The 58,397-nt window shown below is 41.9% G+C and overlaps 3 protein-coding genes and 1 pseudogene across 4 annotated transcripts in view; 1 reads left to right on the top strand and 3 right to left on the bottom strand.

Annotated features, from left to right (window-relative positions):
* AMDHD1 (amidohydrolase domain containing 1) overlaps positions 1-1,643 on the bottom strand; it is a gene marked incomplete at its 5' end in the record, with an annotated part of 14,529 nt that extends 12,886 nt beyond the window's left edge. Inside the window, one exon of the mRNA XM_081115329.1 lies at positions 1,507-1,643. Coding sequence (XP_080971455.1) covers positions 1,507-1,643 — 137 coding nt within the window. The remainder of the gene's footprint in view (positions 1-1,506) is intronic.
* A 7,698-nt stretch (positions 1,644-9,341) lies between these two features.
* CCDC38 (coiled-coil domain containing 38) lies at positions 9,342-43,842 on the top strand (the record flags this gene model as incomplete). Its single annotated transcript, XM_081084033.1, has 15 exons — positions 9,342-9,357; positions 10,821-10,921; positions 14,348-14,510; positions 16,219-16,283; positions 18,333-18,496; positions 18,602-18,682; positions 20,953-21,116; positions 23,052-23,163; positions 29,664-29,727; positions 31,291-31,442; positions 32,677-32,812; positions 37,799-37,999; positions 38,747-38,952; positions 41,518-41,611; positions 43,729-43,842. 15 exons carry the CDS (start codon positions 9,342-9,344, stop codon positions 43,840-43,842), a joined length of 1,833 nt encoding a protein of 610 aa, XP_080940159.1.
* Positions 35,980-37,363, bottom strand: LOC308512548 (PPP2R1A-PPP2R2A-interacting phosphatase regulator 1-like; annotated as a pseudogene). Its single transcript has 2 exons — positions 37,357-37,363; positions 35,980-36,937 (listed from the first exon to the last, which is right to left on the bottom strand). The product of its transcript is annotated as a PPP2R1A-PPP2R2A-interacting phosphatase regulator 1-like (transcript).
* Positions 43,843-44,723: 881 nt separating the features above from the next.
* SNRPF (small nuclear ribonucleoprotein polypeptide F) lies at positions 44,724-50,927 on the bottom strand. Its single transcript, XM_081084359.1, has 4 exons — positions 50,793-50,927; positions 48,796-48,921; positions 45,464-45,528; positions 44,724-44,857 (listed from the first exon to the last, which is right to left on the bottom strand). Exons 1-4 carry the CDS (start codon positions 50,793-50,795, stop codon positions 44,791-44,793), a joined length of 261 nt encoding a protein of 86 aa, XP_080940485.1. The 5' UTR covers positions 50,796-50,927; the 3' UTR covers positions 44,724-44,790.
* Positions 50,928-58,397: the final 7,470 nt, after the last annotated feature.

Below are 58,397 nucleotides of genomic sequence, written 5' to 3'. Positions count from 1 at the left end.
CTTTCGGAAAGTGGCTCTAGCCACCTGTAAGGCAAAAGGTCAACTCATGTGTAGCAGAGAATGCTAGTTGTTCTCTGAGACCAATGTTCCCTTTTCTCAAGGTGCTAGATTCCTAAAATTTAGCTGGACACATGATCACCCAGAATAAAGATACATTTCCCAGTCTCTTGGCAACCTGGTGTGGCCATGTGACTAAGTTTAGCCAATAGGATTGCTTTCTCTTCCTCTTTCCTAGTGGAAATATAGACACCATGAGAGATTGAGCAGCCCCCTGGGTTGATGGAGTGCCTGGAGCAAAAGGGTCTTGCACAACAGAGCAAGATAGTGGGGGCCTGAATCCTCAGGACTCCAGATTGTGGCCATCAGCTAGTCTTGGATTCTTACTTTCATGCAATTCCACTAACTGATTTTAACAGATTTTAACAGTAACGCTGGAAATGGTTGGATCCCTTTGTTAATTAGAAACACAGTCCCTAAAAGTTGAACTCTTACACAACCCTAAGCAGCTCAGCTACGAGGTGATACTGACTGACTGCTCTTGCACAAGCCCTGCCACGTAGCTCTCCAATTCAAACTGGCGTCCAACCCTTATTCCCACCCCAGGCCCACCCTCCCAAACTGGCTATTCTGTTATTCATTTCTAGCAGGAAGTGCAGAAGGTTTAAGGAAAATAATTGAAAATGCCCTTGTTTTCTGGTGGCTGAACGGTAATTTCCTATTACCCCAAACCATCACCATCTAAACCAGCAGTTCTCAACCTGTGGGTCGCGACCCCTTTGGGGGTCCAATGACCCTTTCACAAGGGTCACCTAAGACCATCCTTCATATCAGATATTTACATTACAATGCATAACAGTAGCAACATTACAGTTATGAAGTAGCAACGAAAGTGATTTTATGGTTGGGTCACAGCATGAGGAACCGTATTTAAAGGGCCAGAAGGTTAAGAACCACTGAAACGTTTGCCTAACATTTGCCGTATAGTTTCCAAGCTTTAGTGCAAAGAAGAAAGGAGTGGAAGAGGTATTTATAAAAATTCAGGTCTCAGAACTCCACTCACGGAGATGCTGGGAATGAAAAGAAAAAATGGATTTGGAGATGAAGGTAGGGGGGAGGTGGCCGGTCTGAAATCTGTCTTCTTATTTATTTATTTATTTACTTACTTACTTACTTATTTAATCTCAGGCCATCTGACGCAGGTGGCCCCTTGGCCACACTTCAAGAAGCCCTGGAAAGAGCCCCAACCCCTTCTGATTGCTGGACAATGATATTTTATCAGCAGAGGCGTCCCAGTGCCATGTGCAGCTTGAGTGCCGTTTTTTTCCACCGAATGACAACCCGAGACCGTCAAACCTGTTAGCAACAGGCTCCTAAAAGGCAGTCCAGCCAATGTCTCGCCGGGTTCGGGAAAGCTTTTACCCGGTTTCCCTCCACAGCGCACACCTTCTAGAAAAAGCGGCCAGCTAGGACCCGTCGGACGGGTCCCTCCAACCCGCAGCCACTTACGTGCCCACCACCAGGCTGGCGCCCTCCAGCACCGCCAGGCTGCGCAGCGCGTCCCGCGCCAGGAAGCGCTCCCCGCGGGCGCACACCAGCACCACCTGCCGCGCGTTCTCCAGCAGGAGGCGGTGGTCGCCCGCCATGTCGCCGCGCGCCGCGGCTCGCGAGACGGTCAGCAGGCAGTGGCCGCGGGAGGGACAGCGGAGGAGGGTGCAGGCCCGCAGGCGGCGCCGCCCGCCGGGCGGGAGGGTGGAGCAGGGGCGGGCGCTCGCAGCCCTTCCAAACCCAGGACGAACGCGCGCTTCCCCCACTCGCCCAAACCTTGGCGATGGCAATAATAGTACCAATGATCAGAATGTTGATTAATAGTCAATGGTATACCTTCAGAGACACATATTAAAATGTTTACAGATTAGATAAAAGGGGGGGCATCTGTAATACTTGCAACAATCAAAATAAATTTAAAAAATAATAAAATATTTACAGATTAAATGATAAAAAAAAAAAATAGTCAATGGTATAGCCCTGGCCGGTTTGGTTCAGTGGATAGAGGCTTGGCCTGCGGACTGAAGGATACATGTCCAGGGCACATGTCCAGGTTGCGGGCTGGATCCCCAGTAGGGGGCGTGCAGGAGGCAGCCCATGAATGATTCTCTCTCATTATTGATGTTTCTCTCTCCCTCTCCCTTCCTCTTTAAAATCAATAAAAATATATTTTTAAAAAATAATCAACGTTATAATGAACCTCCTCTTTTTTTGGTCGCCTTGCCACGTTCGGGTAAATGTGGTACAGATTATTTCCCCTACTTAACCGACAAAGAAACCGAAGTTCGGTCGCCGGGAGAGAGAGAGGTGGGCTGCGACGACAATCGCGTGGCCAGGTGGAAGGGAGTCGCCGTGGGCGAGGGCACCGGAGTGGGTAAAGTGGGGAGAAACCTGGTGGAGGCAGGCGCGGGAACCTGGGACGGGGCCCCGGGAGGGGACGGGATGCGGGGAACCGCTGCCCAGGGGGCTGGGGGCTGTCCGGGACGCGGAGGGCCGCCGCAGAGGAACCTGGGGCCGGAGAGGAGGAGGTGCAGTGGGGGGTCGCTCCTGGGTCCGCGCGGCCGCGAAGCGTGAAGCGGGGTGGCGGGTGCCAGGCACTTTTCGGTTGGCCAGCTCCAGTCCGGGACCCCTCCAGACGGTCCCCAGATGAAGGGGGACCAGGATGAGGGAGGACAGAGCGGAGACTAGAGAATCGATTGGCACCTCCGCCCACCTTCCTCCCCGCCCGCGCCCCCCGAAATCTTTTCTAGACGGATTGGTTGAACAGGCTCCTGGATCCAAACTCCTTGAGGTGAGACGGGTTTCAGCTCTGTGCCCCCCGCACTCCTAACTGTATCTGGTCGGGCTAACCCCTCGATTTGCATCCAAGGTTGGAGACAGAATCAAGCTTGTTTAAGGAAGGTGGTCTGTAATTCTCTACGTCTCAGACTTCCTGCCTGTCAGTTGCTGTGAAAACTGGAGTTTCTTAATTACTTTACTGACGCATATTCTTTTAGTAGAAGCTTGTCTTAGGCCTGCAAGGGCACTTTCCCTGCCCAGCACAAACCACAACCAAAAGGAAGACACTTTAGGGATACACTAACATACCCTGAAAGCAGGCAGAGCTGTAAAACAAACTATAAAAGTCACTTTAGTGTCACTTTAAGGTACAAAGTACATACAGTAAAAATTCCTTTAGATGAATGCTATAAATAAGATTATACTTTAGCTTCATATTGTTTTTTATAAAAGAGAGAGACCAGTCCGGTAGAAAAGAGAATAAAGCAAGGGGGAAAAAAAAAAAGGCAGGGAGGGAATAACTCAGTAGACAATGTGGGTAAAAGAGACCCAAAAGGGAAAAAAATCCACAGATCATTCATAATAGCTCAGACACAAACAGATATGTGTGTCTATACACATTTTAAAAAGAAAGGTAGAATATAGAGAGAGAGGCATAGAGAAAAGTAGAAATAGTGGGAAATAGAAACACAGAGACACTAATTCATAGAAAAATATTAAAATTTTATATTATAAAATTTCTGCTAAAGACTCAAATGTAACGTTTTGCAATTATAAGTAATATTTGCAGATTTATGCAGTTATAAAGGATGGAATGAAATCATAGGAGAATAGAAGACTTTGGGGTTCAATAAACTTGTCTTAATCCCATTTCTGTTTCTTATGTGCTATTTGACTTTGGAAAATTAATTTCCCTGAGCTTCAGTTTTCTCATCTATATCATGGGGATCATTGTTTCTACTTCATGGACTTGTTTGAGCTTTAAATACGATGGAATGTAAGTCACTTAGCCCAGTGCCTCTCTCTAAATAAGTCAGAGCTATTATTATTATTACTATTAGTTTATTTCAATCCTGCCCTTTGTCTTCTGGTAAATTAAGTTAAAGATTAGATTTCAATAGTAATAGGTTCTCTCCTGACTTCACAGAATGCACCAGGTACTTACAGCTTACAAATTCTTGGCAAGTCTAAAATAAACTGTACTTTTTTTTTTAAGGGGATTTATATCTTTGGGTGAACTGCGGGCACTCAATTACAGTCAAGATAAACAGTATGGCCTGAAAAGCTCTTGCAAATAAGAGGTTTGCAGAAGCAAAAAGGAAGAGAGTGCACTGTCGTTCTCCCTGGTCGCTGTTAATTATAGAGGTAAGGCTCAGGTTCCTCCCTAGTGATACAGCAACATCCCTATAGCACCTGTTGGTTTACAGAGTCCTTTTCACGTCATCTGACTCACATGGGCTGATTTCTTTTCCCCCATCTTCCTTCCACTTGACCTCCAGTCATTTTTTTTCAGTTTGCAAAAGGGGCAGTCAGAAATGTCAATAGAAAAGTCCACGCTAAATAGCTAGCGTGACGCCAGCGGGGCCTTAAAGGTCAAGCTGAAGGTAATTGCCTCATCACTGTGACCTGCTTCTGACCTGATCACACAGGACGGTCATCCGGCAGGCCAAGGACCTGTGGCTCCGAGCTCTCGGGTAAACAAAAAAGTGCTAGGTCTGGTCTAGAGAGAGGACACAGTTCACAGCCCTTTCTGTTAGTATTTGTCCAAGTGGGTGGGAAGGAGGTGGAATAAAATTGAAAGATCTGAGAGAATCTGTCTAAATTTTCACTTGCATCTGGGAAATAAAATTCTTTATCTCATATTGAGGGAATCTGAAAATCCATTTTTTTTTTTGAGTTTGTAAGAGTTGTTTAGAAATTCAAACCCAAACTTCATCGAATAATATCTGGCCGATATTGTTATTCCATTTATGTAGCGTTGGTCTAGGACTTAGGGTCAGGCATTATAAAACTCCACTCCTCTTTCTCTGCTTCCCAGAAGCTTGGAATGATAAGGATCTGCACTAAGTTGTGACAGATTCCCCAAATTGCATTGACATTGCAATGACCCTGGTTTCAAGAACTTTAATTCAGAGTTTCTCACAAAAGCTAGTTGTCAGTAATCCCTCCTGTTCTTTTCAAATGCTGGTAGTTATTCACAGGACAAGAAAGAGGACACACCCAGATACCTACCTTGAAGACCATGTGAGCAATTATATTTCCCTATCAGCCTGCTATGACTAAACACTTTGCATACATTATCTGTGTTTGAAAATTGCAACAAGCCTGTAGGAAAGGTGGTAGAATCCATACTTGACAGGAGAACCTAAGGTGCACTGAGTTCACTGGAGAGGCTTAAAGAAACAAAGAGCTGATAAGAATCAAAGGCAGGATTCAAAGCTGACTGCAAAGGCCAGGTTCTTTCCACAGATGCTGCTCCTGTTATGATACCTATCAAAGGACCTGACTCAGCGACCACATAATAATTGCATAATGTTAGAGGAATACAAAAATTTTAAAAAATCAACCTGCATGGTACTTGCAGGAAAGAACAGTGTACTTTACATTTAGGTTCCTGAGATGTCTAATAAATATCTCAGATTTAGCAAGTTCCAAACTGAAGCTTTGATCCTGCCAACTGTTCCTTTCCCCACAGCCTTCTCTGTCTCTATTGGTGGCAACTCCATCCTTTCTCACCTGGGCTCTTTATCTCATACCTCACATCCAAACCATCAGCCAATTCTGTAGGTCTAATTTCCAGATTTATCTAGAATCTGACCACCTCTCACCACTTCCACTACTATCCTGAGACCCCATTATCTCTTGTCTTCCCTACTGGACTCCCATCTCCTTCTATAGTCTTTTCTCAGCTCAGCAGTCAGAGTGATTCATTTTACGATTCTCATTTCCCTGAATAAATGACCCTCAGGGACCTTGTTCTCTCCCTCACCTCATCTCTCACTCCCCTTCATTCACTGTGCTTCTGTGGCACTAGTGTCCTTGCTATTTCTCAAACACACCGGGTACCGCCCCTCCTTAGCATGCTTTCTCTTTGGCACCTGATGCTGTCCACGGGGCGGGGCATATGTTAACTCACCTAACAGTCCCAACAGGAACTGAAGTGTGAGGATTAAGGAGCAGAATGAGTGTCCATGCTTTTAGCCTCTAGCCTATGCCATGCCTAAAAGTGATGGTTTGCAACCACACAGCAACAGTTTAAATCCCTGATTGTTCTAAGCTCTTTATCTTCTTCAGCTGACAGAAGGTGGACTTGAATATGTGTTTTAGATGTGAATTTTCAGTCATGTGCTATGAAGTTCAACATTTTCCCTCCCCTTTGATAGTCACCATGCTATTTTTATTTTGCACAACAAAGACACTCACCAGCTTTGACTTTTTTTTTTTTTTTTTTTTTTTTACTGGTTGGTACATCATATTGGTTTAGTTCAGAGCACTGTATAATCCCTTCCTAGGAATAGCTGATTCTCTCCTTCCCTCATATATTCTTCGCCAATCAGTTCATTAATCAGTGGGGGGGTTAACATATATAGAAGTACAGAAATATAACAACTTTTAGAGACTATTCATCCTATTTACATGTTCTATGAATTACTGGAGAGGTGGCATTAGAACAGATACCTGCTATTAACAGTTGGCGAAGAGGAACGGGAACATCCACTTTTTCTATGAGTGAAAAAGTGTCAGAACCCATGATAAGGTGCTTATTGCAGATAGACTTAATGAATAAATGGAACAGGAGTGAGGATGGGGAGGAGAGTGAATTCAGATGGACAGAAGGATTGAAGGAGCAAAAGTAGGACAAGAAAGAGGTGAGCAGAATCTTAGGAGTGGAGATAGGTGCAAAGTGGAAATTTAAGAAAATCTCCTACAGAACTCAACCCAACAGATTGTCAATCAATTTTTCTCACCAGCCCTTTTTACTCACATCGATACTTCCCTCTCTCTTCCACTCTCTCTAAAATCAATGAAAAAATATCCTTGGGTGAGGATTAAAAAGAATAAATAAATAGCATTGCAATAAACATTATTGTACATACTTTTTGCCCACTGATCTGATTATTTTCTTGCGATAAGTTCCTAGAAGTAGAATTGCTGGGTCAAAGACTTTGTGTATGCACTGCTTTTAAAAGCAATAAAGCCTATGCCCTGGCCAATGTGCTAAGTGGTTAGAGCATTGGCCCCCACACTGAAGGGTCTCAAGTTTGATTTCTGGTCAAGGGCACATACCTGGGTTGTAGGTTCGGTGTTTGTGTAGGAGGCAACCAATCCATGTGTCTCTCTCACATTGATGTTTCTATCCCTCTCCCCCGCCCTCTCTTCCACTCTCTGAAAATCAATGGAAAAAATATCCTCGGGGGAGGATTAAGCAGAAAATAAATAAATAAATAAATAAATAAATAAATAAATAAATAAGATAAAGCCTATTTGGGAGTTACTGGCAATTGAATTTAGTGGCTTTATGCAAAGTTTATAGGATTTTTAAATGTATTTTCTTTTCTTGGACAGGGCCAGGAGACAAAATGTCATCATACCTTTGGCCGATATCGCTGATTTCTGAAGGTGAGGAAAAAATCAGTCCATGGGTTCTTGCTTTGTGCCTACTATGGTTAATCTCCATAGCGGGCTGGGAGAGAAAGAAAAGGAGGGTGCTACCCAGTAATCGTCAGACATGGTCTCTACGCAAAGAGCTTATAAACTACCTGCTAAGAAAGTTCTCTTCTACTTCTCAGTTCTCAAGCCACATTGAACTGCTGCATTTAGCAAGATCGCCAGTCTTTCATGACATAAAACCATTAATTTAATTATTTGTTACTAGAGGCCCGGTGCACGAATTCAGGGTGGCCTGCGGGGATCAGGCCCCAGCTCGTGTCCCTAGCCTCGCAGCCCCGCAGCCCCATATCCCTGCCTGGCACCCCACCTTGGCCTGGCACAGCCCATTCACTTGCTCCACCATCCCACCCTCGTCCGGGTCCATTGGCTGGCAGTGCCTCCACTGCCACTCGCAGCCAGTGCCACGTCACCAATGCCAGCCATGTTACGCACCACCCCCTGTTGGTCAGCGCATGTCATAGCGAGTGGTCGAACTCCCGGTCAAACAACCACCTGAGGGGACAATTTGCATATTAGGCTTTTATTATATAGGATGATAAATGAAATGCATAGCTATGCTTTATGAAAATCTGTCCTCTTCTTTCCTTCCCCAACCTTTCCCTTCTTACCCTTCCACTTCTTTACAAGTATTCAAGGAATTAGTATTTATCAGTATATAATAATAACTTTTTTTCACTTGTAAATTTGTCAAAGATTTTAAAATTGGGTAACAACAAGTTTGTTATGGTAACAGGCCCCCTATAGGAATTCTCTTTGGAGGAAATTTGGCCCGATCTGTATTTAGAATGCAAAGATTTGGCTGCAAATGACAGAAAATATGTGAAACAACAGGGTTTAAACATGATGGAAGTTTATTTCTCTCTTAGGTAGCAAAGCCTGGACCTAAGCATTCCAGGGTCCATATTGCTCTCATCAGGGCTGGGCATCTTCAAGCTGTCACTGGCCTGTATCCTTGATCCTGGGTGGCTGCTTCTGTGCCAGCGATCACACCCACCCATATTCCCGCCAGCCAGGAGGAGAAAAGGGGAGGGGAGGAGCATGTCTCTCCCTTTTAGGACACTTCCTAGAAGTTGCACTCACCACTTCTCCTGACATCCCCTTGCCCAGAACTTGGTCTGATATGGCTATATCCAGCCCCAAGGGAGATTGAAATATATAGTCTCTACTCTTGGTGCCCATGTGCCAAGTTAGAATTACGGGCTCTATTCCTATAGAATAGACCACCAAATTATTATTTTTAAAATATATTTTTTATTGATTTCAGAGAAGAAGGGAGAGAAAGAGAGAGATAGAAACATCAATGATGAGAGAGAATCATTGATTGGCTGCCTCCTGTATGTCTCCTACTGGGGATGGAGCCCACAACCTGGGCATGTGCCCTGACTGGGAATTGAACCATAACCTTCTGGTTCATAGGTCAATGCTCAACCACTGAGCCACACTGGTCAGGCCCACCAAATTATTTGAAAAGAATTTCAATAGAGTGTTGGAAAATTTCCTAAGGTATATTGGAACCGATCTCCCAAGGAGGACAGGCTAAGATTAAAAATAGAGGCTGACACCCTAACTGGTTTGGCTCAGCATTGGCCTGCGGAGTCAAGGGTCCCGGGTTCGATTCCAGTCAAGGGCAGGTACCTTGGTTGCGGGCACATCCCCAGTAGGGGGCGTGCAGGAGGCAGCTGATAGATGTTTCTCTCATCGATGTTTTTAACTATCCCTCTCCCTTCCACTCTGTAAAAAAAATCAATAAAAAATATTTTTTAAAAATAGGGGTTGACAACTCCAGAATTAAACAGTTTATTAAGGGAACTTATGGACAGAAAAGAGTCTTGGGCATCAGCAAAAAGATGGATCTCTGCACCCGTAAGGGGATGGGGGCTTGATGTATGCAGCCTCCAGGAACCCAGGTGGTTTGTAGCTAAATGACTTGTGCTTGTTATAAGATATATTTTCCAAAGCATTAAACAACTTAAGGGACCTACTTAGTGGACCTTCCAGATGATGAAGGCGAACCCCCTCCAGGGTGAACTGTTGTTTTCTGAGAGCAACTTGCTTCTTAAGATGGCATTGGGCATGGCAAGTACCAGAAACCACTTTGCCTAACATAGGGCCATGTCGGCAATTTAGTCTGCAGATGTGTTTGCATAAGTACTTAAAGGTGTGTACAAGAATAGTCATCTCAGCATTGTTTATAATAGCAAAAGGCCAGGATCAACCATATTGGTATGGGGTTAGTTATATAAAGTATGATGCATCCAAGAAGTGGGGTACTAGATAGCTATTCCTTTTTTAAAAAATATATTTTTTTATCAATTTCAGAAAGAAAGAGAGAGGGAGAGAGAGATAGAAACATCAATGATGAGAGAGAATTATTGATCGGCTGCCTCCTGCAAACCCCACACTGGGGATCAGGCCTGCAACTTGGACATGTAATCAAACCTGGGACCATTCAGTCTGCAGGCCAATGCTCTATCACAGTGAGCCAAACTGACCAGGGCACTATTCCTTTTTAATGAGAAAAATATATAAATGCTGATGTAAAAAGAACTCCTAAATATATTCCTAACTAAAACAAACACAAGTTTCAGAACAGTAGAATACATGTATTGAACAATCTCTGTTTTCCTAAAGAATTTATATTTCTTTGCCAAGAACTGTGAATGATTTAGCAAAGTTAACTGTTGTAAACCTTCATGTACACATTTTTGGGTGGACAAATGTTTTTTCTCTTGGGTATATACTAGTAGCTAGGAGGGGAATGGTTAGAGCATATGGCAGCTCTGTGTTCAACTTTTTGGGAAACTGCCAGACTCTTTTCCGAAGTGGCTGCACGATTTTGCACTCCCACCAGCAGTGTATGAGGGTCCAAGTCCTCCACATCCTCGCCAGCACTCGTTATCTTCGACTTTTTTTAGGACTCTGGTCTAGCCTGAGGATCTCTATAAGGGTTTTGGATATGTCTATTGTGGCAGAAATAGTGGTGCAAGGGTAATGGTGGGTGTATTTGTAGGGATGGGAAGAATCAACATGATAATATCTCAAAATATCCCACCATCCTGTTACAGGCCCCCTATCTACTTACACCACAAATATAGTCTCATGCCTCATGAATCGCTAAGCACTGTGCTCACTGCCATGGGAAACAGACAGATGGCCTATGGCTCCTGCTCCCCAGATCCAGGCCCCACATCCAGTTGAGCGGCGACTGGCTGATTGGACCTTCCTCCCATGGATCCCACTCTCTCCCCTGGTTGGTGGGAGCCAGATGGTTAGCAGAGGAGAGATGACAGAAGTTTTTCCTTCTTTCTTCTTTTTTTTCTTAATAGATAGAGGAACCGATCAGTCAACCAAAAAGGGAAGACCATATAAGATCTTTTTCAAAGATCTCTTTCTTTTCAAAGAAAATGAAATAGAAGCAAGGAGGAAGGTAAGGTTTTATTAAAATCTCAACTAGGATTTTAAAAGGTAATTTTAGAAACATATCCCCTTATCCATCCCTTTTATGAACTTTGCTGGGTCAGATGTTTACACGTGCACCACACAGTGCTGTGGGTACACACACACACACACACACACACACACACACGACAGAACAGCATCCAGCCCATGGTGGGGACCTAATGATCACCCCCTATGGTGGAAGACAGACACACCACTACAATCCACTGTGACAGGTATGGCTATACCCTACTTCCTTGATTTTTAAATTTATTTTTTTATAGAAAATCATTGATCTGCCAATAATAACAATTTGGTGTAATCCTTTTCCTTTCCTTTCCTTTTCTTTTTTTTTTTTTTTAAATCCTCACCTGAAGAAACTTTTTCATTGATTTTTTAGAGAGAGTGAAAGAGAGAGGGAAAGGCAGAGAGAAATATCGATGTGAGAGAAACACATTGATTAATTGCCACCAGGTGATGTTAGGTGTTTTCACTGTAGTAATGGTCTGAACACCAGATTTATGCCAAAGGCATAGTCCACAATTAAGCATGCTTTTGACTTTTTTTTAAATCTTCACCAAGGATATTTTTAGAGAGAGTGGAAGAGAGAGGGAAAGACAGACAGAAATATCAATGTGAGAGAAAGACATTGATTGGTTACCTCCTGCACATGCCCTGACCAGGCCCTGGGCCAGGGAGGAGCCTCCAACAGAGTTATGTGCCCTTGACCAGAATCAAACTCAGGGCCCTTGGTCTGTAGGCCAATGTTCTATTCACTGAGCCAACCCGGCTAGGGCATTTCCTTGATTTTAATGGCCACATTTTTTCACATTTTCTCATTCCTGAAATTGGGCTCCAGCTTACATAGATGGGATGTCATGCATAATTGGCAGTGCATAAAAAAATAGTGCATCTTACAATAAGTGGCATCTTAGAGTTGATAAAATACAGTAATAAAGGCATACAAAGGAAATCTAAAGAAAATGGTTGTTTGAAAGAAGAGGGAGAGGTGGTGATGGTGGTGTATGGTGGTGATGGTGGTGGTGGTGATCATAGTGTGTGCTGGTGATGGTGGTGGTGATGGTGGTGATGATGGTGATGATGGTGTGTGATGATGATGGTGTGTGGTGGTGATCGTGGTGGTGGTGTGTGGTGGAGGTGGTGGTGGTGATGATGGTGTGTGGTGGTGGTGATGGTGGTGGTGGTGGTGGTGGTGATGGTGTGTGGTGGTGGTGGTGGTGGTGGTGGTGATCATGGTGGTGGTGATGATGGTGTGTGGTGATCGTGGTGGTGGTGGTGGTGATGATGGTGGTGGTGGTGGTGATGGTGGTATGTGGTGGTGGTGATGGTGGTGGTGGTGATGGTGGTGGTGATGGTGTGTGGTGATCGTGGTGGTGGTGGTGGTGATGATGGTGGTGGTGGTGGTGGTGGTGGTGATGGTGGTGGTGGTGATGGTGTGTGGTGGTGGTGATGGTGTGTGGTGGTGGTGGTGGTGGTGGTGATCGTGGTGGTGCTACTGATGGTGGTGGTGCTACTGATGGTGGTGGTGGTGATTGTGGTGGTAGTGGTGATGGTGGTGGTGGTGGTGATGATGGTGTGTGGTGGTGATCGTGGTGGTGGTGGTGGTGATGGTGGTATGTGGTGGTGATGATGGTGGTATGTGGTGGTGGTGATGGTGGTGGTGGTGATGGTGGTGGTGATGGTGTGTGGTGATCGTGGTGGTGGTGGTGGTGATGATGGTGGTGGTGGTGGTGGTGGTGGTGGTGGTGGTGATGGTGTATGGTGGTGATGGTGATGGTGGTGGTGGTGATGGTGTGTGGTGGTGGTGATGGTGTGTGGTGGTGGTGGTGGTGGTGGTGATCGTGGTGGTGCTACTGATGGTGGTGGTGCTACTGATGGTGGTGGTGGTGATTGTGGTGGTAGTGGTGATGGTGGTGGTGGTGGTGATGATGGTGTGTGGTGGTGATCGTGGTGGTGGTGGTGGTGATGGTGTGTGGTGGTGATGATGGTGGTGGTGATGGTGGTATATGGTGGTGATGATGGTGTGTGGTGGTATGTGGTGGTGGTGGTGGTGGTGGTGGTGGTGGTGATGGTGTGTGGTGGTGGTGGTGGTGGTGGTGATCCTGGTGGTGCTACTGATGGTGGTGGTGCTACTGATGGTGGTGGTGGTGATTGTGGTGGTAGTGGTGATGGTGGTGGTGGTGGTGATGATGGTGTGTGGTGGTGATCGTGGTGGTGGTGGTGGTGATGGTGGTATGTGGTGGTGATGATGGTGGTGGTGATGGTGGTATATGGTGGTGATGATGGTGTGTGGTGGTATGTGGTGGTGGTGGTGGTGGTGGTGGTGGTGGTGGTGGTGTGTGTGCGTGCAAAGATGCCACTGAGGAGATAAACAGAAGCAGCATTGTTAAAAATAAGTCAAAATCTGCCAGGCAGATACAGATAAGAGCCTGTATATGTGTGCATTGGGGAGCAGGGAAGAAAGACAAAATAAGAGTGGAGAAGAGGGTGTCACTTTGGAATGATTTGGTGTGAAGCTACATCAGCAATGAGGCTCACTTTGCAGTGTGCCTTGCCGTTCCTATCACTACTTACATCGTATGGTTCAGATTTCACAAGGTTTGCTTTGCTTATTCTTAGAAATAAAGGATGAGAAAAATATCCAGGAATACTCAATAATCGATCATCTGTAGGGTGATGGTTTTGTGTAGGTGTTCTATAGTTTGATTAAAACTATCCAAAATTTAAAATAAAAAAACATTCATGAAATCAGGAGTCTATTTTTTTTAAAGATATTTAAAAAATATATTTTATTGATTTTCTACAGAGAAGAAGGGAGAGGGATAGTTAGAAACATCGATGAGAGAGAAACATTGATCAACTGCCTCCTACACACTCCCCACGGGTATGTGCCCACAACCAAGGTACATGCCCTTGACCAGAATCTAACCTGGGACTCTTGAATCCACAGGCCGATGCTCTATCCACTGTGCCAAACCGGCCAAGGCAGGAGGCTATTTTTTTTTTTAATGTCTACCGACATTAAAAAAAATAGCATGTTCAATCCCACAGAATCATTTCTTTCAAATCAGGGGAATTTTTAAGTCCCTACATTTGGGGCAACATGAGATTGTCACAAAAAGCCAGAGCAACGTTTTCCAGGTTCATATTTGTCATGCACACGTTTATATTATAGTCAAGGTTGAAAGTTTTTACACTTGTGCTCTGCTTCATGCAAGAAGGAACTGAAAACTAAACACTGTTCTTCAGAGGTAAGAACTTGAGATTGCTTGTTCAATGTACCAGTAGTGAGAAAGGGACTTGTTGCAAATGGTCTTTTTATATATGATCACTAATTTAAGACAATGTTATTTTCGTATGTTAGAAACCTTTTTAAATTTTCCCACTTGGGCAGGAAAAAGACCTGAACCGCAGGAGGAAATTGCACCAAAAGTCAACGTTTTCATCTCGAATGAAGAGTCGTTCACACCTGAGTGAACTAGCATTCGCTGATGCAGCTGCTTCCTCGTTTGAAAAGTTTGGGCTGGACCCCACTCTTGTTGTAAGAATAACAGAAGGTAAGTCTAAATGATTGTTGGTTTAAAAACATTGTTCTGAATATTTCCCACTTGTATCAGGTTTGGTGGCTTTTCTGGAGGTGAGAAACACAAAGGGTGCTGTCTCCTAATGCGGTGATGGGGGTTGTACATGAGGGTTGAGTCCGGAGAAAAAAAATCTATTTTAAATGAGAAAGCATACTTTCCCAAGACATAGACCGTAATCATTTTCATGGCTCTAAGGAAGGAAGTCACTGCCAAAATCACATAGTGTTAAATAGCTCTGACTATTTAAATTTAGGTCTACATCTACATCTAGAACAGAATTTAAGAGAAGTCTTTCTAAAGAGAAGTTTTGATGGTCTGGGCCATACAACTCACATATCCAGAATCAGTAAGCTAATAGAATTAAATAGCTTGCCTCTTGTTGCAAAGACATAACCTGTTTTAATGACCTATGGAGGCAACATGCTGAAATACTACAAGCTATTAATTATTGTCTGTGAAAGAGAGAAGTCTGGGGATCAAAACATCATGGCCATTTCCTACCTATGAGATAAGAAGTGCCCACAAATGAGACAAAGCAGTTTGAAGCTTTACAAGCCTACAGTGACTAATACCAGGTGATGGACTGATAAAATCTTCCTCCAAAATAAATCTTACTCAATATTTTAAATTTAAAAAGGCAGAAAGGAAGAGAAGGAGGGAGGAAGGAAGGAAGGAAGGAAGGAAGGAAGGAAGGAAGGAAGGAAGAAAGAAAGGAAGGAAGGAAAGAAAGAAGGAAGGGAAATCAGTATTCAGGATTTGTTCTAATAACTTAAACCTTTCTCTAGCTCACAAAGTCCAGGCACTTTCTCAAATTGTGAAGAAAAAATTTTTTTCAGAGAACAAGAAGACCATTTAAGAAGGAACTTCGGATTCAATAATTAGTGTAAGAAAGGGAAGCATGTTAACTTATTTAGAGGCTCTCGGAGGTGCCTGTTCTGCACTATTGTATGAAAAAGCAGCAAACAGTAGGTGAGAGGGTGAGGTTAGTGACTGGACCGCTGATAGGGCAGGTGTAGGTTCAGTCTGTGTCTCATGTCTTCAGTTCCCCGCAGTCTCATGGTGAACCCTGAGTCATCAAGAGCATTTTAAATGACACATGACATGTTTTAGAAAGAGTTCTGCACAAAATGGCTCACTTCAAAAATCCCCGCCACGCTCACAGCTCTGAGACAGCAGCTAGGAGGTGTGATGTTGCAGATGACTCACAGAGCGACTGGTCACTTAAGGTCAATGGGGTAGGGTAGGCTTTAGAAAGGAAATAGTAAACTTGTTCGGTATTATCCAAGGCAATCTGGGCTCTGTCGGCAATGGAAATCAGGTTGTCAGTTTCTGCTGATTTTACAGATAAGGTATTTGGGCATTTTCATTTAAAAGATAGTCCTCCTCAACTGTGTAATCTTGGACAAGCATCTTTCCATCTCTGAGCTTCAGGACCTCCCATACAGGATGCGGATAGGACCTTATTGGGGTTATTGTTAGGATTAAATAAAACGATGACTTGAAGTGTCTAAGAAAACTCCTGGAATAATATGGACCCAAAATAAATGGTAGTTACCCTTATTAAATTCATTTTTAAGTCCAGATACATAATGCACGCAACAATTTAATTGCATAGCTTTTATTTGATACATCTTCGAGGGAAAATGAACTAAACCTAAGTCAATTTCAATTTTCTTTAAAGGTACAGACGCAAGAAGGTCTCTCCATGAATTTATTAATGACCAGAGAGACAGGTTTCTGCTCCAGGTAGTACAAGTAATTTTTCTCCCCATAGTCAAATAGAAGACTTGTTGCTTAACATTGCCAAATGTTCACCTTGACCTTTTATTTTTCCATCACATGCCCAGAACTATTGTCCTTCCTAACCTCTCCTAAGCCCACTTCAGCTAGGCTTTGGCCATCATCATTCCACCAAAAACACTTTTGTCATCGTTGCCAATGACCGTTCTACGGCCCAATTTGAATTGTGGCCCGTTGGATCACTAAACATTTTCTTCAGCTGGGGTCTCTTGGTTCTTCCAGGTCATTGGCTGCTCACTCCTTCACAGTATTCTTTCCTTGTTCCTCTCTCCATCTTGATCTCTAAATGTTGGGAGGGTCCAGTGCTCACTTCTCACCCTATGCGCCATCTACCCTCCTCCAGGCCCAAGTTTAAATTCCACTTCCATATTAGCAACTTCCAATGTATTTCTCCAGCCTGACCCTCTTCCCTGAATTTCAGACTCACAAATGCAACTTGTGAGTAGTTCTTAATATCTCCACTTACCAGTAGATGCTCACCAGGCAGTTCAGACGCCACGTTTCTAAACTGTGGCCCCTGCTATACCCTTCGCTGTCCTTGAAAATCTGCATCTCATGTGGTGCTCCCTGTCTCGGAAACAGCAATTCCACCGCTGCAGCTGCTTGGGCCCAATATAGTGGCATTATCCTCAACTCCACCTCCTTACAGCCCATACCCAAATATACTTTTACATATTTGCTTCTGAATATATCCACGATCACACACCACTGCTGCCACTGCCGTCCATAGCACCAATATCTCTTGCATGAATTCTTATAATTTCAAAACACTGGTCTCCTGCTTCTACTTTTCGCCCCCTATGGTCAGTCTGTTCTCCACACAGCATTAGAAGTCCTTCCTCCAGTGTATGCATGATTTGTTCTACTTCCTTCCAGTCTCTGTTTAATTTTCACCATATCAGGGAGGCTTTCTTTGGCTATACTAGTACATAATGGCAACCCCTGCCCTTACCCACTGGACTCCTCATCCCCTTTAATAGACTCCCCCCATCTACTGGAATGTATGCCCCACAAAAGCAATTTTATCTATTTTGTTCATTGCTCTAGTAACACCACTGAAAACAGTCCTGGCATGCAGTAGTCACTCAATACTTGGTGAAAAAAGTAATAAATGAAATATGTTTTTTTTATAAAGATGGAGTATCTAATTATTGGTTATGTTTCTTTAAAAATATTTCATTTACGTAGTTTTAGTTAATTTATATTATAATGTATGTGGCTTTGTTTATTTATAGTTTTTTTCCATGCATGGCATTAAAAGCCCAACTGGATCCTTCTATTCTGTACTTAAAAAAATAGAAGCGTCGCCCTAACCAGCTTGGCTCAGTGGATAGAGCGTCGGCCTGCGGACTGAAGAGTCCCAGGTTCGATTCCGGTCAAGGGCATGTACCTTGGTTGCAAGCACATCCCCAGCAGGGGGTGTGCAGGAGGCAACTGATCCATGTTTCTCTCTCATTGATGTTTCTAACTCTTTATCCCTCTCCCTTCCTCTCTGTAAAAAATTAATAAAATATATTTTTTTAAAAATATAAGCGTGATGTCAAAGTTAGATCCAGGGATTTGAATGGGGCTCTTTGAGGTTGAGCTCCGCGACTCTTGCTTAGAGGAACCTGATTCTCCCTTGGTACTTCCTGTGGGAGAAGCCTTGAGGCTGCTGACAGCCCGGTTTCCAATGCTCAGAGAGAATAGGAAGGACACTGTGGGTAACACCAGGTGGGCCTGCTCTTTGGGGCAACATGTAGGTATTTTTTGATTCGTGGGGCCCAGCCATTTTGGAGCAATATTGAGCCTCTTCATAAAAGTGAGAAAGGAATTAGTCTCCCTTCTATGATCTCCCAAATAAAGGCCAGCGCCCCACCATGTGGGCATCCCATTCTTTCTAACCCAAATGCCCACTTAGAATGCAGGTGATTTCCCCCTCTCTTATGAGACTGTTGGCGTGTGCCAGAAATGTGACTACTGTTCCCGACGCACTTCTGTTTCCGCTATTCCCAGTATGCTGTGTCAAACAAAAGGAATACAATCACCAGGTATGATAAGCACATATTGACGAAGGAACGGCAAATCAACAGGGCAGAAATAAAGCTCCAAGAAGACGCCATTGCCTTTGAAGAGTTCCTTCGAGAAAACGACCAGAGATCCGTAGACGCCCTTAAAATGTTCGTGTTTTCACTCTAGCCACATCGCGTTCTGCCTCCCTCTTTCTTCTTTCCCATTTCTCAGAACACAACACAAAACAAACTAACAAATGTGTTCCTTTTCAGTGCAGCACATGAAACTATAAACAAACTCCAAATGACAGCGGAGCTCAAGAAAGCGACCATGGAGGTGCAGGCGGTGAAAAGGTGAGACCGCACACCAGCTTTTTCCTCTCGAGTGTGCGCAGCCCATTCAGTCCTGTTTGTGCCCAGCAAGACCTGAGTGGAAATACCTCTTCTCGGTGATGATGTCATACACTTGACCACATTTTTAAAATGAGTAATCTGTTGATTGCAGATCGTCTCTGACTGTGTGTCAGGAGAGTACAGTGATCTCTGGCGGAAACCTTTCTCTAACTTGTCAATACAGAAGCCAAGAAATTTTTTGAAAAGAAGAAAACCAATGTTAGGAGAAAACAAATTATTTTCTAAGTGTCTTTTCTCTTTCACTCTAAGATGCATTTCTTCACACATTTTAACATTTCCGCCATGGGGATTCATTTTACAATATGTTACAATGACAATTGGCAGTATTTTGTATATTTATCCTCACACTTAGATGAACCTAGCATTGATATTAAAAACCAAGATCATAATGACCAAAAAAAAAAAGGAATTGAGATAAAATTATGACACCACCTGCCACACAGTATTTAGTTTTTTCAAACCTGGATGCTTTCTTCCATGGTCACATAGATCTCATTTTAAATATCTTAAAGAAGCTTCCTTCTGTCATCATCCTTGGGCAGTAATTTCAATGATTCAGGAGACTCTGTAATCTTGGAATCAAAGCACGCTAGAACTTTTTTCTTTTTGAGAATGGTTAGCACTGCTCTACAACCAGGTCCTAGACTTAAACTTATGTTCCAGCTTTTTGGGGAGAAGGACAACAGCTTGTCTAAAATGCAGCAAATGGCCTGGAGGGCAGCTTCTTTGAAACCAGTTGTTTCTAACAAAATGTATGTTTCAAACACATTCTGGCCACAGTAGCCTCATCTATGTTAGGAGCTAGTTGATGGCGCTCCCAAGGGGGAGAATTCCCTTCTCTCCTTCGCTCTGTCTATTTATAGAACTAGAGTAGCAGCCTGTGGTTTAATAAAGTACTGTATTTATGCACAGTGGCCCTTCTGCAGCGAACTGGCTGATTGTTTTCGAGTCTCATCATCTCAGCAAGGTGCAGAAGGTAACGCAAAACTAGCTGGTAACAGAGCCAGGGATGCAAGTGCCTGCTATCTACTTCCTTCTCTATGGCACGCAGAGGCCCTCCTCTGCAGGGAGAGCTGGAAATCTGCTTACAAAGGGAAGGGGGGCTGGCTCTGAAGCTTTTGCTTGGAAGCTGGGAGATTCTAGCCAAAATTAGCTCTGTTTAAAATATATATGTATATATATATATATATAATGTATTTTTATCGATTTCAGAGAGGAAGGGAGAAGGGAGAGAGAGGGAGAGAGAATTAGAAACATGGCTGCCTCCTGCACACCTCCTACTGGGACTGAGCCTGCAACCCAAGTTATGTGCCTTGACTGGGAATTGAATCAGCAACTTTTCGGTGCACGGGTAGATGCCCAACCAACTGAGCTACAGCAGCCAGGGTGAAAACATCCAGGTTTGACTCTTGAATATCACTCACACACTGGGGCTTTAGGATGCTTCTGTCCCAAAGAAGTACTGAAGCTGAAGATACTGATATAGGAGTAATATCAATAAGGGCATTGAAGAGTGTGTGTGTGTGTGTGAATAAGGAAGGCTTAGAAGGATAAGGGTGGAGGCCTGGTGCACAAAATTCATGCACTCTTGCAGTCCAGGACCCCTCACTCCTTACTGCCCGCCTAAAGCAGAGGTGGGAGAGGCTCCCGTCACCGCCACTGTGCTTGCCAGCCATGAGCTCCTGTGTTGAGCATCTCTGCCCCCTGAAGGTCAGTGCATGTCACAGCAACCAGTTGTTCCACTGTTCGGTTAATTTGCATATTAGGGTTTTATTATATAGGATTCCTTTTGAGGATGAAATTGTATCTGTAGCATGTCCTGAGTAGTGCCCAGTACATAGTAGGTGCTCACTGAGTGTTAGTGTCCTTTGTTCTCCTCACACAAGTACCATCTTTTGCTACCTTCTAATTTCTCCCTATGTCTAACATGTAATACAACATTTCCCTTGGAAAAAAATAAGTAGAGTAAAGCTATCATCAGCCTACCCTACCTGTGCATATCCTGGGGCATGTGTTATTCAAATAAATTTCCTACTGGTTATTTCTTCTTATCTCATATTTTATTGATGCTCCTATTTTTATGGCCATACTTAGAATTTTTGTTAAGTCAATATATAATCAAGACAATGAACTTTGTAAAATCTTTTTACAAACAGTGAATATGCTTTCACATAGATCTATCTAATTATATTTTTGTTTCCTTTGAGTAGTGAAATATCAAAAACAGAATTCCTCCTTAGAGAGTACATTAAATATGGACTTTTTCTGCTGAAATTGTCTCCAAAACATTGGCAAATCAAGCAAGCGCTGAGAAGGGCAAAGCTGTCAAAAAGCAGAGAACATATAGAGGAAAATCTTTCCAAAATATTAACAAGTGAGTCACAGTCTTCATTTCCATTTAAGTACGTGTCCGTAATTCTAAAATGTTCAGTTTCAATGTTTATTTGCTGATTATTAATAGTCAGAATTTCTATTTCAAGCACAACCTGAACAAGGAGTCTCACTCTCTCTGTTATTATATATTGTTAGTTTGGAAACTCAGGTTACTTTCAGATATAAAGCCGTAAAAATATATACATGGAGCCATAGAAAATATATTATTTACAGATGATAAGATAGCATACCTAGAACCTCCCATCCATAAAAACCTAAAAAAACCATTTGAGAAAATGGACACAAAGTTAATTCCATTTATTAACCTAACATATCAACCTAAATAAGCTAACTTCATTAATTAAAAAACATGCAAGGAAATGAAATCCAAGAAAGCAAATAACCTTAATTGTGTGACCTGGAGATTTGACAAATAGAGAAATATGTCATGTTTCTAGAAAGAAAGATTTACATTGTAAAGCTGCCAAATTTCTGCAACGAATGTATACGTTTTATGGAATTATAATAAAACTGTGACCAAAAATTTGTCAGGGACTTGAGTGTTGGGTTGGGGAGAACTTTATACAGTGATTCTGAGGTTCATCTCGAGAAATAAATACTTTTGAAGGACAGAGGTAATTATATATCTTATTAATCCTTTAAGATATATAATATATTATGACAGTGTCTTAGGAATTAACACAGTATGGTACTAATGTTTGGGAGTCAGCTTAATGGACCAGAAATAGGTGCTATTATATAAAAGAATTTTTTAAAGAAAATATATGTTTTTATTGATTTTAGAAAGAGAGGAAGGCAAAGGGAGAGAGAGAGACATCGATTGGCTGCTTCCTGCATACCCCTGACTGGGGATTGAGCCTGAAACCTGAGCATGTGCCCTGACTGGAAATTGAACCGGCAACTTTTTGGTGCAGGGGATGATGCTCAACCAAACTGAGCCACACCAGCCAGGGCTATAGATAATAATTTAATAAGTGATCAAAGTGGGGTCACAAGGAAAGACTTCTATTTCTAGTAACTTTGGGGTAACAAGAACCAGACACCCTCCTGCCTTAAAAGCCTGAAAAATGTACGAAGGGACAGTTTTCAGTCATTGGACATCAGGAAAGATGCAAAGGAACCCCTCAGAGAGAGGCAACAAATGAGATGGGCCCCGTGATGGCCTCCGGGTGCTGCTGGGGACAGAATGCAGCTCTGGAAGGGGGAGCCCAGGCGGGCCCAGCAGTCCCCATGAGATGAAAGGACAGAGCTGGGGCCCAGGGAGGGCGCAGAGCAGAGCCCTGGAGAGGAGGGGGCTACTCAGAGAGCCGATTCTGAGACTCTGGGTTGAGAACATCGACATCACAGAAATTGGTCAACAACAAATCAGGGAGGATTTTTCCCCAGAGAGCTGGTTGTTAAGCATTTACCGGTACATCACGGATGGCCTTCCTGCTCAGCTCCCCTGTGTCTTTCACTACTGAGTTTACATTAGACACATGTGTATGAAATATTGAGTGAGCACAGTGATGACACTTGGTTAAACTCTATACATGATGTTTGACAGGAGGAAAAACAAGTGGAAAGAAAAAGTGAGAAGCATTTGCATCTCACAGCTTAAGATTCAGTGCTCCCAGACTTGCCATCTAACTAGAGAATGCTCAGACAGCAATGAGTCCAGAGCAGTGAATGGCTCACATTGCGACTTTAGAGGTTATGACCGACTGATGCAGGAGATAGAGACCGCCTCGTGCCCTGGAGGAGGTCTGCCTGCTCCAGAGACCGGCCCTTGCTGTCTACATCATACGTTTATTGGTTACGATGTCCCCATCTTATATTTCTGTCCCTGGAAGCTTTTACACTAATGCTACTTTCACTCGAAAACAAAGTTCTCATTTTCAGAAGTGGGTCCTCCCTCTTTCTTTTCCATTTCTAGGATTCAGGAAAATAAACCACAGTGAGAAATGGACTACATCAGATTTAGAAGAACATTCCCGGGGGAAAAGGAGCTCAGGTAACACAAGAGATCTGAGACTTCACTCACAAAAGTAAAACCAGAGAAGGTGCCCGTCTCTAAGTGGAGATCAAGGACCTATTAACCTGGAAAAGAGGGCGGGAGAGTGAGGATTGCTGTGTTTTCAAGTCAGATTAGGAGAAAGAGTGACTGAAAGTCCTAAGAGTGCTGGTGTAAGGAAAGATGATCTGGGGGGACCTGGGAGACACTGGATGAAAAGACCTGAGACCACTTTTGCCACTGCTCAGTTCCAAATCAGGATCAGGTGTGGACATAATATGTGGGGAACAAGTGCATGTAGACATGGGGGGGAACACATGCATGTAGACATGGGAGGAACACGTGCATTTAGACATGGGGAGACCAAGTGCATGTAGATGTGGGGGAAACAAGTGTATGTAGACATGGGGGGAACAAGTGCATGTAGATGTGGTAGGAGCAAGTGCATGCAGATGTGGGGGAAACAAATGCATGTAGATGTGGGGGAACACGTGCATGTAGACATGGGGAAACACGTGCATGTACACATGGGGAAACACGTGCATGAAGATGTGGGGAAAACAAGTGCATGTAGATGTGGGGGGAACAATTGCATGTAGACGTGGAGGGAACAAGTGCATGTAGACATGGGGAAACACGTGCATGTAGACATGGGGAAACAAGTGCATGCAGATGTGGGGGGAACACATGCATGTAGACATGGGGGGATCAAGTGCATGAAGACGTGGGGGGAACAAATGCATGTAGATGTGGGGGGAACAAGTGCATGTAGACATGGGGAAACATGTGCATGTAGACATGGGGGAACACGTGCATGTAGACATGGGGGGAACAAGTGCATGAAGACGTGGGGGGAACAAATGCATGTAGATGTGGGGGGAACAAGTGCATGTAGACATGGGGAAACACGTGCATGTAGACATGGGGAAACAAGTGCATGCAGATGTGGGGGGAACACATGCATGTAGACATGGGGGGATCAAGTGCATGAAGACGTGGGGGGAACAAATGCATGTAGATGTGGGGGGAAAATGCATGTAGACATGGGGGGAACACATGCATGTAGACATGGGGGAACACATGCATGTAGACATGGGGGAACAAGTGCATGAAGATGTGGGGGGAACACGTGCATGTAGATGTGGGGGGGAACACGTGCATATAGACATGGGGGAACAAGTGCATGAAGATGTGGGGGGAACACGTGCATGTAGATGTGGGGGGGAACACGTGCATGTAGACATGGGGGAACAAGTGCATGAAGATGTGGGGGGAACACGTGCATGTAGATGTGGGGGGGAACACGTGCATGTAAACATGGGGGAACAAGTGCATGAAGACGTGGGGGGAACAAGTGCATGTAAATGTGGGGAACAAGTGCACGGGTGACTTGTATGTGTCAATGATAGGTTTCTTCACCAATGTAACAATTGAAGTGCCCAACATTTTTCCCCTTCAATTAAAAAAAACCAGTGATTAGAAACATATATAATTAGGTCAAAATAGAACCATGACTCTTAATTCACAATTTATGTCCCTGATTTGTGACATGTATTGTTTTGGGCAAATGCCCCCACCCCCCACCAGTTTGCCTTTGATTTTATTCTTATGCTTGAAATCCAATTTCAGTAGAATAAAAGAGCTTCTATTTCTGTTATTATAATTCTAATTTTTTTAAGTAATGGGCATATCAATGCAGAACAATGAGTATCTTGAACCAAATAATAAGAATTAATTTTTAATTATATGTTATTTCTTTTCACCTCCACCATCACCAATGACATGGACTTCACCTGGACATTTTGAGCAGGAAAACAGCGCAAGAAGCCCCCTTCCAATGTAGAGAATGGCGAATCACCCTTATCAGAGTACAGTACTTACTTGATGAACTCTCTTGGAAACTGTTTTTCACCAAATATCTCCCTTATCCTTTCTTTAACATATACTACCACGTAGTCACACCCATCATAACAGATATTGGAGGTCGTGGTTGCCATTTCTGTGTGCTCCTGAGGTGACTGAGTTCTTACAGGCCTCCCTGCGTTCTCTGAGAAGTGCCTGCAGCTGCTGTTTGCAGAAAATGCCTGTCACCTGCATCTTGGGTCTTTGTCTCTCAGAGTCTACTGCCCAACTGTTTATATGTTACTCTGCTGGCCTATGTGTTTGCAATTCACCACATCATTCAAAACTGAGGTAGTAGAACCATACAGCATTGTTGTTTGTTTCAACCCTGGCTACCACAAGGGAGCTTTAAGAAAATATATTGATGGCCAAGTTGGGTAACCCTAGCCCCAAGGAAAGGATCTGAGCCAGTACCACAGAATCCACGACAGTCATACATGACAAAAGTCAACACAGGCACTGTGCTCTGAATTCCAGGGGCACTACGGCATTTAGCAGTCACTTTTGTTTTTAATTACATGTTTATTTTGAGGTAATTGTAGATTTACATGTGGCTATAAGAAATAATCTAGAAACACGCTATGTCCCCTTTACCCAGATTCCCTAAATGGTGACATCTTGCAATTGTAGTACAATATCACAACCAGGATATTGCCATTAATAAAGTCAAGAGACAATCAAATACAGAACATACCCAAAAGGATTCTTCATGTTGCCTCTTTAGTCACATTCACTTCCCTCTCTCCACCTCCCCTAACACCTGGCAACAACTAAAGTGTTCTCTATTTCTATGATTTTTATAATTTTAAGAATGTTATATAAATGGAATCACACAGTATATAACCTTTTGGGATTGGATGTTTTACTAAGTATAATTCTCTGAGGATTGATCCAAGCTGTTGGGTATATCAATAATTGGTTCCTTTTTTTTTTTTTTTTTTTTGCTGAGTAGTATGGACACACTACAATTTAATTATTCACTCACTGAGAGAGCAGAGTTGTGCAGCGGAAGCATACTGGGCCCATAATTATTCACTCACTGGAGAACATCTAGATTGGTTCCAATTTGGGGCTATAATGAATAAAATTCCTGTAAATATATTTATACAACTTTTTGTGTAACATAGTTCATTTCTCTAGGATAAATGCCTAGAATATAATTGCTGAGATGATAGTAAATGCAAGTTTAGTTTTTAAAGAAACTGCCAAATTATTCCCCACAGTGGCTGTACCATTTTACATTCCCACCAGCAATGTATGAGGGATCCAGTTTCTTTACCTCTTCACCAGTACTTGGTATTTTCACTGTTTTCATACTTTAACTATTTTGATAGATGTGTATAACTTACTGTGCTTTTGATTTGCATTTCCCTAGTAGCTAATGGTGTTGAACATCTTTTCATGAGCTTGTTTGCATCTTTATATCCTCTTAGGTAAAATGTTCGTTCATGTCTTTTGCTCATTTTCCAACTGGATTAACTGTTGGGTTTTGAGAATTATTATTTTTTTAATAGAAATCATTTTATTTATTTATTTATTTTTATGAAATCTTTATTGTTCAGATTATTACAGTTGTTTCTCTTTTTTTCCCCCCATCGCTCTCCTCCACCCAGTTCCCACCCCACCCACTGCCCTTACCCCTCCCACTGTCCTCATCCATAGGTGTACGATTTTTGTCCAGTCTCTTCCTGCACCCCCACACCCCTTTCCCCCCAAGAATTGTCAGTCCACTCCCGTTCCATGCCCCTGGTTCTAGTATATTAACCAATTTACTTTGTTCATCAGATTTTTTATTCACTTGATTTTTATATTCACTTGTTGATAGATACGTATTTGCTGTTCACAATTTTTATCTTTACCTTTTTCTTCTTCCTCTTCTTAAAGAATACCTTTCAGCATTTCATATAATGCTGGTTTGATGGTGATGAACTCCTTTAGCTTTTTCTTATCTGTGAAGCTCTTTATCTGACCTTCAATTATGAATGAAAGCTTTGCTGGATAAAGTAATCTTGGTTGTAGGTTCTTGCTATTCATCACTTTGAATATTTCTTGCCACTCTCTTCTGGCCTGCATTGTTTCTCTTGAGAAATCTGCTGACAGTCGTATGGGTACTCCCTTGTAGGTAACTGGCTTTCTTTCTCTTGCTGCTTTTAAGATTCTCTCTTTGTGTTTTGCTCTTGGCATTTTAATTATGATATGTCATGGTGTGGTCCTCTTTGGATTCCTTTTGTTTGGGGTTCACTGCGCTTCCTGGACTTGTAAGTCTATTTTTTTCACCAGGTAGGGGAAGTTTTCTGTCATTATTTCTTCAAATGGGTTTTCAATATCTTGCCCTCTCTCTTCTTCTGGAACCCCTATAATTTGGATGTTGGTACGCTTGAAGATGTCCCAGAAGCTCCTTACACTATCTTCATATTTTTGGATTCTTTTTTCTTTTTCGGTTGGGTATTTTTTGTTTCTTCGTATTTCAAATCTTTGACTTGATTCTTGGGATCCTCTTGTCTGTTGTTGGATCTCTGTATATTATTCTTTATTTCAGTCCGTGTATGCTTAATTTCTAGTTGGTCTTTTTTCATATCCTCCAGGGTCTCATTAAATTTATTGACGTTTTCCAGAAAATTCTTGAAAACCCTTATAACCGTGGTTTTGAACTCTATATCCAGTCGTTTGCTTTCCTCCATTTCTGTCATTTGTGACCTGTTTCTTGTCTCCACATTTTTTATGCTTCCCTGTGTTGGTAGAGTAGCTTTGTGTGCTAGGTGTCCTATAGGGCCCAGTGGCTCAGCCTCCCCAATTACCTGAGGTGGATACTCTTGGTGCACCCCTTTGTGGGCTTTGTGCACAGTCTTGTTGTAGTTAAGCCTTGATTGTTGTAGGTATCACTGGGAGGAATTGACCTCCAGGCCAATTGGCTGTGAGAATCAGCTGTGTCTGCAGTGGGAGAACTTCTGTGCTGAAGACACCCTTTTGGGGCCAAACTTGCTTCAGTGGGGCTTTGGTGCTCACTGAGTCTGCCCCCTGAGTGTGTCCCTTATGGATCTGAGGAGTTGTGATCTGGATGGTTCCACTCTGACCACTGGGTACACTGGCTCTTGGATTTAAGGAGGTGCTAATTTAGCCTCTGCCTGAGGCTACTCAGCAGGAGCTACAAAGAGAACTGCAGATTCCCCTTCCTTTTTTGGAGTTTGGAGGTGCCCAGATAAGGCCCAGCTGTGAAGCAATGCAAGCTGCTGTGGGGCCTTGGGCCTTCTCTTGGAAGTTCTGGGTCTGTCTGGCCCAGCTGCAATTTGTTAGGTAATTTTCAGATTGCAAAGGGCCAGGGCATTCATATGCAAAAGCCTCTGCTGCAGCCTGGGTGGGGCGGGGTCTCAGGAAATCAACAGGGTGGAGCAAACAACTATGGCAGATCCTCAGCCCTGCCCTAAGGGGCCCCGTGTCTCAGTGTCCCGGTAATTGCTGCAAGCACCTCTGAGGGAAGGTCGCCCTCGAGTTCTGAGTTCTGCCTGCTGCCAGACAGTCCAGTTTCTCCCCGTATGAGTCCTGGGTCCCCAGAGACTTCCTGGAACTGGAGTTCAGAGCAGTCGGGGGCTTGTGACTCCCTCCCGATTCAAAAAGACAGCCACGTCCTCAGGTGCCAGCCCCTTTCCGCACGCTCTCGAGCCTCTGTACCTCTGCACTTTACTTCCGCACCTCCTCTGAGTCTCAGTGTGCTTTTCTCTTTCCTTCTAGTTGTAGAATTTCCACTCAGCCAGCCTTCCTGTAGTTCTGGATGATATCCGTTTTGTCTTTTCGTTGTATTTTTGAAGTTGTTGTGGGAGGCAGAAATTTCCGGTGTTTACCTATGCCGCCATCTTGGTTTTTCGAGAATTCTTTACATATTTAGATACTAGTACTTTGTGACTTTGTGGTTTGCAAATATTTCCTCTCAGTCTGTAGACTGTCCTTTCATCCTTTCTAATCTTGGTTTCCATGATTTCATTCTTTCATGTATCTAACTGTCCTCCCTCCTCCAACCCATTTACTCACTTTCCCCATCATCACTGACCTCTACTTGAAAGTTCCTACTTCTTTAATATTGCAATCATTTTCAATATATCCTTCTTAAAGAGTTTTGCCAGAGCCACATAATTATTCTTTAATGATGTCAATTATCACTCTACAGCCCACATTTTCTCATTGGAAGATATTTTTAAAAATAAAACCTGCTCTTTAAAAAGCAAATATGGTATCACTCAGGGGTACAAGCTTGGTTTTGAGCACTAAGGCACATTCAGTTTTTCAAGAAGACTGAGTTAAAGTGAACAAAATGGATGTGTAATGTAGGTTGTCATGTGTTTCTCTAAGAAAATTACCTGACTCTACAGATGCACCTCAAATAATTGGTACTGTCTGGGATAGCTCTTCCTGGTGGTCTCATTGTTTGCATATGTCACCCTTGTCTGGATGAATCTAGTTTTCTTTGACATACTCATGGAATCCATTGCTTCCTGAAATAAGCAGTCCCCTAAAAGGCTAAGCAGGCTATTGAACAAAAATTAGGTTGAGGTTCCAAAGAAAATTTAGAAGTGAAAGCAAACCTGTTGACAGAAAATGACTCAGAAATCAGGCATCTTTTTCTTTTTTCTTTTACAGCCAATCTGAAAGTTCAGAAGACAGTTTGGAATGCTTGATAGATGATGAAATAGACTTTGAAATGGTAACCAGATTATATTTCTTGATTTAAATATTGTGTTGGGTAAAATATTCATTTCTGCTTTTGAAATTAAAATTTTCTATTTCAAATATTCCATAACTTTCCAGAAGAAAAATATGATTTTTATACTGCTCCTCAGTTGTATATATAGTTCATCTTTGTCATGAGACATTTTATGAAAAAAAAAAAAATGCTAAAGTAGGCAATAATTTGGGAGACATATTACCTACAGTTTTCCTGTAAAAAATAGCCACTTCCTGGCTGCTTATCATTTCATTAGGGCTTGAGATATATTGAGGAGCTGAACTGTAAGATAAATGGACCTTCAACAAAATAGCCCTTCATGGCTATAAGATTGACTCTGAGCTAACTCCCACCCTAAATATGACTACAGAAACTCAAAAGGAACACAAAACACTTTATTTTTTTATATATATTTTTATTGATTTCAGAGAGGAAGGGAGAGGGAGAGAGAAACATTGATGATGAGAGAGAATCACTGATCAGCTGCCTCTTGTGCACCCCCCTACTGGCGATCAAGCCCGCATCCCGGCCATTTGTCCTTGACTGGAATCAAACCCGGGACCCTTCAGTTCACAGGCCGACACTCTATCCACTGAGCCAAACCAGCCAGGGCCAAAAACACTTTAAAACACCATCTATTATTATATAAAACACACCTTACCCAAGGCATTTTTTTTTCTCGTGGCGGTAAAAAAAAAACAAAACACAAAATTTACCATCGTAACTATTTTTAAGTGTATGGTAGTGTTAACTATATGCACACGCTTTTGCAATAGATCCCTATAATTTTTCATATTGCAAAACTGAAACTCCATACTCATTGAACAACTCGTCTAACCCTCTCCCTCTAGCTCCTGGCTACCACTGTTGTAAGAGTTTTATTACTTTAGATAGCTCATAAAAGTGGAGTCATGCAGTATTTGTCCTTTTGTGACTGGTTTCACTTAGCGTATCTTCCATGTTCATCCATGTTGTAGCATGCGACAGGCTTGCCTTCTTTTTATGATTAACATTCCATTGTATGGATATAGCACATTTTCTTTATCCATTCATTCATTGATAGCCATTTAGGTTGTTTTCACCCCCTGGCTATAGGAAAATATGATTAATACGGGTGTATAAAAATTAAATTTACTTAAAATAATGCATACTTACACATAAAATTTTGGAAAATGTAAAATAATTAAAATTAGGGGAGAAAATGGCCTTCATGTAGCCTCCTATCTTTATATTCCTTCTGTTTCTTCTCCCTTGCCTTTCCCTAGACCCCTTTCCCTTTTTCCTGCCCTCCCTCTTCTGCTTCGTCCTTGCTTCTTTTTCCTCACCCTCTGCTTCCACTTTCCCAACGCCTTTCATCTCCCCTTCCACCTCCAAAGCCCCTTCCTGAGGCCAGCTCTCCTGTGGAAAGGCTCCTCTGCCATCTCCACCCACACCTCCCTCACAGTCAGCCTGGTATTCCAGAATGCGTTTTTCTAGGTAACTCACGTGTACCTAGGCAGCATGGTGTTAAGTGAATTTTATTCTTCATTATTGACTCACTAGGAGCCAGAGCTGTATTTCAAAGAACCAGAAGAGCTACTTCAGGTCCTCACGGAGCTGGAGGAGCAGAACCTGACCTTGGTACAGTATTCCCAAGATGTAGATGAAAACCTTGAAGAAGTGAATAAAAGAGAAAAATTTTTACAAGATAAAATGTAAGTCATTGAAAACAAGTAGATTTATCCTATTACGCGAATTCTAACCAACTTATTCACGAGTGGTCCTTCCTGGTCGTCTCTCTGGATTTAAGGTGAAATGTTTATGAACGATATTTACATTGTCTTGTATGAAGAGCTATATGTACACAGAATAGACTGGCTTTAGTTTCAGTTTAGTCCCTACTTCCTTTCGCATGTCAAAATATTTTCCTAACTAGCAATAATAAAAGATTCAAAAGAACGGAAGGGTCACTTGCTGCCTTAGCCTTTGTTCACACCCATTTTTGCCCTATCATCTGGCTAATCAAACCATGCTTTGGAATTAGTGCTAACAAATGCATTTTCCTTGGCTGTGACTCTCCTCAGCAAAACAGCTTTTCTTGGTGACTTAAATATTGTATCATTTTGTAATGTGATATCAACATATCAGGGCTGTGATAAAAGGGACTTCTGTCAGGGGAAGGAGGCTTATTTGATGACTCACAACACTCCTTCCTATTGTAAAATTTCATATTATTACTATCTCGGTAAACAGCTCCGAGTCGCAGAGAACAGATCTTTGTATCTACCTATTCTAAAACTGTGTAGAAGCTTTTTCAGAAGTCGTCTGGGCCAGAAGGTGGCAATCTTCTTAAACATTCAACTTCATTGAACTTTGGGACAGATTAACTTGTTCAGAAGTTATGAACCTAAAAATCATACTCTCACAGCCACCTGTTACCACTCATGTATCCTTTTAATCCATGTCTCCTCTCTCCCAGTCCTTACAGCTCTGGTGCCCCTATGATTTTGAGGGACGGTGGGTGTGGTTGGGCAGGAAAAGGGGACCCATGTCCTAACCCATCTCCAGATCTCTATCAGAATGTCTAGGTGAGGGAGTCAGGGGTCTCTATTTTGAACCCTAGTTTGGGAACACAGACAACAAGATCTCACCACAACTTGAATTCCCGACACCTCAGCTTTGCTGCTCTCTGCTGGGGGAGTCAGGGAAGTAGGAGAGGGGAAGAAAATGCTTCCGGACTGACGGTGCTTCAAAACAGCCCCTGGGCATGCTTCTCATTTCAACCTGAGAAGTTGCGTGTGTGTTGGCAATGTCTTCACATATAATCTCGGGTTTGGCTTGCTGGACGTAAGCTGCTAACACATGACCTGGAAGAGTGTTGATGCTCCTGAGTGATGGTTTATTGCATCAAACCACACATTACAGACAAGCCTCTTTCTTTTGTCATAGAAATTCAAACATCGAGTTCCTTTTGGAGCAGAAGGAAGTGCTTAGAGATAACTGCGTGAGAGAAGAGGAAAAAGCAGCAGAGCTGGAGTTAAGGTCCAGGCTATTTAGTTTTGGAGAATTTAATTCAGATGCCCAGGTAAGCATTCTTTGCCTATAGCAATCTTATTTTTGGCTCATGACAAGAATTTGCATTTACCTCAGTCCTAAGCACTGGAATGGGAGAATGAACAGTAAACTGCAAGCCTCAGGTTGATGACACAGGCAGAAAACCAGCTTGGAATAATCTTGCCAGTACGTAACAGTCCACTTACGTAGTAAGACACAAAGCATTCAAATTGGCAGTGGGGTTCTCTTAAAATGTTGCTCTAATTATGACCAAGTATGATGTTGAGATTTTTCCCCCATAAAAACATTTCTTTTAGGCAGAGTGTATACTAGTACACTCATATTGTACATATGAAGTAGCTTACTGCCTGTGATCATTTTGGTAGAAATTTAAGGAGTAAATAATTGACAGAGGAAGGACTGAATCAACACAGTGGAATATCTGACCAACACTGAGCTTATGATAAATTTTGGCCCTCCGGGGCTTGTGTAGTTAGTCATTATGGGAAGACCTGTAACACACACTAATGTACTCACTTATTTACATGCTAGTCTCTCCCAGCTGGATGCAAACCCCTCGAGGGCAGGGATTTCTTACCCTTCTTGGCTAAGTTTAGTGTCCCTACAGGAGGTGCTCAATAAATGTTTGTTGAATGAATGATTAGGTTAGTTTCTAGACCCACAACTCCAACTAGCATTGGTTTTCTTGTAAAAATCACAAGATAAAAATTCATGCTGATATGTGAGGTTAACATCACATTTATGGTTATGAACTTGATTTTCAAGCAGAAGTAGATTTGGGGGAACTGTATCAGTCGATGATTGTCCTTCCCTACCTGTTGGTAGGCAGGGTTACCAAAAGCACCCCTTCCCCCACACACACACACTTCCTAGGGTGGTACAGCACCCTGAGTGAGGAGGGGATATGGTCGGGTCGCACACTGATAGAACAAGAAGTGTGGTGCTAGCTACCTTTTAGTTCTTCAATGCTGGTTTTTAAACCATTTTTTAAAATTGTGATAAAATATACATAACATAAAATTTACCATTTATCCATTTTAAGTATTACAATTCAATGGCATTAAATATATTCACAATATTGTGTAACCTTCACCACTATTTATAGAATTTTCCATCATCCCAAATAGAAACTCTGTATCCACTAAACAATGATAGTATTTCCCCATTCCTCTATCTTCCCAGTCTACTTTCTTCCTCTATAAATCCGCCTACTTTAGGTACCACATATAAACAAAATCACACAATAGCTGTCCTTTTATGCCTGGCTTATTTCACTTAGCATGTTTTCAAGGTTCATCCATGTTGTAGTGTGTATCAGAATTCCTTTGATGACTGAAAAATATTCTATTGTATTTATTTACCACATTATTTATCCATTCATCTGCTGATGGATACTTGGGTTGTTTTCACCCTTCAATTTTGCTTAAATAATGCTGAAGCTGATTGACATGAAAAATGTCAGATAATGTGATAGTGCCCCTCCTTCCCACCAAGCCCCTTCCATCCAAGTTTAGGGCAGCTATAAAAAATGTAGCATTTTCAGTACTCTTAAACTTTGAGGCGACCTTGTACAGTTTATCTGAAAATTACTTTTAAAGGACTGAGATTGCGGTCACAGGTGTAATTTTGGCATTCATGTATTACCCTCTCTGGGAAAAAGCACTCTCTCTTAGGGATGTAAAATGCTGGGGTGGGAAGGGGGAAGAGAGCAAACAAATTGTCAGGGGAAAGTATTATTTTCTTAGAATTTTCTTGCTTTCCCATTCCCATTCTTTCAGATCTCAACACTTGCAAAACATAATTTTTTATGAGTAAATAAACAGTTGCACCTAATTTTGAAATTCACAAAATTATCAGTTACTTTGGCACTATAGTCAATTATGATCTATGAAATCAATTTTATTCTTTCAAAACTTCCACACTCCTAACTGTACTTAATCCCCTAAAAAACTCTTTTCATTAATTCAATATATTACTTTGAGAGTAAAATTTTAAATTCAGGCATAGATTTCATGTAATATTCAAATGAGCACAAATCATAAGTGTACCTCTCAAAGAATTTTCTCAAAGTAAGCACAGCCCCGTACCGCTCCCTAGATCAGGGAAGACACCATGATCAGCACTCCCAGAAGCCTCTTGCCATCCCTTGAAGGTGACCACTATCCTCACTTCTCCCTCACTTCCATGCTTTTGAAGGTGACCACTGAGCTTGAGATAGATGGAACCGTGTAACATGCCTGGCTTGCCTGGCTTCTTTCTCTCAACATTATGTTTGAGATTCATCCATTTTGTGTAGCAGCTATTTGCTCACTTTCATTGGACATGAAATGGAATGTAAGCTATTCCATCATTTAATTTGCAGAATGTAGTCACCTCTGGTTTAATTTTCCTTTCAATAGGGCACTGATCCAGTTCAGTTGGGAGTTGTTTACATTAAGCACGCAGTAGAATGTGACATGGATAAGGCTTACAGAATCCTTGAGTTGGAAAGGAACTTTAAATGACATCTAGACATCTCCCCATTCCTATCCAATTTTGATAACAATGATTCCTTCTATCTATTGCTCTGGTCGGATCACTTCCCATTCTGTTGGAAGGCATCCAATGCTCTTATCCTGGTAGTCTTCCACCATCCTGCCCCACTGAACCTCAGGAAGCAGGCACACCTCCCCCGGCAGCCCCTCCTCCTCCGAGCTCTGGGCTGGGCCTGCCACCTTGTGGCAGCTCCAGGGATTGGATTGACATTTGGTTTCTCTGTCAAGAGTAGGCCTGCATCTTTTTTTTATTATTATTATTCAACATTTATATTTGCATCAGAACTTAATCATCCCATAAATAAATAGAGCTCTCAATTATTTTTTTTTTTAAATCAAGGGATAACGTATGTATTTAGACATATTAGCAGCGTAAAGATGTATGCTTCAACACACTTATTGGGGAAACGTCTGAAAATATTACTACACTGAAGTAATCCGCAGGAACCTGACATAAAAGTTCTCTAGAATACCAACAGTTCAGTTCAGGAAATTCCAAAAAAGGAAAAGGGGTCAAATAGGAAATAGCCTCAAATTAATTGACAAAGTTCAGTGCTTAATCCAACTTGATTTTTCTCTCCATTGCAAAAAAAAACAACAACAACAAAACAAAACAACCGAGTCTCAGGGATGGGTGGGTGAGTCACTTAGGTGAAAGTTCATCTACTGGAATAAATGGAGAGGCCGCCTGGGCAGGTGACTCCGGGGAGTCGGTGGTAGCGCTGACTTTGGAGTTACAGGAAGAGCCAGTCCTGCTGCTGTTTCCATCCAGGGCATCAGAAGACAGACACACACACCAGGATCTGACAGCTGCGCGGCGTCAGAAGACAGCATGTTGGTGATGCCCTGGAAAAATCTCTTTGGCTGATAATCAGTCTCCATTTCACATTTTCTTTTCAATGGCCCAAGAACACTTGGTCTAATGCCATTAATGGGACTCTGGCTTCTTCGAGTAGCAAATCGGGTCGTTGGCTGGGAATCGGACTTGGAGGCAATCCGTGGCTACTCACAAAACTTTGCAAGGATGGCGAAAAGCACTGCTTCGCGATTCCCCGGGTGGGGGCAGATGGTGCTTGGTGACACCGGAATGAAACGGATGCGCTTCGGGGAGGCGGATTTCTCCACATCGTTGTCACTCAGGCTGAAACTTTCCTGCCAGGAGTGGCTTATCTGCACGGCGTTCTGCACCTCGGTCTCTCGGTTGATCAAGTCCATGCCCTCCTCCTGTTGCATCTGCTGCAATGGGCGGCTGTGCCTGCGGACCGGGGAGGCTGGGAGCAGCAGGCCAGGGCGGTTCGGGAACATGGTGCTGTTGCACCTCGCGCTCGGCGCCCCGGCCTGGAACACCGGCAAGTGTCCCTGAGGCCGAGGATCAGAGGGGCGCTATTAGACCTGGGCGGGGGGGGGGGGAGGGGGGGGGCGCCGCCGCCGCCACTGCCGCCGCCCTCCGCCGGGCTCCCGCCCGTGCCCCGAGGCAGCTCCAGGTCTAGCTCCATCTTTTCCCGTTCCTGTCGGGGGCCAGGGAGGCGGGGCGGTGCTCCGAGAGCTGGGGCTCCGGTTCCCCGCAGTCCAGGACCGCCGCAGGCGCCGGCCGCCAGAACCTGTCAGCGGTCTCGGTGCAGGCCTGCATCTGGAGCTCCCCTTTCCTTTGCCCTCGTGCTCGTGCTCGTTCGAGCCAGGCCCTCAATCTCTTTTTCATGAGTATTTTCTTTAACCTCGCCCCCTGCTGCTATTTCTCATGCCGTTCTTACCTTAAGAAAACATCTTTCCTTGTCTTTTCCTCTCGTTTGACAGGAGGAACTTAAAAAAACAACAAAAAAAGGCCACTGCCCATCCATCTCTAAAAGGCTTAAGTGTTCAAGAAGTCTCCTTCAGAAATTTCCATCAGTTAACCATTCTCATGTTAAAGTTGCTTTTTCTGAGAACTAGTGTTCAATGTATTTTTGAAATGACTCACATTGCAGCAATATTGTTTTTTCGCATCCAATGTATACTTCCGTCCTTTGATGGGTTACTTTACCTTTCATTTTTCTGTGTTTCTGAAGTTTTCTAACGAAATGTGCTGTTAATATAAATGGGAAATACAGTAGGTGTTATTTAGAAAGGGAGAGGAAAAAAAAGAAGCTGAATGGCAAATAGGACTTTTGCTTTGTTCTTTTACTTGTTCCTTTTATATTATTTCAGACGTCCCTAAGTTTTCTTTAAAAAGCATATTTTAATATAAATAGGAAATAGAAAAAAATTTGAAAAACGGGGGGCTTTATGGTAAATAGAACCATTGGAAAGGTGGTTAAAGTAGGAGGTGGGAGAAACAAGCTGTTGGAAGTCGCCTCCTGGTAATAGATCTTGACCTGTAACTGTTGGTGGCTCTGTACGGAGTCCCACGACTCCAGGAGCCACATCTGTCTTGAGTGTTATTTTTTCCTCCTTGGCTTCATGGTGATTCTCATCTTCTTGAGCAGAAGCAGGCATTCGGGCAGAATGCTCTCTGGAGACACCTTAACCTTGCCCAGCAGTTTATTGAGACCCTCTTAACTGCGAATGCTGAGCCCCCAGAAGAGAATGAGGATGAGAGTTATCTTTCGGTCCCGAAACACATCCCGAAACAAGTTACCTACAAGCTCGAGCATATCAACTACGTGTTAAAACGAAGGAGTAGCCAGGTACAGGGATCAGCAAGGTTTGGCCTAAGCCTCTGTTTAGACTAGAATACTGCCATGACTTCCCAATGGAGAGAGTGAAATTTAAACTTCCCCAAAGGCTTTGGTAGGCCAGCCAGGGCATCTGTTTTCTTGTAACTGTTCTTTTCCTCTGAGAGAATGCATTCATTTATTCAGCAAACATTTAGTAAGTGCATAGTTATGTGCAAGGTGCTGTTTTAGGTATAAGTGTTAACCTAAGAAATAGCTCCTGCCCTCCAGGTGCTTACAGTCTAGACAGGGAGATAAGGCATGCATGCAAATAACTATTAGACAGGATGATTACAGTTTTAGCAATTAGACTAAGAAGTGCAAAAAAAGGGAGGCTTACCTGCAGTGCTGCAAGGAAAGGCATTGCAGTGGCAAAACAGGATTTAAATGTGTATGTCACCTCTACATGAATGCCCAGGGAATCAGATACACAAAAACATTTTTTTAAAAATCACAATTACTTTTATACCTAGAATAAAATATTTTTAAAGAAAATAATCCAAGGTGTTACTGTAGCAATGATCTGTCTATAAATTGTTATAAATATCATTGCTGCATTTTCTCACTCTTCTAAGTCACACTGAAGTTTTTCTTTTAAAGAAAACAGTATTATATAAAAGCCTTTTCATTATACTATAGTAAAACAGAACTTTACATTTACTGAACAAGCAAATAGTGATGTGATGTTGTTTTCTGCTTTCCTTTTCTTCTCACTCTCAGGAAAAACTAATAGACTCTCTTAGCAAAAAAATTAATCAAGTCTACAAATTCTGCATCGGAGATAGTGAGGTTGGCAGCCTCAACCCACTCCAAAAGCTGGTAAAAGTAGAGTCTCGCCTGGTGGAACTGAGTGATCTCATTGATGCCATTCCCAAAGAAAATGTGGAGGCAATTGAGAGGATAAAACAAAAAGAACGACGGCAAAAGTACGTCTTATATAAATGTAGTGGATGTCTTAATGAGTAGTTGTATTTGTTTGGATTCCACATTTAGCAAGTCTCTATTATATGGCAAAGATAACCACATAGAGACACAGTGGGAGGAACCCACTGCCCTGCCCTCCTCATAGAACTATTTTTTAGTGGGAAAACACATTCACCAAATACTATCTATACTAATAAAAGGGTAATATGCTAATTAGACCAGGTTGACTGGACATCTTCTGGACGTCCGACTTCTTTCCAGACAAAGCCACGATGGCAGGGGCCGAGGCAGAGGCGGTTAGGGGTGATCAGGCGGGCAGGGGAGCAAGCAGTTAGGGGCCATCAGGCCTGCAGGGGAGATCAAGCAATTAGGGGTGATCAGGCCAGCAGGGGAGCAGTTAGGGGTGAGATCAGGCCAGCATAAGGGAGCAAGCATTTAGGAATGATTAGGCCAGCAGGGGAAGGCAGTTGGGGGCCATCAGGCCAGCAGGGGAGGGCAGTTGGAGGCGATCAGGACAGCAGGCAGAGGCGCTTAAGGGCCATCAGGCAGGCAGGCAGGCAGGCAGACAGGCTAGCAGTTAGGAGCCAGCGGTCCCAGATTGTGAGAGGGATGTCCGACTGCTGGTTTAGGCCTGATCCTGCAGGGTAATATGCAAATAGACTGAACAGCAGAACCGGTTGCTATCACGCACACTGATCACCAGGGGGCAGATGCTCAATGCAGGAGCTGCCCTCTGGTGGTCAGTGCGCTCCCACAGGGGGAGTGCCACTCAGCCACAAGCCGGGCTATGGCTGGCGAGTGCAGCGGCGGTGGCAGGAGCCTCTCCTGCCTCTGCGGGCCTAAGCCATCAGTCAGATATCATCCAAGGGCTCCCGGATTGCTAAAGGGCACAGGCCGGGCTGAGGGGATATCCCCCCCCCCCCAGGCCGCCCGCCCCCCCGCAGTGCATGAATGTTGTGCACTGGGTCTCTAGTTAAGAAATAAATGTGCCATTACCAATGGAACATGAGCACTGAGGAGGAAAGGAACCAGAAGATCAGAAAGTTCACCAGATGCAACTTCCAGTTTATCTGTAAAATAGCAGTAATGACTTATAGAGTTGTTGTGAGGATTAAATTAAATGACCTATGTAAAAGCAATAAAGCATGTTTGGCACATAGTAAGATTAGCCATTAATATTAGATATTTTGTTACTGCTTACTATATTACTGGTGCATGTGGGATACTGCTTCCCACATATAAAAATGAAGCCCAGAATAGATTAAGGTGATATTGAGAAGTTTTATCAAATATAAAGCAAATGTTTAAAAATTTTAAGATAAAGATTACTCCTTCCATTACATGACCTATAATTACACTAATAACACTTGTATCTTTTTTTTTAACATATATTTTTTATTTCAGAGAGGAATGGAGAGGGAGATAGAAACATCAATCATGGGAATCATTAATTGGGTACTTCTTGCACGCCCCCTACTGGGGATCTAGCCCACAACCTGGGCATGTGCCCTTGACTAAAAACCTGGGACCCTTCAGTCTGCAGGCCAACACTCTATCCACTGAGCCAAAACAGCTAGGGCCACTTCTTTTTTTCAGCAGAAAATAGTTATCCAAGGATAATTACAACTTATTTTCAGTAGTGATACATGAATCTAATTCCAATTGTTTATTGTTCTTATCCAGAGAATTTTAGTTTGGAGGCACCTAACATAATATCTGATCTGGCATGAAAGTATTTAACACATGTTAACTCTTAAAATTAAATATGTCCATGAAATAGCTATCACTTATTGAGTGCCTATTCTGCATCGAGCATTGGAGTAGAAAGATTGTCTATCAGTGGTCCGCAAACTGCAGCTCGTCAAACCGCGGCTCGCGAGCCACATGCGGCTCTTTGGCCCCTTGAGTGTGGCTCTTCCACAAAATACCGACTTCTGCGCATGAACCACGAAGTTTCAATCACATTGTACGTGCGCACCCGCACATGGTATTTTGTGGAAGAGCCACACTCAAGGGGCCAAAGAGCCACATGTGGCTCATGAGCCACGGTTTGCTGACCACGGGTCTAGGTCATCAAATTTTATCCTCACAACCCGAAAGAAAACAAGACAAATTGCATTTGTTGGTCTTAATTTGAGAATACCATTCAAAAAGATTAACTGGAAAATGCACTTTGTGGTAATTCACTGAACTACACATTTGTGGCTGGTGTACTTTTTTGTATATTTCAAGAAGACTTAAGGGAGGGTTGGGTAACTGGAAGTTAATTCAAGTGGCCATTGTACAGATGAACTGTGACGTGCTGAGTTTGAGTGATGAGAAGGCTTTACTGAGGTGCTTATTTAGACCAAGAGGGGATAGATTTTTACTTCTTCCAAAATGGTGGCATGCAATTTCTTCCCATTTCAACACAAATCGGATGTGTTATTGAGATTTCACTTGAATATTCAAAAGCCATAGTTATGGGTGAAGATGAATTATTACTTTCATTTAACCTTAATGGAAATATTTAGATTGGTCATTTACTTTCTGTGACTTATAGTTAGAACATTTTCCCCTCTTGACAGGTTTCGTGAAGAGAAAATGAGAGAAAAACAAAAACACCAAGAAGAAAGGCTAAAAGCTGCTCTGGAAAGAGCAGTAGCACAACCAAAGAAAAAGGTTCGTGTGTTGCTATTAATAGGTCCAGCTACATCAAAGTGTGAGTGCTTCTGTGGTATAAAAACAGAATATCTACTTCACCGAATTTATCCAGATAAAACTTCAGTAGTCTTTCTTGCTCAGCTTCAATTGGTCTCTCTCTGGTTCCTTGTTACTTTTAGAATAATTCAAATTACTGGGTAACAGTTCTCCATTAGGCCTACTTTTCAGTAAAAGAAACTTGTCCCTTCCTCTTTTTTTTTCCTTCCAGGTTCACGAAACCAGATAACTTTAAAAACTAATTTTTTGAATAGGTAGTACAGGCATATGGTTCAAAGTTCAAAAGATACAAGAGTAGTCAGTGAAAGTTGTCATCCTTAGTTCCCCCCGCCCTAGAAATAATCATTGCTAACAGTTTCATCTGCATCCTTCTGGAAATATCCTATGCATTTATGTCAATTATTCTTAATGGTAGCTGATAATCTTGCTTCTTTCACTTAACAATGGAAATAGTGAAGCTAGAGAATTACATATAACCGGGTCTTCTAACCCTCACATTGTAAAAATAATGACATTAATAGTTGGAGTTAAAATTATATCCCCAGTGTCACTCCAGATATAAAAGACGAATCAGGACTGGAAGCCAAGGTTCTGTATATTGCAAGATCACCTGTAATAAGAAGTTTGGGATTGGGCAGAGAGCTTCCGGTCGGTCTCCGCACCGAGTGTGGAGGGCCTTTTGTTTCCATATGCTACTCTCCCTCCTCTAGCTCTGGGTCTGAAATATATTCTAGGAACCCAATTTCATGGCTATCTACAAAGATAATGTGGAAATTGATTGTTAACACAGTGATAGCTAACCCATAGTGAATGCTTATTGTGCACCTCACAACCAGCCTTTTGAGGTAAGGACTTGAAAAAAGTTCCAAAGTATGGTAATTATAAATATGTGTATCAAAAGGTAATGATTACCTTATTTTATTTATATTAACATTTCATCTTAAGGAGTCTGTATCTCTCTAGTTCAGGTGTTCTATGAACACCTGACTTGTCCTCTTCCTCCCAAGAGAGGATTAACCATTCATCATTCTTCCACATGTATACACTCCACTAAACCCACAAAATTGAAATTATTTAAAAATATATCCTTCCTTCTAGACCAGCCGTGGGCAAACTACAGCCCACAGGCCGGATCCGGCCCGTTTGAAATGAATAAAACTAAAAAAAAAAAAGACCGTACCCTTTTATGTAATGACGTTTACTTTGAATTTATATTAGTTCACACCAACACGCCATCCATGCTTTTGTTCCGGCCCTCCAGTCCAGTTTAAGAACCCATTGTGGCCCTCGAGTCAAAAAGTTTGCCCACCCCTGTTCTAGACCATGAATGAGTTTTATGACCTCTGTATCTCTATTGCCTAGCACACAGGGGGTACTCAACAAATGCTTGTAAACAGACTAAAAATGAGAATGAAAACTAAACCTGGGAAGAAAATAGAAAATAAAAATGGTGATCTGATAAACTGACAATGTATGAAAACCTGTGATAGTTCTTACCCAGTTGGGATACTTCATCACGGGAAATTTTCTCAGATAAAAAATTCTGACTTTAGGAAAGGAATTCAGGGGTTCCGTTCCCCTAAGGGCATTTTTGTTGCTATAATTATGGGGAGGAACTCTACTGTCATTTAGTTCACTGGGGCCAGGAATGTCAAACATTCTGCAATGCAAAGGACAGTCTCACATAGGGATAGTGCTCCTTTTGAGACACAATAGAGATGCCTCATCAAATCTCAAGTCCAATAGAATATCATAGTTTTGTCATCTATTTGATACAAATTCAGCTGTCAAAGCAAAACCAAAAAGTTTACAAAGGAAAGACTAAAAATGATATAATTGAGTATATGCCCCAGAGAAAATGAGTAGGTGTGAAACTAAGGATTTCCCTAAGCCTATCCTGGTGGGAACACCTCCAAGAGCCTCCATTTCACGAATGTTTAAAAATCAATCCCTATGTAATTGACTATTTACTATTTTAGGCCGTATTATTCCTTGGAAAAATCAAGTTAATATTAGTATTTTACTTATACTTCAATAGAAAAAGATTATTCTAAAGAATATTATTTCTTTTGTTTCAGCTGGGAAGAAAACTTGTCTGTCGTTCAAAACCGTTATCTGATAGCAAACATCGACTACTTTTAGTCAAGGATACAAGAGTAAAATCAATAGAGGAAGAGTATTTTTTCACTTGAATAGAAGCAGTAAGGTCAAAATGTTTTAGGCATATTTTAAAGATTCTGGTTTACAGTAATGGCAATATTCTGCCCCATATGCTTGCCTAATCAATGTGATTTAGACATGCCCTTGTTCCAAAGGTTATAGGATTGGAAATGGGGAGTTATTTCCTTTTGTTGAAGGCTTTTTATTATCCATTGCCTAAGTATTATTCTAAACATTATACACCTATACTTCGATTTGTCCAAGTTGGGGATACACATCCAAAGTTATTTTATTGATGTAACTATACGGTTAATGACCATTAAACCGCAATAGTGGTATCCTCTGACATAAGACTTTGAGGTTATGTCTCAGAACATAATTGTGAGACTGGTTTTTAATTCATATTAAGGAGTACTGTTCAGAAACTTAATCCTCTTAAATGAACAAACCCAACTGTCTTCAACCTAAATGTCAGTTCACAATTTCTGTTGTGCTGTATATCCACAATCATTTTCATTTTTGTTGATGTTTCATTTTAGCTATATGTGTATACTATTTAAGCGTACACTGTAATTTGTCTATTACTAAGTAAAAAAATATATATATATATATATTGATACAAAGAAAATAGTTCACTGTATACATGTAAAAAAATGGCTCAAAAAACTTTAAAAGAAGCAGTTGCTTTTAAAAGGTCTCAGTTAATATATAAGTACAAGAAAAGGGCTGTAATTCATCTTCATAAACATTTATAAAGCATATAAATAACTCTCCTTTGTAAAAAAAAAGCAAGAACATTGGGCTTACGAAAGAAAATCAACTTCAATGAAATTGGATAGCTTTTAAAGCCTTCCTTCTGTAAATAATTTTTCAGTTGTTTCAATATTGAGTTTTGCATGTAATAGTTCACAAGTCAAGTTGAAAAAACAAATTTTTATTGTCTAGAAATATATATAAAAAGAAATTTCCCACAAAAGATGCTATTCTCTCATTTCTCCATCTTCTTCCTCTTCTTCAACACCCCTGATATAAAGGACATTATTACACCTGTAAACAGAAAAACAGTTCATTTTGTTGTTCCAACTGGAAACAATGTAATATCTGATTTATACTTACTAGGTTTTTTTCATTACAAAAATACTGACTGCTAAATTTATAATATAGCATTTTTTCCTTTCTCTTTTTAAAGCTTTACCACTGATTTTTTACAAAGCACATGGCACTTATTTTCTCACCATGTGGTTGTTATAAAATGGTATCTTTATGATCTTCCAAAGGGAATGACTAGAATTTGAAGGTATAAAGTTAGTTCTAGAAAATGAGTTTAACTAAAAATCCTAGCAGCAGCCAGACCCAACTACAATTAAAAACCAAGCTCTTTTAATTAAAACCACTAAAAAAGGTTATAGCTAAAACCAGAAAGTTTAATATCAATACTAGAAACATCTTAAGGATGAATAGCTCCAAAATACTTAAATCTTTGACAAGTTTAACAATTTCAGACTCTTGAAGTCTAGTTGTAGAATAATTTGGTAAATTAACAGCGTTTTTAAAAAGTAATTCTGAAACTGAGGCACTAAATTAGTTTTTTTACACAGATTATTTCTAATGTTCACCAGTAATTCCTTACATATACTACTGCTGCTCTGTTACCTTATTAAAACTTCACCCAGGTGTCCAGACAAGGCTCCATCTATGTATTCTTCTGTGTTTGCAAGCTTTAAATAAAAAGAAAATATATTAATGATACAGAAGGAAAATAGCTAAGACACACCTAAAACCGGTGAGAGAACTTGTTAACTGAGACCTTTTTATATCAACTCATATTTATCTATAATTAATATTAGTTTTCTATTACTAATGTAGTACATATGGTTTCATATAAATATTAGGTAAAAGTTAACATTTGATGTATGTAGAATATACAGTAAAAATTGTTTCAACATAGTTTTTTTTTAAATCTCTCAGTTGTGTAATATTTCTTTCTAGTAGACATTAGAATAACATGTCAAGGAAGGAAATCTCCCAAATTATGAATAAGTTGACTAAAGTTTTCCAAAGCAGAAATTAACTTCTCTTGGAATACTAACTTTATACTATAGTATCATATTGAGGAACCTAATGGATGTACAAAAGTTATGGCTAAAATACTTTCATATTAGTCATCACCAAACCAAAGTCTTGAAGAATTTTTTTTAATTACGTGCTAAAAAACAGGAAAATATGTTCTTAAAAAGGAGGTTAGACAATAGAGTAACCTTACAAGCTCCCAGTTATAAAGTAATCACTAGGATATAATCTATAGCACAGGGAATATAATCAATATCACTATAACTCTGTATAGTGACAGATGCTTACTAGATTCATCATGATCACTCTAAGGCATGTGTGTGTGTGTGTATATCTATACATACACACACACACACACACACACACAGTGTGTCCGTGTATATATATATATCTATACATATATATACACACACACACACATATATATGTGTGTCCTAAAAAATGTACACATACTTTGAATGATTATAAAGTCAGTGTTTATTAACATACAGTTCATTTTCAAAATGAAAAAATCTCCAGACATGAATAATTTGTTTTGTCATCTCCTGCTTTCAAACTGATGACCAAATCTGGTCCAGTTACTGCTGATAATGCGAAGGAATGGAATAGCAAGCACCAAGAATCATTTTGTTGCCAGTTTTGTACCATAAACTCTCTTTTATGTATCCCCATAAAAAAGTCTAGCGGATAAATTTTCTTTGTTCAAAGCTTAATTTGGCTTCACTCATTATTTCAAATCAGTTAAACCTGAAAAGGAGTGAAAATTAAGTGAGTTATCAGCTGTTAAAGTGTGTATACATTTTTGGGAGACACACTTTGAAGAATTATAAAGGCAGTGTTTGTACTTCAACTACATTTTCAAACTTCCAGTAGCATTTTAGGATGAATCTCCTTTGTTCAAAGCTTAGTCTGGCTGAAAAGAAACAGCAATTGAACTATCAGCTGTTAAGGTGTGTATTAACATGTTTTTTGGGACACCCTAGGTAGCTAGATAGATATAAAATCACTATATTATAAGCCTAAAGCTAAGTATTATAACAACTATACTTTATTTTGATCCAAAACACTTTAGGAACTGGGATTTGATACTCATTCATAAGTATTTAAATGCAACATTTTCTTTACTATTCTGGCTGTGGGTTACATATCTACTATGTGATAAAATATTTTATACAGGGATTTGCGGAGACTTGAGGTCTGATATAGCCTTCATGTTTCAACTGTTAAATGTTCAACATTTAAAAGTTTTGAAAAAGTAACCTTTATAGTTAGGGAACTATACTACTCTAATTTTAGATCAAAATGTTTAGCTTTCTTCTACATACAGGTAATAAACTTTTAATTTTTAAAAATCACAATCCATATAATGGGCACTCAATAAATATGTGCTAAGAGGACAAACTCAAAGGCATCATCAATGTAGTTACGTTACTTCAAAACTGGCAAGTTCACTAGGAACTTATATTACTTTTTAAAAAAATTATTCTTTATTGTTGAATAAAGTTACATTACTTTTAAAACCAAATATTTGGTGGGTATTCTTTACTCCCTTCTTTTATTGAGATACTAGAGGCCCGGTGCATGAATTTGTGCACTGGTGGGGGGGTCCCTCGGCCTGGCCTGCAGGGATCGGGCTGAAACCAGCTCTCTTGACATCCCCTGAGGGGTCCCAGACTGCAAGAGGGCACAGGCCAAACCATGCTCTATATAAATCTTGGGGACATGAGCATCATCTGTTCAGGTAGAAAATAGTATGGCTGTTCCTCAAGAAATTATACAAAGAATTACTGTATGATCCAGCAATTACTTTTCTGATATATAACTAAAAACAGACTCAAGCAGATATTTGTATAGCCATGTTCACTGCATTAGTCACACTAGTCAAAATGGGGAAATAATCCAAATGTCCAACAGAATAGATTAAAATGCAGAGTATACATATAATGAAATATTACTTCCATAAAAAGAAATTCTGATACATGCTACACCATGAATGAGCTTTGAAAATATTATGCTATAAGCCAAAAGGACAAATTTGTAAGATTCCATTTATATGAGGTACCTTCAATAGAGACAGAAAGAACAGTATATACCAAGGGACTGGAGACAGCGGAAATGGGGACTTACTGTATTTTAATGGGTATGGATTTCATGTGGGATTGAGTCATACACTTGAAAATGGTGAAAGTGGCACATTTTGTTATCACAATTTTTTAAAAGTTCACAGAAATATTCACAGAAGCTGATGTAACAGACATGCAGTCAGCTGATCAATTCACTTGGCTGATATGTCTTTTCCCTCAAGAAATCCTTTTATGGAATTACTCTGATGTTGTACTTTCAGCATTCATTAAAAACTTAAGAATTTGCCCTAACTGGTTTAGCTCAGTGGATAGAGCATCAGCCTGTGGACTGAAGGGTCCCAGGTTCGATTCCGGTCAAGAGCACATACCAAGGTTGTGGGCTTGATCCCCAGTAGGGGGCATGCAGGAGGCAGCCAATCAATGATTCTCTCTCATCATTGATGTTTCCATCTCTCTCCCTCTCCCTTCCTCTGTGAAATCAATAAAAAAAAATTTTTTTTAAAGTAAGAATTTTACTTGAAAAAATTTTTTCAGAGTTAAGTGCTGAGAAAGGTTTTTCTTTTTCTGCAAATTTGTGTTTTCCCGTTCTGGCAATAGGAATCAAATGTCCAAGCTCTTCTTACTTTTAACAACTAGGGTCAAATCTGGGGCTGTATTTTGGTTTAACATGTCTCATACGCAGTTCATCACATCCTCCCTGATCTTGGCTTTTTCCCCTGAATTTTTGCTTTATCAATTTAACTGCATTCTCATACGTCACACTAAACCTTAGAGGAATAAGGTGAAGAAAAAGAAGTGCAATTTAGTGATTTTTGTAATTCTTTAGCTTACCTGCATGTTCATATAGCCATCTACAGATACCAGGTAGCCTTTGTACTCCATTCCCCACTTAAGTTTCACCATTACTGGCTTTCCTGTTAATCCGTTGAGGAAAGGTTTGGGATTGAGGGGCAAACTCTGCACAAAGAACAAAAAAAGAACTCAATTATTTTCCAGAGCTCAGTGCCCGCCACCTACTCTGTTACCAAATCACTAATTTTTATGGCATCACTTTTATTTGTTAAAGAGCATCAAAAATATTTAAATACCCAGTTAGCCAATTTCCTCTTCAACCATCAAAATGTATACAAGTATTCACTATTTCCTTAGGAAACACAAGAGCTATTAAACATCACTCACTGTTCCAGGTTACAAAGAAACAAAGGCAAAGGCCGTTACAAAAAAAAATGCAGGTGACAGTCCCAGTCCTCAAGAAGCTCACAGTAGGCGGGAGAAGGGCAAAACACATACAAATAGACTATTGCAAGGTTGTACGGGGAGATATGCTATGTACAAGGGACCAACCCAATCCAGTGTTAAGAGAAAAGGAAAGGTTGCCTGAAATAAGCAACGCTCCCATTTCAAAGGATGCGATGGATTCCCAAGCGGAAAAAAACAGCTGTTCTAGGCAGAGGAGACTACCTATGGAACAAGCAGGGAAGAATGAAGCAACCAACAATTCAGTGCTGTCAGACTAACTCCCAATATGCGACTACAGAGGGAAGCAGGGGCACTAGACTGTCTTTTGCTCGAATCCTAGGAACGAGGACTGGGTCTTGCTTGACTTCAGTGCCTCTTACATGTGAGCTATCACTTAATGTTTGTTTATTCAGCAAAGCAGTAGTATCCGTAGTAATCACACACTGTTTTCCTCCGTCTGCTTACCCATCAGCCCAAAGAACCAAGAAGCTTAGCTACTAAACCTTTTTTTTTTTAATAATAATAAAAAAGCACATTCAGAGTTACCTAGGGACAAGGGGACTGCTGCAATCACCTCCCAATGAGTCTCCAGTTTCCACTCTTGTCTTTCTCCAACTTATTATCCACACAGCAACTGTTATTTTTTTTATCACATCATGTTTCTGCTGAAAATGCTTCAATGGCTCCCAACTGCAGTTGGAATAGAATCCAGACCTCCCCATGTGGCCTGAGAGGTCTAGCCTGACTCTAACCGTTAGAGTCATAACCACCATTCATGCAAGAAACTGGCGTTCTGTCCATGCCTCCAAGGGGTCGAGCCTTACTTCCGGCCTCAGGGCCAACCAATGCTCCCGTTTCCTGGGCTCGGCACACGCTCCCTCCAGCTCGTTAAGGGGCTGCGTTTCCCGTCATTTAGGTTTCAGGCTAAACCCCTCCCCTTCCGGGGATGCTCTCCCTGACCGCTCTGCCAAGGTACCCGCGCGCCCCCTTCCAGCAGCCGGCTTGCCTCCTTCTTAGCACGGATTATTTGTAATTCTATATATTTCTGCTGTTGTTTGATTAACGTCTGTCTCCCACGCCCGACAGACTTAACCCAGACCAAGGTCGGCATCAGTGCTTTTCACCTCATCGTCCTACCGCCGAGCACAGCAGGTGGCAGGCACTCGGTAAATATTCGTTACATGAACAAAGGAATGCTCCGGAGCCTGGGCTCTGCGTTCAGAGCGCTGCGAGTCCCAGCAGCATGGAATGGAAGCGGGCTTTCATTTCCAAGTGGGACGGGAGACACCTCCTCGTGCTCACCCCGACCCTGCGGCCCCAGCCAGCGAGGATATCTCGGGCTCGGATTCAAAACGAAGCCGAGGGGAAGGGAGCGGGGGCACTCCTGGGCAGCGGGGGGCAGCGGGAGGGGCGCGCGCCTCAGACCCCGGAGCCGCCAAGAAAGGGCTGCCGCCCGCCCGCGCAGCGCCTCACGCGGATGAATGGGAAAGGCGCGAATCAACCACCAGGCCCAGCGACGCGGAGCCCCCGCGCGCGCGCTCTCTCTCCCCGTCTCTCTGGAGACGCCATCCCTTCTCTTTCCTCCTTACCATCGCGACGACGAGCAAATGCTGTAGGCTACTCGCCGCCGACCCAGCTCTTGTCCGTCCCTGGTGCCTGGAGCGCCTACCCCAGCTCGGACCGCGAGAAATGGCCGCCTAAAAGCAGCGTGACCTTTTACCTCCGACTATTGCTCTTCCGCTCCTATGATTGGACGCAAAGAGGTATGTGCTGATTGGAGGAGATGGTGAGCAGTGTATCCTAGCAACCAGCGATGCTGCGCGCTTTGGAGCCTTCCGCGCCTCGACTCCCAGGGAGCCCCCTGCGAGACCGCGACGGTAGTGAGGCCGGCGGGGTTTCTGAAGAACGAGTTCGGGGCTCTCCAGTTCCTTCTTCATTTTCCCTCAGATTCTGTGATCTGGGGGCTCTTCTGCCATCGTCCCCTTCTACCTGACTGTTCGCCATTCTGTAATGCTCACTTCGACCCACTTAAAAAAATGTGGGAGAAGCAAGACTAAGGGAGGTGAAACGCACCAAACAAAGTCAAGTACAGAATGTATTTCAGATGAGGTCCTGCGGAGAATAGAATATGGTGCGGTGAGCTCCCTGTCCCTCTGTGTCCTTTGCATCGCCAGCAGAGACCTGGTGCGGGCCCTTTTTCGTGAACAGGACTTATAAACTAAGGACGTGCGGGATCTTTACACTCGCCCTGACTATCCTTGAGAGCGCAATGGTGTTACTGGTCAGAATCCCACTTGTTCTTCCCCAGTTCAGACTTTCTGCTCGCTCAGATCTGGAATGCCTAATGCAGTTCTTGGAGAAAACACACTTTTAGTAGTACTGTGTTTTGGTTTTGTTCTTGCAGCGCCAAGGAGGTGAATTTGGGCTTTAAGTTTAGATGTTGTGTATTGAGGCCTTGTGGAGAAGTGGGGAAGCCTGGAGGCAGCCTGAACTCAGAACCTCCGTCCATCGCGTGAGGATTAGTGTCGGGCAGTTTCTTAACTTCCTAAGGCTTTGTTTCCTCAGCTGTACGTGGCCTGATAAACTAGCCACAGCTTTCTGGGGATTAAATAATGAGGAGAGGTTAGGGCTGTGGTTGGCCATGTAAGGGCTCTGTAGATGTTAATTTTAACTTTAATGTTGTCCCTGCAAATGTTGGAGAATGCTAACAAAATACAGTAATTTGGGGCATGGTTTATGCCAAAGAGTTGGAATTATTTTTTACTCCCAAGTTCAGTGGGTTTTTTCCTTAGTTCCAGAACCATTTAATGGATATTTAGCTTTTGTACAGATTTGGCCTTCCTCCCATGTGCCAGGCTCCTTCACAGTTGTTATAATGGAAATCTTCCTACACAGACCCATTTAGTAGTCACAGCCCCATTTCTGAGATGAGAAATGAGCTGAGCAGGTAACTTGTGCAGGGTCAAGCTGGGTTTCAACCTGAAAATTCTTTGCTTTTCCTACTTTATGATGCTAACTTTCAAAAGCGTTAGAAGTCTTATTTAGAACTTATTTTCTAATTTTTTCATTGAATTAATTGGGGTGACATTGGTTAATAAAATTATATAGGTTACAATTGTACAGTTCTATAATACATCATCTGTGTATTCACCACCCCAAGTCTCCTTATGTCACCATTTATCGCCCCTCTATCCCCTTCTACCTCCCCACCCCTTTTCCTCTGGTAATCACCATACTGTTGTCTGTGTCTATGAGGGGTGTTTTTTTTTCTTTGTGATTGATTTTTTTGTTTGTTTGTTTTTGCTTAATCCCTTTATTTTTTATACCCAGTCCTCCAATCCCCCTCCCCTCTGACAGCTGTCAGTCTGTTCTCTGTATCTATGAGTCTGTTTCTATTTTGTTAGTTTATTTTGTTCATTAGATTTCACATATAAGTGAAATCACATGGTACTTGTAGAAGACTTATTTTTTAGATATACTTTTGAAGACTTATTTTTTAGCTGTTATTTCAGTGAAGGAAAACAAAACACTACTGTAATCTACATTAAAATGGTTGTGTTCAAAGTTGGTTTTTCTCCTTATGTTAAATATTAATCTCATGTGGATCCTAAAGCAAATTAAATCTGAAACATTACTGGAGGCAAAAATAACAAAACTGAAGCTGCCCTACTTCAGGCACATAACGGAAGGCAGGGCTCTTCAGAAAAGACAATAATGCTGGGAAAATAGAAGGCAGCAGGAAAAGAGGAAGACCAAATATGAGATCGATTGACTCCATAAAAGATGCCAGAGCTGAGTGGCTGTTGAGGAGAGGACATCGTGGAGTGGCCAGAAGTCATAGTCAGGTTTATTCATACTAAGTCCTAGCAATTATCAGGCTATGCTAATTGTAGCTACTGCAATTCTGAAAACAAAACATTTTAAACATTACACTTGGTACCATATATTTGGTCAAGTCCCTGGACCTCTCCAGGCCTTAGTTTTGCACTAGTCAAATTAAGGGATTGAAACAGATTATTTTAAGGGCCTTTCTAGCTTCAATATACTATTACTAGAGGCCCGATGCATGAAATTCGTGCAAGGGGTGGGGGCCTCTGCCGCCTCTGCTTCCTCTGCCTCGGCCCCCACCACTGTGGCTTCGTACAGAAGGATGTCTGGTCTAATTAGCATATTATGCGTTCATTATTATAGATTCTCTGATATTTTAAATTAATAACTGGGAAAAATGAAGATTAAAATAAAGAATATCATTTCCATTGTAACTATGCTTTCAATTATAGATTAGTTATAATTTATTATTATTAATACATATAAATTACTTTTCAATTATATATATATAATTGTAGACCCCATTAATTCTTGGTAATATCCCAGTTTTAGAGACATTAAAATTTAGAATAGGTAATATATGTAATGTGTTTATACACCTGTTTTTTGTATTGCAGCATGAATTTTTTCCCCTATAAGTTCTGAGGCAATACACTTGTAGCAGTTAAGCACTGCAGACTTTTATGCCAGTCGGCCTGGTTTCAAATCTCAGTCTGCCTCTTATTTGCTTGTAGCCTGGGAAAATTACTTAATTTCTCTAATTTTAGATACTTTATCTATAAAATGGGATAATAGCCGAAACCGGTTTGGCTCAGTGGATAGAGCGTCGGCCTGTGGACTGAAAGGTCCCGGGTTCGATTCCAGTCAAGGGCATGTACCTGGGTTGCGGGCACATCCCCAGTAGGAGATGTGCAGGAGGCAGCTGATCGATGTTTCTCTCTCATTGATGTTTCTAACTCTCTATCTCTCTCCCTTCCTATCTGTAAAAAATCAATAAAATATATTAAAAAACAAAAAAACACTGGAAAATCAATAAATAAAATAAAATGGGATAATAATATTTTCTCTTAGATCACTCAAAAACACTTCATTAGAACTAACTAGGCATTTATTGTTTGATTTTTAAAGCCTTTGCAAGATAGATTGTATTCTTTGCCTAAAATATCTATCAGCTTTTAGAGGAACTGAGCCTGTACTATATTTTCGAAGACTTTTGCTTCAGGATATCTCCAATCCTAAAAACAGCTGTCCTATCAAGTTATTGTCACTAACAACTCACGTAAGAACATGATCTTAATGAGACCCGTTTCCATGCATTCACTACCCACTATAAACCAGTTAATTTTACATAAAGAAAACCTCCAATCCATAATTATAGCCTTTCCTTCTCATCCCAACCATCTATATCTCTTTACAATGGAAATATATATTCATTAGTATTTTCTTGGTCTCTTGCTCTTTCCTCCTCCACCTTATCAGTTAGTCTTTGCACAAATAAGCCTGCTAGCTATATTCAGGTAGCAAATGAACAGAATTCATTTTTGCCAAATGAGACCCATTGGTCCAGTGGATCTATTTGGAATGCACTGGGCTCTTTATTAATGAAGATGAATTTTTGAAGGCAAAAAAAGATGTCTTTTTCTCTAAGACTAGGAAATGTTTTCTGAAGTTAAGTTTAGGAACTGTAAGATATGGGATTTTTATTTGATTTTGTTGCACGCAATTCTGATGGCTAAAAAAGAATACAGATGTTACATTAACAAAGGCTAATTTTGGACAGAGGATGTAAGAATGATTATTTCCTTCTTGTATTCTTATACACTTAAAACATTTCCCCCTGGGAATGAAACCCAAATTTCTCCTCTTTGAAAATGTCAGAAACCATTTACCTAAAATATGATTTTATCACCTTAGTACAGTGGTTCTCAACCCTGGCTGCTCATTAAATCATCTGAGAACATTCTTTCTAATGCCATGCCTGAAACCAAATACAGATATTCAAATTTAATTGTTTTGAGGTGGGACTTCAGCATTATTATTGTTTAAAAGTGTCCCATGTATTTCTAATTTGAAGCCAGGTGTGAAAGTCAATGAGGTATGTGCTGCTTATCTGCCGGGAGCCGGTCCATGCTTGCTGTTTCAAGGGACCTGGCATATATGGCATACTGTTCTTAATATGTTTGCTCACCTTCTTGGCACTATGTGTTTTAACCAAGGTCTCTGAGAAAGGTTGTTTCCCCAGGTAGGGATTTTCCCCTGAAGTTAGGGAGGGAATAAAACCTCTTAACTAAGTGCCAGGCAGGTAATTAATCACTTTAACTATGAACAATCATGCTTAAGCTACATAATCTTTACTCCCTGGAATGGAGATAAGAAACGCCCTAACCTTTGGAATAGAGATTGATAGGATTGGAATCAACTGGTATAAATACAGATGTAACAAGACAGAACTTAGAAGACAGAACCTACACAGAACCTAGAGACAGAAGAAATTCGCTGGAGAGAACATGGCAAAAGATCCTGGACTGAACCTGACTACAGAAATTGGCAAGAGAACCTGACTAGAACCTGGTGACTGAACCTGGCTGGAGAACCTAGCGAGGGAACATGGCTACAGAACCTGGCTGGAGAACCTGGAGAACCTAGCAAGAGAACATGGACACAGAACCTGGCTGGAGATCCTAACCAGAACTTCGCTGGAGAGCCTGACCAGAACTTGGCTAGAGATCCTGGCTAGGCTGCTGATCAACTGAACGCTGTCTCCGTGTCATTCCTTCTTCGCCGACTCCGTCTACACCTTTGGGGACCCCTGGACCTGCTGGGGTTGGACCCCAGCATCTGGCGCCCGAACAAGGACCCCTAGGTAAGCCCCACTCTCGGGATGGATAGGACTCCACTGTAGGAAGAGGGTGGATAGTCTTCGCCGACTCCATCCACACCTTTGGGAACCCCTGGAACAGGATTCCCCTAGGTAAGCCCCCCCCCCATTGAGAACCCCCACATTTGGGACGGATAGGACTCCACCAGGGTACTTCAGACCCCCCTATAGAGGATAAGTAGGGTAAGAAGGTGGATAGTACAGAACTTAGATTGAGAAGATGTGCCATACTGAGTCCAAAGAAAGAAGACTCTGTATTGATTCTTAGATTGAGAAGATGTGCCATACTGAGTCCAAAGAAAGAAGACTCTGTATTGATCTTTTAACACATATGCTTGCTAGCAGAGGAATTAAGGTTACTCCCAGTCAGAACGTTTTATACAAGAAGTATGTCCATGCTTTTCTGAGGAAGGAAAGGTAAATGTAAAGGCATGGGAGGAGGTAGGCCCAAGGAGCCTTATCCTTAACCCCACTGCAGCCTTTCCACCCCAGGAAAGTGCAGGATTGGCAAGCTCTCCCTGGGGTGATAGATCAGGACTCAGGTAATAGCAGAAAGCGCCAATCCTACTCTTAAAATGGATACAAGAGAGCATTTGGGGTTTTTCTTTTTAATGCCTGCTTTTAAAAAATAAAAAAGGGGGAATTTGCCGGGAGCCGGTCCATGCTTGCTGTTTCAAGGGACCTGGCATATATGGCATACTGTTCTTAATATGTTTGCTCACCTTCGTGGCACTATGTGTTTTAACCAAGGTCTCCTCTCTGAGAAAGGTTGTTTCCCCAGGTAGGGATTTTCCCCTGAAGTTAGGGAGGGAATAAAACCTCTTAACTAAGTGCCAGGCAGGTAATTAATCACTTTAACTATGAACAATCATGCTTAAGCTACATAATCTTTACTCCCTGGAATGGAGATAAGAAACGCCCTAACCTTTGGAATAGAGATTGATAGGATTGGAATCAACTGGTATAAATACAGATGTAACAAGACAGAACTTAGAAGACAGAACCTACACAGAACCTAGAGACAGAAGAACTTCGCTGGAGAGAACATGGCAAAAGATCCTGGACTGAACCTGACTACAGAAATTGGCAAGAGAACCTGACTAGAACCTGGTGACAGAACCTGGCTGGAGAACCTAGCGAGGGAACATGGCTACAGAACCTGGCTGGAGAACCTGGAGAACCTAGCAAGAGAACATGGACACAGAACCTGACTGGAGATCCTAACCAGAACTTCGCTGGAGAGCCTGACCAGAACTTGGCTAGAGATCCTGGCTAGGCTGCTGATCAACTGAACGCGTCTCCGTGTGATTCCTTCTTCGCTGACTCCGTCTACACCTTTGGGGACCCCTGGACCTGCTGGGGTTGGACCCCAGCACTTATCTAAATATCTACCCAATCTCTTAGTAAGTTCCTTGGGAAAGAAACTGATTTCAATACTTCATTTTATCCCTTATGGAACATTTGATTTATATTTGTTGCTTTATTGAAGTTAAAAAGGAAAATAAGAAGGAAAGAATGGGACCTGTGATCTGAATTTTGTAATTCAATGATGTAATTGTGATTAATCAGAGACGCAATTAGTTTATTTTTTAGTCTCAGTGCCACACATTTACTTTACTATCAGCCTTAAGCTAAATCTCAATGCCTGTCTCTGCTAGAGTAATTAGAAATTTTACATCCATGACCGGAATAATAACAGAATGTGTTCCAAGACCCTTATCAGCCTGTTTAATGAATGTCTGATGGCCATATGCCAAGGGTATCTGCTGCCCTCTGGAGGGTATAGTGCTATTACAGATGAAAACAGCATTTCCTTATGTATATACTAGAGGCCCGGTACAAACCTGCACCCTCTCGCAGTCTGGGACCCCTCGGGGGATGTCCAACTGCCAGCTTAGGCCTGCTCCCCTAAGCCAGCAAATCGGACATCCCCCAAGGGGTCCTTAGCGCTGCCTCAGAGGCAAGAGAGGCTCCTGCCACCACCGCTGTGCTTGCCAGCTGTCAGCTTGGCTTCTGGCTGAGCAGCACTCCCCCTGTGGGAGTGCACTGACCACCAGGGGGCAGCCCTTGCATTGAGCGTCTGCCCCCGGTGGTCAGTGCGTGTCATAGCAACCAGTCATTCCACCGTTCGGTGGAGTGCATATTAGGGTTTTATTATGTAGGATTCCAAAACAGGTGAGAAGTTATGAAACAAAAATATTTCATGGTCAAATTATTTGGAAAATGCAACACTATCTCTGTGTAAAGAAGTCACAATGCAAATTAGCAAAATAAAAACTGAGCCTGGCCAGCATGGCTGAGTGTTGACCTATGAATCAGGAGGTCATGGTTCGATTCCCCATGCCTGAGTTGCGGGCTCAATCCCCAGTGTGGGGAGTGTAGGAGGCAACCAATTGATGATTCTCATCATTGATGTTTCTATCTCTCCCTCCCTACCCTTCCTCTCTGAAATCAATAAAAATATATATTAAAAATATATATTAAAAAA

Source organism: Myotis nattereri, assembly GCF_964212035.1.
Source record: "Myotis nattereri genome assembly, chromosome: 2".
NCBI lineage: Eukaryota > Metazoa > Chordata > Mammalia > Chiroptera > Vespertilionidae > Myotis > Myotis nattereri.
The sequence above is the reverse complement of the archived record's forward strand: the minus strand, read 5'-3'. Positions and strand labels throughout refer to the sequence as shown.

Coding starts and splice junctions, on each gene's coding strand:
- SNRPF (XM_081084359.1), bottom strand. Junction 45,529..48,795: donor ATGGCTATATGAACATGCAG/GTAAGCTAAAGA, acceptor TTTTATTTAAAG/CTTGCAAACACAGAAGAATA. Junction 44,858..45,463: donor CTGGGTGAAGTTTTAATAAG/GTAACAGAGCAG, acceptor TTCTGTTTACAG/GTGTAATAATGTCCTTTATA.